Source organism: Amphiura filiformis, chromosome 5 (genome assembly GCF_039555335.1).
Source record: "Amphiura filiformis chromosome 5, Afil_fr2py, whole genome shotgun sequence".
Classification (NCBI taxonomy): Eukaryota; Metazoa; Echinodermata; class Ophiuroidea; order Amphilepidida; family Amphiuridae; genus Amphiura; species Amphiura filiformis.
Genome location: NC_092632.1, coordinates 41920539 through 41992627, shown reverse-complemented (window position 1 = coordinate 41992627; position 72089 = coordinate 41920539). Strand labels below are relative to the sequence as shown.

Here is a 72089-nt window from a genome sequence, read left to right as displayed (position 1 = left end):
GTTTTTTTAATGAAAAATTAGTCAAAATTCTTACAAATTAAAAAACAAACACACCAGCATCATGGGGGAGAGGGAGTGTCATAGGGGTAACGGGGGACAGGTGCTCTAAATCAATCTGAAATTGTGAAAATCCCATAGGAAAATTACCGAGAAATGGCTTGTGACCCCCCGGTGCTCCCCCAATCAAACCCGATGCGCCCCATATGATTACCCATGCTACACCACTAGGGGGAGAGAAAGATGTCCCAAAGCAGGGGAGCTGGTTCCCCTTGTCCTCTGCTTATGCCACTAATTTGCCAGCAAAGTTACATAATGTTAATATGTCAACAGGATCAGGTGCTTGAGTAATGAACTATGATCGAAACAATCACCACACAAAGTATATGGCACTCAAAGGTATACCAAAATAGCATGATCCGGTAACTGAGAGAATTATGTAACCACTTTGATGCTGAAATTTATTTTACTGCACATGTCAAGAAAGTCCCAACTTAAACTTGCGTAATTGACTCACATAAGTTCATGGCGGCTATGCGTTACGTAACACACAACTAGTGTAATGTAAGTGCTGTGCCAAACTGTGTGCATGTCATTCAATACATGTTGGATTACTCTTGAACAGAGACCATGTCCAAGCTCATTCTACAAAGAGAGACCAAATCGAAATACCCTTGAAGTGGTCATAGCTAGTTTAAGTCCTCCAAATATAATACACACATACCTTTTCACCCCAGCGTGGTCCCCAGCTATTCTTGATGATCCAGTATGGTTTATCACCCTCTGGAATTATACAAGAAATGAAATTGTATTTAATGCAATCAAAATTATGATTCTAATTTTTTTTATTATTATAGTATACATACTGAAGCAATGTTTTTTTCAACTAATATATTCATATATTTTGCATATTTGGTTTCTGATCTTTGATACAGTGACGTCAGCGTCGCAGTTACTTCACGCATGTACATGTACACATGCATCGCCTTTAATTGCACATGTAAACACGCCAGTTCTTTGAGTCAACACGCACAATTTAATGCTATGCCCACTGGAGCATGCACTGACATCACTGTCCCAAGGATGCCAAATGGACTATCATTCTATTATACCACACCCATAATAATACATTGGGCTATTCCATTTGAAATTCACACTAATCCTGTGGAAGATTTTGGAAATATCTTCCACAGGGGGAGTATGAATTTCAAATGGAATTAACACATTAGCAGCTCCATTTGAAACTCATTCTCCCTCAAGGGAAGATTCAGGTTGCAATTTTCTCAGATGGTGTATGGAATTCAAATGGAGCTGCATAATGTGCTCATTCTATTTGAAATTCATACTCCCCAGGGGCGGACCCAGGAATTTTTAATAGGAGGGGCAAGCCACTGCCACCTTGGCGCCCACACAAAGTCAAGCACCGCTCTACAAAAATTAGGGGGGTGCACCGCTCTGCAAAAATTAGGGGGTGGTGGGTGTGCCCCCCTAAATCTGCCTCTGCACCACCTGTGGAAGATATTTCCAAAATCTTCCACAGGGGTAGTGTGGATTTTAAATAGAATAGCCCAATTTTGTAGCCATTACCACTTACCTACACCATAGCCTATGATAAGGACTGCATGGTCTATACCACCTGGTTCACATAGCCATTGATATGGGTGGGCTATACCACCAAAGTAGAATTGCATAACATTTGCGTTGATACCGATTGATATTGGACCATTTGCAGCCAGCCAACTTGCTATCTCTGAAACACATAACAGGTGAAAGCAATGTGAATTACTTAATTGACACAAAATATAGAACACCTTGACTGCTTAGTGCCACAAGTGGGTAAGTACAATAGCTGCCCTGTGATCATTTGGCAATTTACACACAGTATATTGTACTCATCTACACATGGCAGCTATTGCACTTACCCACATCAGGCACTAAAGCACTAAGCAGTTGATCTATGGTGATGTAGCCTTGCCTGAATTAAGCATTCAAAACTGGAATTAATGCATTATCAGCTATATTACAAGTGTAACTCCAAAAATGCATGTTGCAACATGCTTACAATTGCAAATAAAAACAACTTTGTATTGTTCAAGTTAACCTATGATAGTCACTAACTAGGCCAGAAGTGCAAGAAGGACACATACCCTGGGTGCCTTAGGGGGGCACCAAAATGCCCCTGGTTAAAAATATTTTGGGTCAAAAATTCAACATCTTGTGTGTATTGATATAATATATCACTGCCAAAATTCACAATTTTCTTCTCTTTTGTCTCTTTGCATGAAAATAAACTAAATTTGGCCATATCGAAGGATTAAAATTGCTATAAATACATGCATTAAAATTTTTGATCCCTAACCCCCCTTTTTTAAATTCTCCAGCACCCTAGGTCCAAAAAAATTTGGGGTCAACAATTACCAATTTCAGTCGGCAAAAAATGTTTTCACAAGTTTGGGGTGCCATCTGTATCCTATACAAGTCAGTAATGGTGTATACCGATTTGCCGTTTGAACTTTTTATGTATTGACAAATTTACTGAAATCCTACCTCCTTCATCCTGGCTGATGTACACAGCACCAGTAATGTTTACTTTAACCTTGCTCTTGACAAATTTACAATTTCCACCAAGATAGCCCTTGTATGGATAATCTGCCTCTGACTCAAGTCCACCTATGAATAAAACATGGGATATTACAAATCAGTTTTATGTAAAATAATAATTACTGCTGAGGTAATTTGAAGATGTTAACATTTATTTTGTAATTAAGTAACATGTTTCTTCCATTTCACTTGCCATCAGTGCATCATGACACACCTTAAACGCCTAATGCCACACATGGGCTCCTTTGCCTTGGGGTAAATTTCATGTACAAACAGTTCCCTCCTCTGAAAATCCCAACAACAATTAAGGGTACCTGCCCTTATTTGCTGGTGGGATTTTACAGGAAGGCACTTTTAGATTGTTCCTAAAATTCCAGTTATGTCAAGACAGGGCCAAAAAAACATTAATTGTTAGGTTGCCCTCTGTATGGAAGTTATGTTGCATGTTGGAGGCTTGAATTTTTTGTCAGCTCGAACGGAAGCTTTTTAGCAGGCCCATGGTAATTATTGCCGGCATTTGGTCCAAGGGCCCCCTTCACTTCTAGCGCTGGATGCGACACTAGTCAGTTGGTACATAACAACCAAACAAACATAGTACATTTAAATTTTTATTAGGCTATAATGGTTGAAATTAATCTCTTACCCAGTCTCATGATTTCCTCATATGCTTGCATGGGGTTTCCTCCTTTGCAACCATGATCTATCTTATCGCAGTCTACAAGCTCTAAATTAATAAAAACAAAATCAGATGGAATATCACATTATAAGAATCCATGTGTTTTAAATTAACAATTAAATAAACCGGGCACTTGGGATATTAGATAGGGGCCCATCGTGGGTAAGCAAACTTGACCATGCTTAGCAATTTCAACCGTGTGCATCATTTTGATTTGCACCTTTTGAAAATGCACCAAATTTCATATACTGGTATCAATCTTTCTTTTTGTGTTTATATTAAGTTGATGCTGTAAAAGCAGGTCCTCATCATAAATGCCAGAAATCACAGGGTGTTAAACCTGTGGAATCCAGCTCAAGGTTGCGGCTTCGAACCCTGGCGGTGGTTAAGTATGCTTTCGTAGAAAATTGAGTTAACTTGAAATTTCCCTGGATGAGGAACTTACTGCTAATTGTCTCGGTGTATCCCGTACAAAATTCGGGGAGCTTATCCTGGTTGTGGTGGTTATTTGTGGAATGTCTAGGGTGTGTGCACTTGAAGCAGCCATGTCCCTGTGTTGTTGTTAAATGGTTTATGGAAAGATGTTGGGCCGTAGTGACAGCCTGTAAAATGTGTTGAGGCTTGTGGATCAACGTCTAGGTATTGTGCCTGTGCGTATCGCACTTTAAATCACTGCGTTTAAAAAAAATCATGCACACAGTCTGTGAGGTCCCATTCCCACTTCACCCATTCAAATGCTATAAATTCAAATCTGTGCTCCATCCATACCTTGTTCTGACAATGATATGAGAGCTCCTTTCTGAATTGCCCACTGTCCTTCAATGTTTCCTGTGGTAGAATAGGCCCAACAAGATCCACAAAAGCCCTGGTTCTTCACCTCGGTAACGGCTCCTTTAGTACGCCAATCACATGCATCTGGGGCTTTGTATTTGGGAATCTTTGCTGGTTTCAGTTTGTGGTCTTCTACTGGCTCCTTCAGACCAGTGTAGAATTTTCTGAATTCTTCCTCTGAAAAAGAAATAAGGAATATGAGAATTAAATGCCCTCAATTTTCCCCAAAATTCTACTTTTTGCATGATTGTAGTTGCCCAATGGTGTACTAAAATACCATGTGAAACACTAAGCCTGAATTGCTCTAATTCAGGCTTAGTGGCGTACGTGAAGGACAAAATACGTGTCTGATCAAAACAATTTTGAAGGATATGCTACTAGTAACGGGGTCGAGACTCCTCTACTGTTATCTCTCAGTGACCCGATTCAAATTGAAATTGAAGTTTAAGGTTCGAACTATTAAACTATATCTTCAATAGTCAACAAGGAATAACTATTATAGGATAATAGCTAGCTCTAAACCTATACGCCACTATGTGAAACGGAAAATTTTGAAAATCACTCTACGCCACTATGTGTTGCGACCGACGAATTACAGTAAAATGTAAGGTTTTATAATAAATCTGGCGATTTTATTCTGAGTTCACCGATCGAGTGGTGGCTAAACACATCGTGGGCATGATGTGTATTCATTGAATCATTGAATCAGTGACGTATTAACTGTGTGCATATTGTTATTCATCTTACGTCTTGACGTATAAACTGTGATATATCGCTATTCATCTTACGTCTTACACTCATTGTAGGTGCTGGAATGAAATAGCAAATTTCTTTGTTTTACCTCATTTGTTTGGCTCAAAATTAAAAAGGGACAATGTGATCAGTGAAAACTAACATTTAAATAGGAATATCTTCTTTATGCAAATCACACATTATGGCATTAATAAGGAATATAAATCATCAAGAAAATTTAAGATATGCATTGAGCATTCAGTTTAATTCTTTGAGGAGCATGTGTGGCCGAGTGGATAAGGCGCTCGACTCATAATCCATAGGTTGCGAGTTCGAACCCCACTTGTGTCAACGTGTTGTGTCCTTAGGCAAGGCACTATGTCCTCATTGCCTACGGGGGTGGGCTATGGTGGGGATGGATGTTAGTAGTTGTTTGTTTTGATGTTGCAATATTGGCACTGATTAAGCTGCTGCCTTCAAAAAATTGCATTGTTTCTGTTTAGGTATATTTAATGTAAATTCTAGCAATTTGACCTGCGTGTCACCATTAGAGTTTGAAATAAAACATTACTTTTTTGTACTTTTTTAGACTATGCCATAGTTGACTTTTGAGAAATTAATTGACATGTAACCTACTTAAAAAAATCCAGTGTATATTTTTGAAACTATGATCAAAAACAGAACAATTTTCTTATTGTGCTTTTTATATTTGACGAGTTATATTTGTCTATTATCTCAAAAAAAAAAAAAAAAAGATGTATCAATTGTTGCATCTAAACTCTTTATTTGATACTGGCACCCTGTTATAGTGCTAACTTACACAAATATTGCTCATACATTCACTTACTTGTCAAATCTGCAAACATAGTTGCTCCATATTTGGCCGTTCCTTTTTCAAATTTGTTCAGTAGCTTCACCTGTTCCATGTTATCTTCAAAGATTTCATATCGCAAGTTGTATTCTGGTTTAAGAAGAAGACAATATATATTTTAATATTTTAACACAGATCTGAGTCATGCTCAACCTGTTTGTAAACTGCCTGTTTAATGTTAGCAATAAACCTTCCAAGCCTCCAGATGAGAATATCTTAAGCTATCTGGTCTATACACTCTTAAAATGATCTACTCAATTTTGAAAAGAAACTTGTCATAACAGATTTCTCTTCAAAATGAACAAATTTCTTTTCAAAATGAATAGGATAATCTCATCAAAATGACAAGAAATGTATTAAATTTTGATACGGTTGCCTTGTCATTTCAAAATATGAGTAGAATCTTGTCAAAAAGAATTAAGGTTCTTATCAAAAATGACCAAAAAATGAAATTTGAATAGTTTGTCTTGTCAGAGGGGGACTTAACAGAATCTTGTCAATATAAAATGGGTAATCTTGTCAAGTTAGAGATCTTGTCAATTTGAATTGTTAAAGTAAAACGGAAACTATTAATTTTGATAAGATTGTCGGTTCAAAGTAATAATATACCTATTCAAAGTGAACACGTATATCTCATCAAAACGAATAGTTACGGGATGAAAAATAAATGAGTAAGGAATCTATTCAAAGAAATGAATAGCCACTCTATTTTATTAAAAGAAATGAAGTCATCAGTATGTTTGAAATGGTACGTATCGTCTTGCAAATGATAACAGCCAAATTTACAAACTGCTCCTTCCCCATGCTAACAAACGAGAGGATCCACACTATTTTACGAATCACTGTACCCAAACTCCCATGATACATTGCAAATTAAACATGAATATGACTTATTAAATATAGCATACTGTAAAAGTGGTTATTTTCGTGTGTGTAATGTTTTGCGTTTTGCAGATTTTTAATAATTTCACTTGTTTTAAAATTGCAATTTTGAGTCTTCTTACATAGACCTACACATAGAAAGAACATATTCGCATGTTTTTATTTTTGCGGTAGCTGTATCGAGCGCGAAAAAATAATGTACAGCGAAAATGTCAAGTTTTACAGAACAAATTGACACAAAAATAGAAAATAGGAATCCTTACCGCCACTGTGTAGTTCATAAGTCTTATTGTATTGTACTCTCCATGCTTCAAACTCATTGTAGTATGGGAATATTGGTCCTGGAGTAGTTCCTTTCTGTAATTGCAAATGTATACAAAGAGCAATATGAATCAGTTCGTATTGTATGTCCGAGCAAAGTAGCTTCCACAGGTTTTCAAAAGTGGGGGGGGGGGGGGGCACAGGCCCCCCGCCTGTTCAAAAATTTTGGCTTGCTTTTCTGGCAGTAATAGGCAAATCTTTTCACAGCAACGCCCCCACCATTTGCGCATGCCGTACTGTTTGAGCAGCTTGAAAAATTTGTGTGGACAATACAAGAACATTTATTATAATAATATATAATAGGTCAGTTCATAACCATAACATCCCTCTGGCTGTTGTACCTATAGGTTGAAAATAAAAATCTGAACAAATTTGAAATGCGATATGATTCTTTGACCATGAAAAATTTGAAAATGAACAAATTGCAACTAGTTCTGAAAATCTAATCAGGCTGGTTAAGAACCTACTAACCACTGACAACCAAGGTTTTTTTACTGTATCCCATCATAAATTATGCGAAACAACTACTTAAGGGATCCAAAATGAGCATTTATTATGCGTTTAGACAGTATTTTTTTGTGGGACATGAGAGCACCTCAGACCTATCGATTGCATTCTGAATCTGAAGCATGTCTTTCTGATATCAAATAATTTTCATTTTTTAAAATCACAATATAATACAAATTTTATGACAAATTATAAAAATTTGATATTTTTCAAATTTTTGATATATAACAGTCCTCGAAGTAAATTATATAAATCTAATGATATATTCTTAAAGTGTATGTAGCAGGGAGGAAAAGCCGACGGTCAATTGAAAATTTTGACCTTTCATATTGAAGATATGGATTTTTTCCCAAAAAAGACCTAATTTTTTTTGTGTTTTGGGAAAAAAATCCATATCTTTAATTCGAAAGGTCAAAATTTTCAATTGATCGTCGGCTTTTCATCCCACCTACATACACTTTAAGTATAAATCATCAGATTTATAAAGTTTACTTCAAGTACTGTTAAATATCAAAAATATCAATTTTAATGATTTGCCATAAAATGTGTATTAAATTGCGAATTTCAAAAATCAAAATTATTTGATATCAGAATGACATTCTTTGTATTCAGAATGCAATTCGATATGTCTGATGTGCTCTAATGTCCCAAAATAAATACTGTCCAAACGTTCATACCCCAGCCCTTAATTATTATATTTAGCTCTGAAAATCTTATTGAAAACCTCCGGTCCTTTTACCCCTTCCAAGTTACATCACAGTACCTCACACGGATCTCCAGATATTGGGAAAAAAGAGAACCTAACCAAAATGGAACATACACATTCATTCCCCATATACATCCATCCATCCAAACATGCACACAGAAAGAATACAATATCACAAGATCTCCCATCATGGCTAAATACACCATGCAAAAGCAGAACAATATTGCAAATTTGGTAATGATTTTGTATTCTTTCATTTTCATTTTCATCATGTTGTTTTCTCACTGAATTTTTTTTTTTTTTTAAACAATAACATGTAATAAGAAAAACAAGATGATACAAGCAGCCTTCTCCAAAAATCTTGGGACAACACTGACATGGTAAGTGAAGCAGTCGCGGTAAAGGATAGTCTTTGTCAAAGACCTTGCAATCCTAGAGGGGGGCGAGCGGCTAGCCGCGACAGCGAGCGCCGATGGTGCTCCCACTACGATGCTCCAGGCAGAGCCTTGTTGAAAGGCTAGGTAAAGGATATCTTGTTTTTTCATACCACTAAGGGAAACATCAAAGAACACCACTAACCGAATGTATTTTCATATCTAGTTGGTAAATATCTAGTCGCATAAAATTCATGCGATACTTAATACGCGGAACAGTCATCTAACTTTTGTAATGTTTTTCCTATTTTGCAACAATTATGTTTAAAAACGTAATTATTTCAAAATTTAGAACGACTTAGTGGTATGATAAATTTGTTATTAAGTTCAGCGTCGGTATGGTACGGGAAATTATCAGCATTCGGCTTCGCCCAGTATGACACTTCGCGTACGATAATTTCCCGCGCCATACCAAGGCTTCCACATAATAACTAATACTATAGTACAGGAACCGTGGACAAAATATTGCTTTACTTGCTACATATAAAAGTTAAGCACATGTTAAATGTAGTTTAATTTTATCCATTGATGATAGGGATTAAGAAGACTTTAAGAAACAACTATTGGTTAATAGTTCCAAATCAATAGCATAATTTTACCTGACGTCTGGCCTTCTTGATTTCTGTAACTTTGTGCTTGTACATACTGTTGCTTGGATTCAATCTGTTCAATTCAGATGTAACTACAGGCTGCAGATCCTCATCTTTTTGCCGATTTTACTCCATTCTCCTGTTCCGTTTGCTGCTAGAAATACTCCTGCTAGTATCACTAAGATATAGAGAATATTCCTAGCCATCATTTGCGAGATTGTTTATCAAATAATACACTTCTAGTGCCCGTTTCTATTCATCGTTATGTATTCTTCTCCCGTGCATTATTTTCGAGAACTACCCTTCACAGCCCAAATTATATAAACCTGCACGCTAAACAATGCATTATCTAAAACCTGCACGCTAAACAATAGATTCTAGATAATACGTGCACGCTCAAATACTAGAAATACTACTTTCACATAACCATAAAGTAGAGTTAGGTGGCGCTTTAGACACAGAGATCACATAACTATATAATTGTCTGTTCGATATATATACCAACAAAAAAGTACGAATATACATTCTGTGGTGTTAAAATGGTATAGTTACAAACGGTGTTCTATAATAGTGTACAATTGCCGAATAAGGTGCAACTCGCTAGACTTGAGTCCAGTCCTCGTTTACGGAGTTTAGGATTAGGGTTTAGGGTTGGGATAGGGCAGTCTTGTAATAAGACTAATAGAGTTGCACCCTTGCAAATATCATTGTCATAAATTATGATTAATGACCTCAAATAAATCAAACATCAAATGAGAATAATCGAGCTTCTATTAATTAAAAAGGGCCAAAAACAGGTGGATCATAATTATACAAGATGACACCATTGCAAAATATTCAGCATTTTACAAATGAAATACATGTAGGCCTATATCTAAAATAACATAGCCGGGCCCGGGAAACACACACTAGCGTGTATGATCATGCTTTATAATACCATAGGCCTTCAAACACATGTGTTTGAAGGCCTATGATAATACTGAACAAATTGTTAAATCCCAATGTCGTGTGTTTTAATATAAGTAGTTCAAATTATAGAGCTATAAAGTCCAGTTGATATTCACCGTAGTACTAGTCTGACATCTAAATCGATCGTTTCCAACTGGTTCAGTGCTCTCTGTGTTCGAAACCACGATATTAAATGATCACAACATAAAGTCAAGTCAATTAAACCATGCGTGAATAAGTTACCTAAGTATGACGTATGGCGCAATCGATACCATTGATTACAGGGATTGATTTTCTTTACCAGTTAAATGCTACGTAGCTGGTCAATGTCCTGACGGTGTTTTTAAAAAGTAAGATATTTTCCTAATATTAAAACTAATATAATGAATGCAGCAATTAATATTGCCTATTGTTTTAATAGGCCTACACTCAAAGTGTATGACGGATAATGTACTCGTGCAAATGCATTCGTCAAGATAATTGCACTTGCCATGGAGTTATTGCATTTAGCTTTCGAGCCTATCGGCTCGCAAGCTAAATGCAATAACTCCACGGCGCGTGCGATTATCTTGACGAATGCATTGCACTCAGTTCATTATCCTTATCAGAGGTGAATTTAGAGGCTTTTTTGGTGATTTTGCACCATTACGTACATGTATGCTGATCACTTTGGTAAAATATTGAATAATGATAACTTGTGTTCTAATCATAAAGCCAAGTAAAATAAATAACATGTATATCGTTCTTGCCATCACCGATTTTTGGAGATTTCTTTTTTGCTCCATTACTTTGTTGCTGAAATTGTTGTAATGAAAAGACATGTTAAAGCCATATTATAACATTTGCTGAGGAGAATGCCTCAAAAATTTTTGAATTCTGGTTTTTACGATTGTAATGTACTTTAGTCAATAAAGATACTCTGCAAAAATCAAGACTTTAGGTGCTGTAGTTTTGTCAAAATCCGAGATTTTGAATAAAACGATGGAACTGGCGTTTTATTATTACGATGGAAATATTAGTCGAACACGTATGCACAGTATGTACACGGCGTGCGGGATACACATACACATGCACCCCGAGGATCGTAGCGTATTACAACCGTGGGAGTAACATGCATGGGAACTAGTAGTAAATTCCAATTTTCTATGCTTTACCTCACTTGTTCGGCTCAAAATTAAAAGGGGACATATCTGACAGTAAAAGCTAACATTTTATGGAAAATAAATACTATTAAATCTATTTTTACAGAAATGTTATAATATGGCTTTAAGAAAATTTTGGTTATCGTTTATAAACACATTGCAAACACTTTCATCAAGCTAGGGGTAGGGCTTTGGGGAAATAACACAAATATCAGGCCTCCCCGTTTTTATGTGTTGACAAAGCCTTGTGCAATTGCAATTTTACACAGAAATGAATAGTATATTTGTAACAAATAAATAAGGACCTCCCTTAACAAATTTTGAGAAAGTTTGGATAATATACATGTTATATATTTTACTTGGCCTAATACCAGGGTATCAAGAGAACAAAAGAAACAAAAGCAAAAGAACACTGTAAAAGAAAACCAAAAGTAAATGACAGGAAACAGAAACATGAAACAAGATATGAGGAATGGAAAAAAAATGAAATAAAGTGAAAGTTTCATTGTTCAAAATGGTATTGTATCAGATTTTGTCCCTTTATTAAAAGATTTATGTCAAGACTATCTACTTTCTACACCTTTGCTTATAGTATCTATTAGGCCATTCTACTTTAAATCCATAAACCCCCTAAGACCAGACCTTAATCTTCTATGCAGGGAGGGAATCCATTTAAAATCTACACCCCTGTGTAGAAGATTAAGGTCATGTCATGAGGTGTATGGATTTCAACTGGAATAGCACATTGAAATAGTGGCATGTAATATGATCACAAATGATACCAAACTTCCCCTTCAGAATCATTGATAAAGTGAAATACTTATATCAATGGAAGGGGATGATAATATTACAGTATTTAGCTGGGAAAGAATTGGCGATCTTTTCTTTTAGACCACCCGAGCTATATAAGGTTTAAATTACGAATTTACCACATTTTCGCATCAAGGTTAAACATGTTTTTAACAATACAAAGTTACAAACATACCTTTTATTTCTTCGAACAAGCTCATTTTGACGGTGATTTACGCTCGCGTATCAAGCACTTTCAAGTGCGTTTGACAGTTGTTTATTGCATGACGCAATTTTGCATTTATTCAAGATGGCGAATTTCTTCGAAAAACACAAGTCAATGTAATTTTCTTTTTAAAAATCCACCATTTCACAAATTCTTTGCCACTTTCCACACATCTGATCATCTTTTTATGTGACGGAAGTGATGCTGATTTTATAAAGGTATGTTTTTTGCTTTTCTGATTATTTAAAAAAATTTTATGAGACAAAAACTTCTTTGCAGAATAGCTGTTTTCACTTGTTTTCAAAAAGTTGTTTTAACCTTGTTTTTTACCCCATAATTTCCCTCATTTATCGAAGCCCTGCTCTCCTTACAATACATTAAACCTTGACTTCAAAGTGTTTGGCAACTGTTTAACCTTGATGCAAAAGTAAACCTTGATGAATTTAGTCTCTATATAGCGAGGGTGGTTCTAAAGGAAAAGATCGCCAGCGAAATATAATAATTAAACATGAATTTACAGATGGTAACATGACATGCATAGGCAGATATACCAGAGTAAAACTCCGGACATACCTGCCGGAAATAAATGATGTAAGCCCGAAATAATAAAGACAGAAGTTACAACATATAAACCGTGAACTTTCTTCTATATTTTATTTGACTGTAAAAACTATTATAATAACCACTTGGAAACATAATATGAATGCCTTAAACACTGTCACACGATGCTGTACTTTAAAGATTTTGATAAAAATTGTTTTGCAACAGTATCTTGTATGTAAAATGAATATGTGTCACTAAAGTCAATGAATGAAATTTTAAATATATTAAAATACACAAGCCATGTGGCATTATGTTGGACTTTCTTACTTTCTTCCATTCCTTAAAATTTGAATCTAAAATAAAAATTAAAATAATGATTGTTTTACCCGTTGGAATATATGATTCAGAATTTTATCCATTATGAATATGTACATCAAAACTTAGTAATTTACTATCCATCAAGACATTCTGGGAAAGAAAATTCCTGAATTAAAATTTTTGTTTGGAAGACTATTTAGAAAAATTGCCACTCCATTTTATAATGTAAAACTGAAAGATATTAGATAACATTTACTCAACAAAACACAGGAAAAGCAACTATTATTATGAGTGCAGTATCTAATGTTGAATTTTTTTTACTGCAAAACAATTGGAAAATACATGGACAAATAAGGTTAGTAATCTTAAACAAAAACAACAAATTAACTTAACATATTTTAATTTACTAAGATTTATAAAGCACCTTGTCAAAATGCATTATAAAATTAATTGGTCTACCTTGATTTGAACATTCTACAGCTGTCTACATTTGTCTAAATTGATTAACACTTGTCATACTGAATATACCGTAAAACCTCGTATACAAGCATAGTGTTTTTGATGAAAGCTAAATTAATATGATACATGCGTAAATATGCCAATACAATAGATTGATCTTACGATAATACTTGTTTGTATATGCTTGGATCTGTTATCTATTTGCTCAAATTCCATAATGGTGCCTGGATTAATTAAGCTTTCATCAGAAGCACTCTATATGCTTGTAGACAAGGTTTTATGGTATTGCATCTACTGAATTTGTCTTGTGCTCAGTTGTGAGTGCACTTATTTTGAAATCAATGACCTTTAATTTTGTTTTTGAAGCTATTTATCTTATAGTCCCAATGAAAGGGCCATAAAGAACAGCACCACTCCAAAATGTAAACCTTAAGATATGTATTAATTAATGCTACCTACAAATCCCATGATTGCAACTTTAAACATCATTTATCATTAGACTTAATATTATACATTTATTACACATAGTATAAAAATTATGTACAGATTTATTACAATAAAAAATATTTATTAACATTTACCTTCATATTGCATATTTTCTCATTTTGAATCTCTATCAATGCCTTTCTGCTTTTTGTGCTTCATTTAAAAAGAGGTATACATTCAAACATTCATGGGAATGCATTTGAAATGGGCAGTAACAAAGTAGTGTATACTCTAATCTAGGACACATACAGATTGTCATAAAAATCACTTTTTGTTCGGTTATAAAACTCAACTGTACGAAATATGAAAGAACCCTAACATTGACAACTTTTAATGAAAACTACACACACTATCTGGTAATTTGACCATATCATTAATGTCTATTGTTTTTACTGTATTATAATTACTTAATGATATACTGTTTATTACATTTCTAGTACAACTATTTAATCTTTACTTATTTAAGTTTTCAAAGTCATTTTTTACATAGATATGGAAATAGTAACATGCACATTTTGGTCCCAAATTACCTGTTACTAGGCTTTGTAACACTAATAGATCTCTTAAACATTTCTGGTATAATAATGAAATAAGTTGTATATAGCAATGACAGGTGATTGTGTACTTACAAATACAATGAAATCAATCAAAGACTTTTCAATTTATAGTTTTCTTAAATGATTTATCCACTAATTCTTTATCTAAGATGTGTACCATATTATAAAAAATGAAAGATCAAATCACATGGGTTCACTAGAAGGGCTCAATATCTGTACTAGCATGTGTAGAATACATCTCAGATATCTTAAAATGAAATCAGTCATCTGTTCCCATGGCCTCATAATGGTAAGAATTTCTAATGAATGAACACGGTGTAAGTGAGCTGTCCATTGTCATGGGAATGTGCATGCACATCATTGTTGTAGTCGAGACTGGCATGTCCGTGACCAAGACCGAGACCAGGCAGTCCGAGACCGGCTGGTCCGAAACCAAGACCGGCTGGTCTGAGACCCAGACCAGCATGTCCCAAGGTCAGCCTCGAGACCTACAACACTGTGGTGCTCATCACCTTGTCTTGATTCATTTGAAATTCTTACTGCAGCTCACTTGCTACCACAACTTCATACCCTGTAGGATTCAGGTTAATGTCCAATTCTAATGTAGCTCCATAGTGATATGAGGTAGATGCTTTCTCTTGTCTTGCAAACTAGCTTCATATCCCAGAAGATACCAGATTGGACAAGTCACCAATTAGGTTGTTTTACATTATAAAAGTGGCCAGTGTGTTTGTGAATACAGTCACTTGCCCATTGATGGGCCAACTTCTCACGAGCCCACCCAGAAAAAAAGTTTGAATCTAAATATTGATATTACACCTTCAACCTGCTCAATATAGTAATCCCATGGCAGTTTCATCAATGATAGTGGCAGTAGTGGTACATGTGAAGTCTACTAGGAGACTACTGATGATGTGCACATCTTGTTAAGGCCACACACTCCTGCTCCACGGTATACCAAGTAGTAACCCTACAAAAACAGAATATTGAAAATAATATGTGTGTGAATATCAGTGGGAATATTTACCTTAACAACAAACAACTGTACAAAATGATTGAATATTTCTGAAATGCTCAAAGACCCAAGCACTTCACAATCAAAATTAGACATTGTATGTTGTGTCAACCCCAAATAATTCACATTTCATATAGGCCTAATAATGATATATAGTAATATAATAACCCAAAAGGTTCATTAAACCAACAGAACTGATGGTTTTCAAACTATATTAAACTGTCCTTTTTATTTATGTGACATGATTTGATAAAACCAGATCAAAGAAGACAATTCTGAGAAATGAGTCGTAAATCATCATCATTAACCTTCTCTAGTATGAGTGTGCCGACAGCCGACCAAAATGTCAGAATTGTACATTTTCATGACCATATTTTGTATCAGCATGAAAAATGCATTAAAATTAGTACAAACAAGTCTAGTATTGGTTTGGTGGTTCTTAAGATAGCTCTTTGTACTTTGTGCAAAAATTTCTTAAAACTTAGACTTTATATATTGAAGCCTTTAGCTAGCTAGCATGCACAGCATTAACTTGCACAATAACCAAGATACAGCTAAAACACTTGATCCATGGTATACTTGGTTGCAAAGGTATGAGCATTTAAAATGCCACTTTTCTTATGCATTCTATTGCCTTTTGCTCCCTATTTTTGCAATATCACCTTTGGCTTTGTTGGATCTGATTGTGTCATATCTGATAAATCATTATTCAGCACGGCAATTTGGTTCATTTCTGGTTGACAATTTGATAATTCTGTGACTAAAGTCAACTTGTTCCATCCAATCATAAGAAACTGTGGGTCATACTTGAGCCACATCTGTGTGGTAACCTTCATGCTTGAGTTGAGTTTTTCGTCAATAATGCTGATGCAGTATGCGAGTAGTATGTGATGTAGTATGAGAATTATGTACAACCAAAGGATAGAGAAAGATGAGTGATATAATGGAGCACTTGGCCTCCACAGAAACTATCAACTGCACTGGCTGTAATCAATAGTGTACAAATCCACAGCTTAAAACCAAAACTGCATATGTCTAAAATTAATGTTTTGAGTTTAAAAATCAAATATTATAGCCAAAGCAATAATTCTCCAATGTTCCTTGCTGTAATTTTCAAACATTTAACTGGCAATGGCCATGTCCAAGTTCATGTTAAAATAGTGGACCAAATCTAACAATTCTAAAACTGGACATGACCATTCCTGGATTTAAGCGATCAAAATACAATACTGTGACACTTACCTTGTCACCCCAACTTGGTCCCCAGCTATCAAAATACAATACTGTGACACTTACCTTTTCACCCCAGCTTGGTCCCCAGCTATTCTTGATGATCCAGTATGGTTTGTCACCCTCTGGAATTATACAAGAAATGAACTAGTATTAAACTCAACATAAAATAACATATGTCATGATTTAAGTAATTTGTTAAAAAAAAAATTATACATAAGCAGCTCTTCATGTGTTCTTCATCAATCATATAATTCATATATTTTGCATATGGAGTCAGATTACTGGCATCCATATGCTACCATATTCTTACTCAGAAAGCATTCAAGTCTTATCATGGTTTATTATCATACCCTCCAACATATACTCAAGATGGGACTTGTAGCTGCTGTGGAATGCAAGTCTGTGTTAAATCAATCTAAAATTAACATAATTATTATACATTTTCAAGCTGCAACTTGCATACACTTAAATCTGCAATAAATACAAATCAAATACTCATCAAATACTTTTTTTTTTTATAGGGTCTAGTTGAGTTACCCACTAATTCTCCAACCAGGCAAAGGGCTTTCAAATGCACATTTCCTCACTTAAATAAAGAATAGCATAGCATCATAAAACTCCACCAATGAGGAGTAGCTGGAATGATAAAATTGGACCATCCTGCCTTAAAAAGGTGCAATATACGTGAAATTAAATTGCCTACTTCTACAAGTAACAGCTACAGAGGTCATCAGCCTTTGGCCATCTTGCGGATAAATCAACACCGCTCCATTCCTCTTTATCGTGTTGGGTGCCAATACATGTATTATCTGTGAGTTTCATTTATACTTGAAGGTAATTATGGTGATAAACCCTCAAGATGGCGGACAATGGTGTCATCCTGACAACTCACCCTGAAAACCTTTATAATAAGTCACCATACACAAATTTGTTTGATCTTTGGATTGACCTGCATCGATGATTGTTATTAATGAACTACCAGCTAATTAATCAGAATTAATGCTAATATTGGTCAATATCACTACAGGCAATGTTATCACAATTAACAATAGTAAATCAAATTTCATAAATAATAAAGATCGACCAAGCATTGATGGTCAATCGAAAGATCAAACTAATTTGGTTCTATTGCCTAATAGCAATGTCACTTACCTACACCATAGCCTACAATAAGGACACCATGGTCTAGACTGTCAGGTTCACATAGGAATTTAAATGGATAGGATATACCACCAAAGTAGAATTGCATAGCATTTGCGTTGATGCCAATTGATATCGGACCATTTGCAGCCAGCCAACTTGCTATCTCTGAAACACAAAACAGGTGAAAGCAATGTGAATAACATAAAATAAAATATGGCTTCAAAAAATAAGGTTGAATTTCTAAAACATTTGCGACAAGATCTGATATGTTTTTCATTTTGAAAAGTGACTTTATGATCAAAAAAGTATGAATCATAATGCTAGTTTTCTAAAGCTAATGCTGAAACCCAGATGCATTGTTGTTTTAAGGTATAAGAAATTGCCAACCTTATACAACGCTCTCATTTGACCAAATGTAGCCAATGGTCAACAAAAGGGCAAGTCCATCACAACATCATAGGACTTGTCACACATTGAAAATTCAAAGTTAGTTGAATTTATTGTGCTGAAAGTCGGTTTAAACTTTTAGAAATTGTATTAATATTGTTATTTCCATGCAATGAGACATAATTGCTATATAATTGGGAACTAATTAGTACAAGTATTGAAAGTTGGTATTGAAATAATATTGAGATGGTATTGAAAGCTTGTGATCATTAAAAAAACAATACTAAAATATAAAGTGGTTAAAAAAGATAACACAAGGCAACAATTGGGCTATTCTTTTTAAAATCCATACCACCTGTGGAAGATTCTGGAAATATCTTCCACAGGGAGTATGAATTTCAAATGGAATGCAGCTCCATTTGAATTTCATACACCTTTCGAGAAAGATTCAAGCTGAATTTTCCACAGTGGGAGGGCGAGTGTCAAATAGAGTTGGTAAATGTGTTAATTCCATTTGAAATTTATACTCCCCATGTAGAAGATATTTCCAAAATCTTCCACAGGAGGTGTGTGGATTTCAAGTGGAATAACTCATTGCATATATCACGTTTGGCATCTCAACTGACAAATTTGCTGAAATCCTACCTGCTTCATCCTGGCTGATGTTAACAGCACCGGTAATGTTGACTTTAACCTTGCTCTTGACAAATTCACACTTCTCACCATAGCCCTTGTATGGATAATCTGCCTCCGACTCAAGTCCACCTATGAATAAAACATGGGATATTTTGATTCAGTTTCATCTGCATAATCATACAGGGAGGTACAGTAAAAGATATTTATTTTCTAATTGTATAATATATCTTCATATCATTGTATACATAATTTCAGTTGTCATTGGTACATCATGTCATCTAGAACTAGCCCAGTTTCCTCTGATCTTGCATCTTGTAGTGCAAACATTCAGCGTGCCAGGGCTTGGCTCAGGCTGGTTTCTATTAGCTATTGATGCTCGACTGGTTGTGATTTTGCCATGGCTCTCTTGATCATGTTGTTTGTTATACACAAAAATATATTCCACCAGCTATGAATGATGCAACATGCAAAAGTCAGGTTTTCACAACAACCAAACTGACATTGTATATTTTATTTTGCTTTGGTAATACAGCAGCATCCACTACTCAATATTTGACCTGCCCATGACAAAACAATAACCCCTATCTCTTGACAAAGTTTCTAAATGAAGCCAATTAAGGCATTCAGAGTAAGCGCACACCACAAAATCGGATTGCAGATTGTAACCACCTTCCGATGTTATATCTTAAAATCTTCAGTAAGGCAGGAGGGTATCCGATATAATACAATGTGATCAAGGGTACCTTTTATAGTCTTTCAATTAGGGTATAATGATTGAAATGGTTGATATTAATCTCTTACCCAGTCTCATGATTTCTTGATATGCTTGTGTCGGGAGTCCTCCATTGCAACCATCATCAATCTTATCGCAGTCTACAAGCTCTAGATTGATAAAACATATAAGCATTAAAACATGAATTATATGGGAAAACATTATATTATTGTTTGATACAAGGATGGTGTTGTACACTGAGAAAGAGTACACCGGGGCTCAAACTTGTATTGCCACATAACAATGAATCAGAGTATAACCTTGGTAAGGTAATCTAACTGTCTACTGATTGAACTAACTTTACTGCTCATTACCTGTCCGAAGCAAGGAATTAAGTTTCTAAAAGTGGGTAATGGTAATCAAACTGAAAGAATCTAACATTTCTACAAAATTGAGGCATTGGAGCAAACTTAAAATCTTTGAGAGTTTTGTGAAAATGAGAAAAGAAGATTATACTATTTATTAGCATTCTGTCACTCTCTTTGGCAATTTTAGTGTATGTACAGTGTAAACATGGAAATGTGTTGGTCAGTGCAAGAGTTGATTTAGTTGATGCTGTAAAAGCAGTTCCTCATCAAAAATGCCAGAGAGCGCAGGAAAAGCGGGTCTTGAATTATACACATAATACGCGAGGTCCCGCCTCCAATTTATCATTTTTATGCTATAAATCCATATTTGTGCTCCATCCATACCTTGTTCTGACAATGATATGAGAGGTCCTTTCTGAATTTTCCACTGTCCTTCAATGTTTCCTGTGGTAGAGTAAGCCCAACAAGATCCACACATGCCCTGGTTCTTCACCTCGCTAACGGCTCCTTTAGTACGCCAATCACATGCATCTGGGGCTTTGCCTTTTGGAATCTTTGCTGGTTTCAGTTTGTGGTCTTCTACTGGCTCCTTCAGACCGGTGTAGAATTTTCTGAACTCTTCCTCTGAAAAAGAAATAAGGAATATGAGAGTTAATAAGGAATATAAATTACGAAGAAAATTCAGGAATGTATTGAGCATTTAGTTTACAGTCTTCTACTGGTTCCTTCAGACCGGTGTAGAATTTTCTGAACTCTTCCTCTGAAAAAGAATTAAGGAATATGAGATCTTGAATAAAATTTAGGAACATATTGAGCATTCAGTTCAAATAATTCTAAGATGGTTCTCAAAGTGAAGCTTGTTTTAGAAATAACTGGCATAAGGCACCACATCAAATTTGGTCTTATAGAACTATCGGTGCCCGGTTAGGTACCGATGACTCTTACCATCACTCCCTGTTTTAAATAAAAAACTAATGCACTGTACAAATGTTCAGGGTACGATAAAAAGTGCCATAGGTACTACCTCTTCGAGCACCGATAGTGCTATAGGACCAAAAAAGATGTTGAGCCTAATCAACTTGCATACATTATGATCAGCTACAATCTGATTTAAAAGGTATCACATCCATTCACCTACTTTTTCTTGTAAATTATGTGCTCTCAAAAGGAATACTTTGTAAGTGTACTTGTGTGAAATCATTTTCTTGTACATTAAAAGATGAAGTTTGAAGGGGCAATTTTCATTTATGCACAACACAAAGTGCTGGCAATGCTGTTGCTAACTTGCACAAATACCATAGAAATCCATCTACAAGTATATATGCAAGGGTTTTATTGATAAAGAGATGAAAGGCAGTCACCTGCCACAAAACATTACAATCAGTTTGTCTTATAATATTACATGTTCACCCAACCGCCTGTATTAGTAATATAGTTTAGAGGCATATGCTTGTAGATGGAATTCTATCGCACTTACTTGTCAAATCTGCAAACTTTGTAGCTCCATATTTGGCCGTTCCTTTTTCATATCTGTTCAGTAGCTTCACCTGTTCCATGTTGTCTTCAAAGATTTCATATCGCAAGTTGTATTCTGGTTTAAGAACACAAATACAATAAGACATTTTATTAGTTTTTTAGACAAACTCAACTTGCCTGTCTTGAATACTTTGGATATTACAAACGGCTTGTTTACTGTTGGCAATGAACCATCAACCTCCAGTTGATTATATCTAGAATTTCATTTTAAAGAAAGGAAATAATGATCTTAGATTTAATTGTAAGTGCCAATTGTCTTTCTACTGGTCATTTAAGTAACTGAAGTCACAAATATGTTTGAAATGTTTGCTCATGATAACAGCCATTTTTCATTTTATTCATGAGTATGTGTCGATCTAGAAAAGTACTCTGAGTGACTGAATAAATCTTTCAGTCTCTTAAAACTTATGCAATGTTTAACCAAATATGTTTGGGTTTGTTCTGAGCACAAATCATCTGATTTATCAAATTTATTTACAGTCCTTCTTGTTGTCATGTCATTTAGCTACAGACAGGGTCTTAGCCCGGATCCAACAACTGTCCAATAATATTGATCATGTGTCATGATCGATCACACATAATATGATTTAAAAGGTGCTCTCATTGACCTGGATTGACTTGCATACATCAAAAGCTATCAAATTTTATTTGACCCTTTAACCTATTTGCTGGAAGCCACTTTAGTTGGAAGAACAAGCGGGCCAGGCAAAGAGCAGTTTGTGTTACAGCAGGCCGAGCAGGAAAATAGACCAGTTTCTGGACCAATTACTAGGGAAGTGATTAGATCAACGATTAAGGAGGCCATAGGAGGTTTGAAATCTTATTTTGAAGGTGCTATCAACAGCATAAAAAGGGACAGTGAGAAGAAATACACGGCAACATCCTCAGAGTTTAAAAAGTATAAGAAGTCGGCTGAGTTTTGATTACAAGGAAAAGTAAAGGAAACCAGGCTCAATTCGAGTTTAATCAGGGTGTTGTGACCAAACTGCAGTCGACAGTTGGTGCTCTCTAAGAAGGGGAATTTTAGGAGGGAAACGATATGGTCAAATCAGTGATAGAAGCGGTATCGAAACGGAATAACTTGATACGGCTAGCAGACAAAAGTGATGCAGGTTAGTGTGATAAATATATTACAGGGAATTCAATAAGTCAGTTTAAATAAATTGTATACAGTATAGTGAGGATCAATTAGTATTATGGTTGTGGGCACGTAGGCCTGTTCAAGTTCACTCATGCATGTTAGCCCGGATCCAAAAACTAATATCCAATATGATAATGTCCAATATCACATGATTGATCACACGTAATATGATTTGACGTAATAAATAAATAAATAAATAAATTTCGGTGTTTTATATAGCGCCTTTTTCCGGATCTAAGAGGGATCAAAGCGCTGTAATTTCGCTGCTATGGTGGATCATCACAATCAGATCGCATCAACTAGGCTGGTTGCAGCCGAACTTGGCGCAAACCTATCCGCACTTAGATTGTAACATCCACCAATTATCTACCAGGAAAGCTCTTGATTATATGATACCGTACATGAACGACACAAATTATATGTGAAAAACCACTATTGTACATACTAACTTATGCATGTCGTCACTCATTAATATGCAATTTTTGTAGTGGTCTAATTACTCTTGTTACAATCAAACAATTTCCAACTGGAACAATCTACCCTACCACATAAGTACCACAATAACCGAACCAAGTACATTCAAGACAAGTACTCAATCATCTCCAGACATTTGACTAAATCAACATCATCTGCACATAACAACCCTGATCGTTTGACTCCGCTTAGAGCATTGACCAGTATCATTCCAGATCCATATCCAGACTCACACGTTATGGAAAATCAGAAATTTGCATGTATCACATGTACATGGGGTTTTGACAGGGGTTTAGAGGAGCCTCTGCATAGTGCAATGAGCCAAGATCGCACTATTGAAGCGGTTTTCTACTTGGTTGTGAGAGGCCTTCATTGTACTTCCATGAACGGTTAACTTGTTGATATGTCAACACAAATTAGAAGACGAGTTGAGGATTTTTTCACTTGTCTACCTTTGAGATTGCCCATCAATAAGATGGATGGACTGGTCTCTGGCTAACATCTTAGCCACAGAGATTACATAACACCATTCCTAGTGCTAAAACAAGAGAAATTATTTTACGAATCACTGAACCAAAATTATTCCTGTGATACATTGCAAATTAAACACTCATGTATATGACTTCCCAAGGCAGAGGACGTCCACAAACATCAGATCCTGGACGGGAATGACCACATACTCAAGCATACTGCAACCCAATCCACACAGGACAGATGCAAATCACAATGCTGGCTACAACCCACCTCCCATAATGAGGATGGTACCTGAGTGAGTGCAGTGGTGTAGCATCATAGGGGGTATGGGGAGCATGTGCCCCCAATCGATTGCAAAAGTTCAAAATCCCATAGGAAAATAGCCGAAAAGTGGCTTGTGCCCCCCCCATCAGACCCGGTGCCCCCATCATGGTCGGTGCCCCCCCCCTATGATGACCAACACTACGCCACAGAGTGAATGATTGAATATGGCTTTTTAGATAGCATAGTAACTTGACAGAAATAGAAAGCAGGGATCCTTACCATCACTGTGCTGTTTGTAAGTCCTATTGTACTGTACTCTCCATTCTTCAAACTCATCATAGTATGGGAATATTGGAGTAATTCCTTTCTGTAAATAAAAATGCAAATACCAAAGAATGGATACAATATGAATCAGTTTGTATTGTCTGATTAGCTTGCAATATGTTTGTGAACAAAGCAAGCACATTTATCTATTACTCAGGCACGGACCCTAGTCAGCCTACATATATCAACCATCGCAGCCAGGATCAGCTCCCTAAGTTTTGTACAGCTAGACCAGGACAATAAGCAGTACATTCCTTGCCCGGGGGAATTTCAAGCTAGCTTAATATTTACACAAGCACAGAAATAGACACTGCCGGGGCAAGAACTAATACCGTCAAACATTCATGCACTTGAGTCTAGTGCCTTTTAAACCTGTCGAGCTAAATGGATTGCAGTCCAGAAATGCTGAGAAACCAACATTTCTCATTTGATGATTACATTTTTGTACCTCAAGCAACCTCAAAAATATGATTTTAACACTGTGTTACATATGAATTAAATTACACTACCTTGATAGTTGGCAGCCTACAGTTAAAAATGCTTACCTTGTACTTCGGCATTCGTTGCAGCGGCACCTCTACAAGATCTCTTCTCGATCTACCTTTCTTATCCTTTTTGTTCTTCTTGTCACCATTTCTTCCGTTTTTGTTCTTTCCCTTCTTATTCTTATTCTTCTTGTTTTTCTTCTTCTTGTCCTTGGCTTTGTCTTTTCCCCCACCTACTTTGGCTGGTTTACATCTGACCTGTTCCTCCTGGAGGACCATGGAGTCCTCCCATGGTCTTACATACACTACCAAATTACACTTCTGCGTCTGTATAGGTCAAAGTTTACATTATCATGATGTTAGTTTCAGGAAATTCAAAATTCATTTTTTCCCTGGAAAATAGCCAAATTTTTTGAAATTTCGCCAAAATTTTTTTTTTTTGGGGGGGGAGAATTTGCATAAAACCAATTTTTTTTATTTTGCCAAAATTTTAGGGGGGTGGGTATGTAAAAACTAAGACAATTATGGCCAAAATTTTTGACTTTTGGTATATTGATGGGTCCAAATGTTTTGAAAAATTGGTACATGTCGTCGGGTGTATTACATAGTGACGTATGTTGATTTTTGTAATTTTTATGAAAATTGGCCAATGTATTTTAAATAGTGAGTAGTATAATATTACCAAGATTTGAAGCTCAAGTTAAATTAATTAGTTAATTAATTATGCAAATGACGGATGTTGATATATTACGTTACCCGACGTTTTACATAGTGGCGTATCTAAACATCCGTCACTATGTAAAACGCTGTTTACTCGGAAAAACAACTAAATTGTATGGCGTATCTGTAAAAACATTATTTTTCATTTTGTTTGTTCGTAATTCAATATTGTTCATTGAAACCTACATGATTTCTTGACGGATGTTGATAACTGGGTATAAACCAAAAACGTTTACGTAGAGTAGATATTCAATGGATCATTATTTTAGTAAAATATCACTTTTAATAAATTTTTAATGGTTCGAGTTGATTCGACAATTATTTAGAGACATTATTTCAAAGCTTTACAATATAAAAGGGATGATTAAGTAATAAAAAATGAAAATATGATCCTTTTTAATGAGTAGGTTATTGAAAGATGATCAAAATATGTTCAGAAGCGTTTAGAGGCGGCTCCAAATTTACAGATAATACAGTGTAAATTGGTAAAAACTGAATACAATCATTGGCGTTTTGTAAAAAGAAGTTACAGCTTGTGTGATTAGCTATATCATGAGAGTGAGTACTAGTAAGATCAGGAGTAAATACTCAAATACAATATGCCATGTATGTTGTGGGCACTCGTGACGAGTCGGAAAAAAAAAAAAAAAAGCGTTTAATAATAAGCGTAAAGAACCGACGGATGCTTGAAGTCCTTCCTTGATCCGACTTTTATGCGCAAGACATAGTGACGGATGTGTGACAGATGTCCATAGATCAACACAAGAGACCAGATTAGCGTGCGCGATATTGGCGCAAGACATAGTGACGGATGTGTGACGGATGTTAGGGTGCAACGTTTTCACGTTTTTACATACTGACGTATAACTTTGTAATCATTTTACTGATTTAATAGCGAATAATTCTTCATGTGATAGATGTTTCAAGATACTTTAGATACTAGTTTTTTTAAATACAGCAACTTTTGGAGGATTTTACTTGATAGTGTTCTGCTATGGTTGATCACAAATCGGCGTACTCTTTGATCGCGTCTAACTCAAAAACTTTTTTTCTGGCGAAGTTTAACATCCGTCACTATGTAATACACCCGACGATGTATGTATATATTGATGGGTCCACTTTTTAAATCTCAGTGGTACACCCCTACCAAAACCAAACTTGGGTTATTCCTTCATGCAATTTTACACGAAATTAGGGTTAGGGTCAACTTAAAATGAATCATGTTTTTAAATTTTTTAATGGCACCTCAGTTTCTTATCTTTCAGACAATTTCAAACTCTTTTCTGATATACATGGCTATAACACTCGTTCCAGTGAGTTTAATTTTATTCTTCCCGTGCCAAAAGTCAAGCGTGCAATACTTTTTATTTTACCTCTATCCAAGATTGGAATTCACTCCCAAATCATATCAAATCCATCAAAAATCAGAATTGTTTTAAAAGTGCAATAAAGACCTACCTAAGTGAAATCAATTCATAATTTCATGGTATTTTTTAAGTGTTTTTATATATGCTTATTTTTCAATTTCTCTTTAAATATGTATATAGATTATTTCTTGATTCTGTAATTGAATTTAGTGTGCTTTTCTTCTTATATAATATATGTTTTTATAATTGGACCCCAATGGAAATAAGCCCCCTTTTGGAGGCTTTCTTGGGTAATCCAAGATTTTAATTCAACATTGTTTGATACATTGTATTTGTAATTTAAGTTATATTGTATCTTCTGTTTTTTGCTGTAATTTTATGTTGAATTTTAATCGAATAAAATCAATCAATCAATCAAGGTTAGGGTTAGAATTAGGGTTAGGGTTAGGATTAGGGTTATGATTAGGATTCGGCTTAGGGTTAGCGTTAGGATTAGATTACACAAAATAATTACATGAAGGATCGACCCAAACTTTAGTACCCACCAGGGAATATTCTGAGGATATATTAACCATTTGTAATATATGTGTTGTAATCATATATAACTTTGTTTTTGATGTAATTTTAAATCACATTCCATAGCCAACAAGTTTCCAATAGAAATGTTGGTGACTTACCACACCATTGGGATCAAGCTCACAATTCTCTTCTGCAGTCTCTTCACCAATGCGACACAATGTGCCTTGAGTCATCACAATGATTTGGTAGTTAAATCCAGCCACAAGCTGCAATGAAACAAATTTCGGAAAAATTAGCAGCATAAATACACAACTTCTTGCAACAATGTTCTTCATACATCAATATCCATGAACTACAATGTACCTAAAAGATAAGACAAACAAATGTTTGCTCACCCTCAACCTTTCTGTGGAAGACACTGAGCATGTTTGGTCAGTCGATTTTTGTATAACAGATCATAGCCAAAACATGTATCAAGGCACAAATATAGTTGTTAAATATACATTGTATAGATGTGAATTGAAATATACTCTTATAGGTATGAGAGGCAAACCTTAGTTAACACATTTGCTAGTCAGCCAAATTGGCTTTAACCAGGCCCAAACACAATACATAGAAATTTAAAAGAAAAGATTTGTCAAGGAAACCTACATAAATATGTTGTCTATACTTCACTTGACCCAAATATATGATTTTTTTTGTGATGAGACAATCGCACATGGAATTTTAGAGGGATTGTGATAGCAGTTCCACATAGAAAAGCTGCACTATCATGAGACTATGCTGTTATTGTTTTTTAATTGATGCATTAAATGTTGGCTGAATATTTTTAATGAAAGTTAATCTTTGACAAGATGTAACTTTGCTACGGAAAGTGCTATGACAAAACGGGTTACAGTTTTGGCCCTCTTTACTCAAGGGCTTTAATCTGATAAATAAAATGATGCGGCTTGATGGCATATTTGAATTCACCTTTCAAAGGCTTTCATACCTACTGTATCATTAGTGTATTGTATTCTTTTGCACAGTGAAAATAATATTTATTTGTAGATTTTCAAGGTGGAGATAATCAAACCATAATTTACTTTTTTGCCTAAGTTAAGGGTTACATGTAGAGTATCTGACAGTATCGATGTTGACTATCAGTATGTACTTTTACATTATCCTTTGGGGAAGAAAACTCATTCACAGCTTATATTTATATCGATATCCAATTTGATATAAATTTTTAACTGTTGGATAATAAAATAACAACAGAGTGCAATGATGTTTGTTGTAACCATGGTAACAAGATACAATGGGTGCTGACAAGCAAATTGCAGGCTTTAAATTTTTCTACACACAAACGTATGTTATTAAAATTGATTTTAAAATCTTGAGGTTGACTGCATGTGTCAGTCTACCGTCTACTTAAAATTATGAGGGAAATATTTCTTCCTGGAGATTGATTTGACTTTTGCCTGTATACAATATTTTACGATTTGATTCACCTTTAAAAAGTTGTTTGTCAAATCAAAGACAAGCATCAGTGATTTTACAGAAAGCAAAACAATTGGCACTCAACCAAGCTTTACAGGAAGGTCCCAATCCCAGGCCCAAGGTACTTGTTACTTATCACCATGAGCTCAAATAGCCTCATTTCTAATGGCATTGTTCATAACCCACATATAACCAACATAGCTTAAAATTTGACCTCAAGCTGTGACACATGAGTTTTTGTACCCAAACCATTTATAGGTCATTCAATGAATACATGTAACATCATACCAGGTTTAATGAACTGTGCCCTGACAGATGAGAATGTTAAGATACTGGAAACTTGAAAGTATAACTGCTTGTGTATCCCATGACCAATCATGTGATGGTGTGTGTGGGTGTTTATTGTGTCACAGTTACATGTCTGCATACTATGTATTTTGTTTGTGCAAATTCTGTGGCTATAGTTACATTGTATATGCCTTGAAATTTGGGCTGGTCATGCTTTACCCTAGAGCTACAATATTATGGTCTGCCCATGCTTTTAGGCTATTAAATTAGAGGACATGCCTGGTAGAACCATGCCTATCCAATAAATTCCATGGTGCATTTGATTGATGGTGCTAAATCACACATAAAACTTTTCTATACTTACATGTATATGTAGAATGGTATAAAATTTTAACATCAAAATACATTTTACATTTGGTACATGTGACCCGCTCCAACAAAACCAGGAACAAGTTTCATTTTTGACATTTTGTGATTTGAATAAAAATGTAAGCACTAGACAATAAGCTTTAAAATGATACCAAAATTATATAAATAGCAACAATACTTTTCAAGAAATGGATAATTTTGCAAATGATACCTTGATATTTTTGCGAAATTGCTATTCTGAATAATAGGCCAATTAGTTTCCAGCCTTAGTCAGGATTGAATATCACAGTTCAACTGTTATTTATTGATTAAATAAACCTCTTTGTAATAAACACTTTCAAGGATTTGAGAGTCCACTTTTAGTCCCACAGTCAAATACCATGAAATTAAGAATTCCAAAATTAGAAACATGTCTGGCGACTTGTTCCAGCTGGTCACATATGGTACAATGTATGTGTATATTGTAGGGTTGCAATTCCCGGAAATATAGGGAATTTTTTGACACTTTAGGAATTTTTGAATACTTTTATTTGGGAATTTCTGAATACTTAAGATTGAATTAAATGAAAAATAAATGTTGGTATAAAACAATGTCAATAACTCATTACTCAATACTATAAAATTTCATCTTGTCAAACTCAAAACCAATCATGTTTTACTGACCTGACTTTTCGGTCATCTTGGGCGATGGCCATCTTCAGAGTGATGTTTTTTCAATTCAACTTCTGGTCAGTAAAACATAATTGGGTTTGGCAAGATGAAATTTACAGTATGAGTTTCTACTAACCTAATGAACCTTTTCAAAATATCAATAACTGATTACGTTGGCTCACATCCTTTAGGATGGGATTTTGAAAACCAAAAATATTTTTTGTTTTTACATTTTTATAAATGACTATAAATTATGTGAATTTTACTTGCAATATCTGCATTTAGAGCAAAGTTTAAACTTTCTATCCACAATTGCAACTAGGTCTTCAGTCTTCAGTGAGTAACTCCCTGTAGCAGCTAGGTGAGCTCTACTGGAAGTGTTTTACTGTGACCTCACAGTCGGTGTGGTGTGAAAAACAAAGGTTTGATGCTGTACATCTTGCTCAAAAAGCTAGCCAAGAATTTGCTCACTGATAGCTTCACATTCTAAGCTAGAGACCATTGCATTCAAAATCTAGTCGGATTCGCTGAAGCATGACACCGTGTAATGCAATGGAAGTTCAGAAGTAAACACAGCCGATCACGACAGGCGATTGCATCAAAAATGTTGCTAAAATTACACTTCAGCAAAATTTTAGACTGTCCAAAATATTTAGGCAAATCTTGCTCAAAAGATACAGTTGACTCATTGAAATAACTTTCATCCAAATTTCAACATTTTAACAGAATAAATAACCTCCGGTGCAAAAAATTGCACCGCTGTCCGACCGAAAAACGATACCAACACACTCTAGCATCGAATACGTAACTATCGTGTGCAAATTCGAAGCTAGAATTCTCGAGTAATGTACATCAGGAAGGTGGGAGTAAAAAGTAAGCTGATTGGTTTAGAATGTCTTCAGGCTTGGCCGGTGGCAACATAGCACTGATTGAACTCAGTGCTATGGGCTTAAAAGCACAGATGGAGGGCGCACACACGTCACAGTTGATTCTGGGAAATTGTTCCAAATTATGCAGATTGTCCTGGGAAAGAATGAGTAGTTCTATATATCTATGGTTGGCGATAACACAGAGGATGGTTATGCTGAATGGAGGATGAAATGCACTGGTACTGTAACATAAGGGCCAGGCTGATGTTGACTACTTTGATACTGGATTTTGATGAAGATATTACATTTGTACAAACACCGGACTTGAAGGCTGTTCCATCCAAGCTTCTGGATCATTTCTAAGACACAGGAGATCCTGTAGAAATCTTGCTTTTGAGGCACTGAACATTGGTGAGCAAATTCAAGGCTAGGCTTCTCGAGCAAGCAAAAAGTAGAAATTGAAGAAAAACTGAGGGTGTCGCTGTGGAGCAAATCAAACATTAGGCTAATGAAATGAACTAATTAGTTTCCCATCACATTTTTTTCAGTGAAATATGAGGTCATGATTTCATTATTCATTATTTTGGAAAATTTCACTATTGTCAAAACTTTCATGGCTATGTCTATATTGTTGATGAAAGACCATCTCAAAACAGGTATGCTTAGATCATCAGTACAGACATTTTGCAACAAGTTGAGAAAAGATTTGAATTTGTTTTGATTAAAATGAAAAGAAATTTGCAATTTTTGTAATCACTAGAAACATGCTGAGTTAATCCTTAAATTTTCATTATTTACTACAAACTACATCCTCTACCCCTACAACTTAAAAAAACTGCTGATTATGATCAGACATTTTGAGAGTATCAATTTTGATTATTTCTATCTCAATTTTCAGATAATTGACTTATTGAAAATAATGAAAGTTTTGGTCAAATTGAAAAGGTTCGAGCCAAACAAATGAGGTAATACAAAGAAAATGGCTATTTCATTGCAGCGCCTATAATTTGTGTATTATTAGCTTGCCGAACGTATTATTATCATGGTTATTGGCGGAGCTTCATGCAGCTAGGATGTACAAACAAGACGTACATGTAAGATGAATAGCGATATGCACAGTTGAATAGCTAAGCCCCGGCAAAAAATGCAATCACAGTTTTCTCGCCGCAATTCTCACTATTGAGTAATGCACATATCAAATGCATCCCGGCCCTGGGGACCGGGATGGCGGTCGTGGGCCGTGGATTTTGGGTTTAAAAGTTCAAGTCCCGGTAAACACCTGGCCAGTCCCGGACCCACCGGGCAAAACTCTCAGCCACTCCCGGCCCCGGGCGAATATCCGATGAAAACCGATGCAAACCCGGGTATTCCTCGCCCAAGTTCCCGCCCTGAGCATCGGATATAGGTCTGGATCTACATATGGTTTTAATATCGCGGGCTCAAAATTCGGTATTCAGGTATGTCTTCACTAAATAGACTGCCGAGCTCTGGAAATGCTGGGAGGATTCAAACGCTTCAAATATAGGCCAACATATGTGTTTCATTGCAAATACGGCAGTTACTCACCTTGTTGCGGAACATCTAAAAACGATAACGAAATTAGGCTACCTAGATTCTTGTCTCTAGTGCAGAGCAGCGTAATTCTCAGATAGGCCTACTGTTTCCACTTTCGGACTAACGTCTACGTCTAATGACCCTTTTTCGGACGAACACACCGTCAAAGGAATTTTACCTTATATCAATGTCGGACCCCAGTCATCCGACTTTCCCACTTAGTCATTTCCTGGAGTATTTTTCATGCTTTTTCATACAGTGGCAGGGAAACGGGACAAGAGAGGGATTCCTGTGTGCCATCAAGTGCTATATTTAATATGCATGCTTGTTTTAAATATATTACGAGGCATGAATGGCGGGTCTATCGTATTGAGATAGGGCCTACATGTAGGTCTATATGATTAAAACATCAAAGATATGAAAGAAACAGATCACTGCATTTACATCTGTCCATGATTATACGGGAGTGGCGAATGTTCGATCTTTGCATGAACATTTTAAGCACATAATATTATAGGCCTATATATGATTTTTCTTATGTCAATCCAAAATGCAACTTCAATAATGATAATGAGGCTATTCTATAAAGGCCCATACCCCATCCAAATAGGCCTACCTTGTATCTTGTTTAAAATCAAATGACCATCTATCAAATTTTTGGCGCACTAGTTATTAATATTTTGTTTCACGAGGTTGTCATTTTGGGTAATATTGAAAACATCCTTTCAACGATTTGTGATTAATGATATTGTTAAACGCTCCAACATGAAAATATAGCATAGTTTTGATATCTATATATTAACACAAGACATTGAATTCAATTTTTATATCATACACCTATAATTATTTTTTAAAGAAGAAAAATACAGCTGGAGAGTTTTTAAAGAACATGTACACTACCTATAGTACGGTATCTAGTATTATGGCCATGTAGCAGTCGATCGCAGATGTCACAAAAGTATCATGGATTCTTTTATTATCACGGTCAGTTTTGTTTTTGAGTGTAGGCCTAATAATTTAAAACTTTACTCTCGGCGGGTGGTTAAAACAATACATTTGGCATAAATAAGCGTATAGCAGGCTCGCGTTTGCACGTGCATGTCAAGAAGCCAGTCATGATGCAGTCATGTCTACAGTAGAATTCATCTCGACCTTTGCAGGACTTAAACCCCATTAAAAGCTATTAAACCAAGATAACACTCATTGAAACAGCTCAACTGATTAAATCGGATCTTCTCTGGTTGTGCACATGTGTCTGTTTTTGCATGTGCGATATCGCAATAAAGCTGGTATTATAGCTTCAGTTGGGTAACCGATTATAAAGGAAACGGAAGGACACAATGGTATGTGGACCTTTGTTCACTAAATGAGACAATGGCCTGCTTTTTGTTAACCAGCATTCTTGAAAATGAGCAACATAATGATTGTTGACTTAACACTGTTTGGAAATAATTTCTTCATATTTTTGGTGTTATTTGTCGCTTACATATCCTTCCTAAAACACAAAAGTGCGAATCTCTCCAAACACCTAAATTAGCTAAAATTTAGGACATGTTACAAAACTATATTTTCTAGAATTTCATAGAATAATTTAAATGTAGCTTGTACCGTTTTTTTGTTGCATCCTTCAGAACGGAGCGGTCCGTTACCAATTTAGCTCAATATTTTCGGTCAAATCTTCATTCTTTTAACACTTTTTTTTTGTTAGCTATGAGCTAGCTATGCTTTGCCCTCACTCATATTTTACAAAAGTGCGACCATTTCTGAACATCTAACCTAGCTGTAATTTTAGGTCATGTTAGAGAAATATATTTATGTAGAAGTTTGGAGAATAAATTAAATTGTTGGCTGGTTATTTTTCACACAGTGATGTTAACTAGGCAAGTGTCCATTCTTCCAACAAACATCATTTGTAGAGGTCACGCGCATGGTGAGAGCACTGTGTATTGTGTATAGGAAAACGGACAGTAACTGCAGTATGTGTGGTCTGGTTAAACATGTTAACTTTAGAGCCCCGCTAAATAGCAGATACAAGAACTACTATGGCAAAATTTGGAAACAACAGCCAAGATTTTGTTTTTGGAATGGATTTATATGAAACAGTAACATTAATGTGGCGACACAGTGGGTTATTAATATACATCCTCGGTTCAAGTACGGTCAAGTGACAGGATTCCCTGACCCATCAATGTGGACATCCTTACTAGCAAACCACGGCCCATTTTACTGTTTGGAAAACCCCGGGTAAGTTACGACATAATCCCGGCCCGGCTCGGGTAAAGTCCCGCCCACTTTCCGGGGTTTTGGCCGACGTCAAGTCTTATACCAGTCCGCCAACACCGGCTCCCCCGGATACATTTTGAGTCAAATCCCGGGTCACATGATGTCAAGTCCCGGACCATCCCCGGGTCCCCAGGGGCCGGGGTTGCATTTGATATGTGCATAATTATCTCGCTTTTCAAAAAGTTTACAAGGTGTTTCTTTATTATTCAATAAATAAAGGGCGTTGCTGTGGAGCAAATCACACAATATGGCTTTAAATAAGAAGTAACTATTGGTTAAGTTATATAAGTCAATTGGAGCATAAGTTTACCTGACGTCTGGCCTTCTTGATTTCTGTAACTTTGTGCTTGTACATACTGTTGCTTGGATTCAATCTGTTCAATGCGGATATTGCGTATGTAACAACAGGCTGCAGATCCTCATCTTTCTTGCTGATTTTACTCCATTCTCCCGTTCCGTTTGCTGCTAAAAATACTCCCGCTAGGATCACTAGAATACAGAGAATATTCCTAGCCATTATTTGCGGGATTATTTATCAAACAAGTGGTGAATTTTGATGTCTTTGTTGGTACGCTAATCGTTGAATGCTGGTCACTTTGGTAAATATTGGATAATGATAGCATGTGTTCCAATTATAATACGCTTTCTGATTGGTTGATGGCCAGTGATTGTAGTTACGGGTTGTCTGTAAAGTAAAAACAGGTTTTAGTTTTATTGTTTTATTGTGTTTATTTATAACTTATAATTATTTCGTCCTTGTTGCTGACGTGTTTGATTTTTTCATTTGTGGTAAATGACCTGGGTAATGGCGTAGCACCATCGGCGCATTTTGTAAGTTCGTTTAACTTAGCTAGTATTAGTATTGCCTTGTTTTGAACTTAAGCTTACCTGTTTTTAAATTTAAGCTTACTGAGTGCAGTTGTAGTAACTACAAATTTCGAACGTTTGAGGACTTGTTCTCAAGTTGTAGCAGGTTCCAAAATGGTGCCCAGTACGTAAATATGTTGGCAAGTTTGCATTAATATATCTAGTAAAATACTCACTTTAGAAACCTGTGGCACTGATGTATATCATTGTATTAGGTATGACAGGGAAACCGCAGTTAACACATTTGCTAGTCAGTCAAAATGGCCTAAACCGGCAATACAAATTTACATTGAAATTTAAAAGAAGCTTTTTAAGAAGGAAACCTTCCTAAATATGTTGTCTATACTTCACTTGACCCAAATATATGATTTTTTTTTTGGTGATGAGAGACTCACATATGGAATTTCAGAGAGATTTTGATAGCAGTTCCATTAAAAAAAGGTGCTATCGTCATGAGACTAAGATCTAGAAACACCCCCATAATGCTTTTTTTGGGAATTTTGCCAGCAGAATCTTTTTGATGAATAGTCAATCTTTGACAAGATGTAACTTTGCTACGGAAAGTGCTATGACAAAAAGGTTTTCAGTGTTGGCTTTCTTTACTCAAGGGCTTTAATTTGATATATAAAATGATGCAGTTTGATGGCAAATTTGAATTCACCTGGCATACCTAATTGTATGTTATCTGTGATTCCTGAACTTATTCTACGTATCAGCTTTTGTCCAAAGAAATAATTACAAAAGATGATATTTGAGTGATTTTTAAGAGCAGCGAAAAGTCCATACCATGACTATGTCGCCGTAGACCAGTTGTCGACCCACTTACGGAGCTGCTCGAACTTAAACTGGCCCGAGTTGTTTATTATTAAAATCCACGTGCAACACATGCACACTCAGTCACACGGCCGGTTGATGAATTCTTAGAAAAATCTAAAGAAAAAAATTTAGATGTGGATAAATTTCCTCAAACTCGATCCACTTATAGGTTTTATTGTTTTAAAATATTCTAACTTAAGAATGTACCATTTTCAGGTTGTATATTTAAAGGGTAATGAACATTATTGAAATTTTTATCAAACGTTTTCTAAGACATAAATGAAGATGGCGCTGGATGGTACCTGCGTACTGCAACAACTTTCTCTAAAATCCACTCAAAATTAACCATCAAAATTAATTTCTTTTTTAAATATCAGCATAACCAAGGTTAGTTGAGATACTAGTCCGAATAATCAGACCCAGAACAAAATATTAATTTCTGACATGATCTTGTACTGGGTCTGAACTGTTTCCATATGAAATCTTGATGGCAAATTGGACAATAGAAGCACATGGTTCTACGTGACAGCTTTTAATCCCTATTCAGGTTACGTGAATCACGCTATTGTGGACCATCCTTCTGATACTTGAGTGTTTGGACACGCTGAACGGTTTTTGTCTACCTCTCTGTTTGTAAACAAACCAGGAGGTCGAAATCGCCCTCCTCGCCGAATACGAAAGTCAGCGTAATAGTACGGCACTAGTTGAGATACTATTTATTTGCTTTTTACAATAAATATTAATTTTAATGCATCAAGTCATTCGATGTCAGTGGATGGAGTTTTTGTATTTTGATTCAAGGCAGAATGACAGATTACATCAATTCTGCTGGCGCACATGGCAGTCTCTTCAACAGCACTACTACCGTAATTCGAATGGTGATCTGTATTACACATGTAGCGCCCTAAGCTGGGGCTGAGTCTAGGTTTCATCCACCAGTCCTTCAACTGCTTACGCACGGTCATCGGGTTGTGCCATGTTTATTGTTTTGAGATCGGGGCCAAGGGACTCAGGCTAGGCTGGGTCATGTGTCAAAATACATGCGGGAATGCATCGCGGATTTGCAACATTAAAATGGTGGAATGTTTGAAGCGACGCTAGAGGATTTCAAATGTGTGGAATTTTTTTATATTCTGTTACCATTTTAACTGGAAATCATACGGAATCGATGGATGCATATGAATCTTGTGATACTTAAGTTTCATTCCATGCCAGAGTACTGACCGTTTGGGAAGTCACAGGTACTGTTGGCAAAATTTGTAATTTGCAAAAATCAGTGAATATGGCGAATACCCTGAATAAACGAATATTAGCATGTACATTCTACCTGTTGGAACTCACACACGGAGGTGTGAGTTCCAATTATTGGAACTGTACTGAGTGAAGCATTAATTTTCCACCCGGCCTAATCATGAGGTAGTGACGTCAATGCATTGATTTGAGGCAGCAGTTTTTACATCTATTCGGTGTCTTTAAGTTTAAGTGTGTGTATGTGTACACCAGCGCATTGAGCTAGCACTAGCAATTTAAATTTGTATCTGCGCCCAATGAAATGCGCACTCCACTACTGACGTAGTTCCAATAATAGGAACTCACGGCTCTGACAGTGAGTTCCAAGGAGCTATGTGTATGTGCCGCCGCGATTTAGCATACATTCATCACCATATTCACGTACATATAGTCGTGGAGTGGACTTTTCGATGCTCATAAAAATCACTCAAAAATCATCTTTTTAAATATTTCTTTGGACAAAAGCTGATGCATAGAATAAGTTGAGCAATCACAGATGACATACATCAGTGACACAGGTTTCTAAAGTGAGTATTTTACTAGATATGAAGAGCTTTGTTTCAAAACCCCTTACATCCACTTGCCCATTTTTGAGAACACATCAACAAATCATCAAAAACGTCACTGATATATGGGGGTTTGCAACAAAAGCAGTTTTTGGCGGGATGCTTGGGTAGGATGAGTATCCCACCAAAAACTGCTTTTGTTGAAAAACACCTAAAGATCAGTGATTATTTTGATGATTTTTTGATGTGTTCTCAAAATTGGGCAAGTGGATGTAAGTGGTTTTGAAACAAAGCTCTTCATATACTAATGCAAACTTAGTCTTTGCTAAAGGAAATTTTCAAAATGGCCTGCCAAAAACTGCTTACTCACCCTCTCGGCATACCTTGCCCCCCCCCCCCCCTTTGACCTGCCAAAAAGCCTCACCACCCCCCTTTGCACATTTTTGAGAACCCAATTTGCAAACTTTAACTGGTACTCAATATATATCATGCAAGCATAGAGAGTAGTACATTTTGGATATATTAGAATGTTTCTGTACATTTGTCCGGGGAGAAGGGATAGTTTTTGCATAATCCCTGGCTCTAATTAATGAACCACGCTAAAATAATAGCATCATGAAAATGTACTTAATAATACTATTTCCATATATTTTCTTTTCAGTGACGATGGATTTTGATAAAATTCTTGAAAACGTAGGAACGTTTGGAAGGATACAGAAGTTGCACTACATGATTATATGTTTAGCACATTTATTCGCAGCTCAGTATGTCTTATCACTAACATTCATAGGCATTTCACCAGGGTATAAATGTAAAGATAGGCCAGATGCAGAAGATCCTTGTGCCTTGGATCCACCTTGTGAACAGTTTGTGTATGGAGATCAATTTACGTCCATTATCACAGAGGTAGGTTCAAAAAGAAGATGCAGGCCTACTTAAAATACTATTTTCATTTTGTTCTTTTCAGTGACAATGGATTTTGATAAAATTCTTGAAAACGTAGGAACATTTGGGAAGATACAGAAGTTGCACTACATGATTATATGTTTCTCAAGTTTATGTGGAGCTCAGTATGTCTTATCACTAACGTTCATAGGCATTTCACCAGGGTATAAATGTAAAGATAGGCCAGAAGCAGAAGATCCTTGTGCCTTGGATCCACCTTGTGAACAGTTTGTGTATGGAGATCAATTTACATCCATTATTACAGAGGTAGGTTCAAAAAGAAGATCAAAGGGTGTCAAAGGTGCATGTGCAATTGAGCTTTTGTATAAACACACGCTTATAGCCTACAGTTTAGATCCTTTTGATAGTGCAGAGCATGATTGCATGAATGGTAATGTAATTATATTGTAGGGTATATTCATATGTTGTGTTAATCTGTGTCTATTATTTTTCTCTCATTTGATTTTAGTGGGACCTCGTATGTGAAAAGGAAAAGTATGCAGGATATGCCCAGTCTGTTGTGTTCTCTGGGTTCTTAATAGGGAATATTGTGATCGGAACAATATGTGACATGTATGGCAGAAAGAAAACATTAGTGATTGGTAGTGCTCTAATTGTAGCTGTTCAAATCATTAGTGCTTTCACAACATCATTTAGGCAGTTTCTTGTGTCAAGGTATGAAGATTTGATAAGATTACAGATTAATTACAAGCATTGAAATGTGTGAAGAATGATGACCATTGTCTTTTCAATTGGTGAGCAATCAGAGCATTTATACATTTACATGATTGGCTTTGGTTGTTTCTGCCATTTACACGTCTGACTCTTCAGAGCAATATGTTGTCAGCATAATCTAGCTACCTCTGTCTGCTTTTCTACAGCTACCAGTGTTCATTAGCACCAATCCGGCTTGAAACGTGGTGGACAGTCAGCCTGAATTGTCAAAAAGTGGCTGAAAAGAACACAAAAGGGGGGGGGGATGGCGTATCCAGCAGGGGAAGAAAGTGGCATGCGGGTCTATGTAAAAAAAGGTCTATGTAAAAATACATATGTAGGGTCATGAGACGCTTCTATTGCATTTAAAACAGCTCAAATCCTGGACCCCATCGGGCCATTGCCCTTGGACCCCACCAGGGGCCCTAAGGCAGGCCCCTGAACTCCACCCATCAGGGGCTTTGCTATGCTCAGCATTAGTCACAAAACAAGTACTGCCCCCCTGCATACGCCCCTAGGAACAATATTGATCAAAACAACATAATGCTAATTTCCAGCACAAAATGTATATCATGTTTTGCTTTATTGTCTCTACATTTATACAGATTTATAACTGGCTTCCTCACTGCTAATGTTGCCGCAGCTGTGCTTATTCTGGAAATGACACATAAATCTGTTCGAGCAATCCTCTCCAATTTGTCATCTAATTTCTTTGCTTTCAGTATTGCAGTAAGTACACAGCCCAGTGAGCCCCCGTAGACTATAATGATAAACAGCACCAAATGGCAAAGTCCAGTATCATCTGAGCAATAATGTGTGATTTGCATAGATTTGCATAAAGAATAGATTCCTATTTAAATCATATTGTCTTCTTTTAATTTGGAGCCAAACAAATTAGGTAAAACAAAGAAAATTTCATTCCAGCGCCTACAATGCTTGTAGTAGCTCACCGGTTGTATTATTATCATGATTATTGGCGGAGCTTCTCGCAGCTGGGATGTACAAACAAGACATATGATGAATAGCGATATACACACAGTAGACTAAGAAAGTCTTCTAATTGACCTCAAAAGGTCAAGTCGTCTGTGAAAAATAAAAAAGGCAAAATTGCGACAAGAACTGGGAAGATGAAAAGTGCAAATTTTTGTCACTTTTTAAATAATTTTGGCAAAAAATTATGTCACAAACATAAACATCTATCTCCTAATTTGCATATAGCCGCTATTCCTCCAGCTAGCGTATCCACATGATTGGTCCTTTAGCGATCTAGGCATTATCTGTATTTGAAGAAAACAGACTGATGTTTGCTACTACATGTGGAATGCCCCAAGGCAGTATTGTGGGTCCTCTCATCAAATGCTACAATAGTGCTTTAATTTGACCTCATTTCATTCATTTTGTCACTCATCATATATCATCATTGCTCATCATTATCAAGCTATATCACTGATCATTTGTTTTATACAGATTCTTGCCTTAACTGCATATTTCATAAGAGATTGGAGGCACTTAATGATTTTCAGTAATGTGCCGATGATATTTGCCCTCATTTTGTTTTGGTAAGTGTGAACTTTACACCACAACAAAGTATATAGACAAGAATAGTAATGAATATGTTTAGCAATATCTTTTTTCCAAATAAAACTTATTTTCAATAATCTGAATCAACATCAATTTTAGACATTTTTTCTGTGAAGCATGGATGAAACTATATGCTCTGGATTGCAAATTAATTTGGTAGAAAGTTGTTAAAAGCACTGCCACTTTCCAGTCATCCCCCGTAAAGGAGTAAAACAATTATTTTTAGGAATGGCTTAAAAGTAAACGACAAGTCATTAAAAGTGCCATGTGTTTATTCATATGAAAAATATTGGCAATAGAAAGAAAATGGCAGTGTTGATTGATACAAATATATTGATATATGAATGGGGCTTTGTATATCAACACTGCCATTTTCTTTCTTATGAAGCGGGCTACCAGCTAGCAATTTGTGGCATAACTTTCTGAAATTCAACCCCCAAGGATACATGTACGGTATTTATTACACAGCCCCTCATTCATCATGTTAATATCAATGCAACTTTTGAATCTGCATCATTCACATGGTTACTACATGCATATGCTAAATATATTCATGGGACAATAGACACAAATAATATATATTGTTGTTGGGTAGGAAAAACCTCTTATGCGTCACTGGCCACTGTCTATGTAACCTAGCTTGGCAGTTTTGTTTTGAACATGTTCAAGGGCCACAAGTACGTACAAGATTTTTACTGCCCAATGACGATATCAAAATGTGTAGAACATAATTAGGCTAGCTCTTTTTGCTATGTCAGTTTGGAAATTTCATGCACAGATTATGAGTTATTGTCTTCCAAAAAAGGGATTATAGTCCATTTTGATTCCTCAAAGAATCATATCTGTATAAGTGCAAAGTAACTGCATCAATGTACTGACGTCAATGCCTCGTGGAAGCTAAATGCACTATATCATAGTTAGAAAATGCACATGTAATAACTATGTGTTTATATCTTTGATGTCTTATCCTAAAAGGTTTTTGCCAGAATCTCCACGATGGTTAGCTTCAAAAGGTCGCGTCACAGAAGCTGAGGATGTATTAATAGATATAGCACATAAAAATGGAATTTCAATTCCAAGGTCTATGGTGTCCATGGCGGAGGAAAAACCAACAAGTAACAAGGGGGAAACCACAAAGAACCTAATGGATGCATTTAAGGCACATGAACTGAGAAGACGATTACTGATACTTATGTATGTCTGGTAGGTATTTAAAGAAAAAGGTATTAATGTATGTGCAATGTCAACTTTTCTAATATAGATGTGTTCATTGCTAAAGACCAAAAATATCTGTCACTTCAACATTAATGGTACCCTTTAACAAATTGACAATACCCTGGGTGGGCGCTTATTGTGGCATGGGTGCTTATTAGAATGAATACGGTACAACTAGCATAAGTGCTGAGCACAATTGCACGATATTATTGCTATGAGTCTCTTTTATTTTTGCCAATTAAAAGCCAAACAAACTATAGCTCTGCATCTGGGCCAGAAAACAAGATAGCGTGGGCCAGATCTTGCATTAAAGCCATATCACATCACAATTAGCACTCCATAATAATGCTTATTTAGGTATGACTTAAATTGACTTTCAATGCGGGATGCAAAATTGTGGTTCAACTTGTTAAATGATAAAGCAATTTGTCAGTGGCGTAGCATGGGTCATCACATTGGTGGGGGGGGGCACCGACCATGATTGGGGGCACCGGGTCAGATTGTGGGGGCACAAGCTGTTTTTCGGCAATTTTCTGTATTGATATTGCATCATAACTTCAAAAGTTGAGTGCAATTGGTACCACAAGTTTTGTTTTATCTTTTCATGGAATATTTGTAATGCTATGACAACATATAATACTTATTCCTGTTGTATTTCAGGCCTGTAACATGTATGACATACTACGGTCTGACATATCAGTCCAGCAGCCTTGGTGGGAATAAGTACATTGATGTCGCTGCATCTGGTCTTATAGAAATTCCAGGACTTTTAATTGCAACTTATATTTGTGAAAAGTAAGTTTAAATTTGTATGCCCTGTCAGAAGTAATGCAGTATTCTCATTTAACCTGGGTGAATCATGTTGGTGTCCAATTTTAGACATTTATGTTTTGATAAATCCAAGTGTTTGAAAAAATATTGGATCCAAACAATAATAATGATAAAATTGGATGATTTACGCCCAAATATTTATTGGTCTCGATAAGAGATTTAAAATATTTAAAATACTACATTTCGTCCAATACTTATATTTTAAACCTCGTAGCTTAGTAAATATAGGCTCAATTGATCCAATTTTATATCACTTCTCCCATTCTTATCAAGTCTTAAGATAGTGCTGGAGTTATGTTAAACAGGTGCGCACGTGTTGGGACTACACAGGTAATATTAATGAGAATTACACAGTACAGGTAATGCGGATTTTTGTGTTTGTGATTTATTCTGTGATGTTCATAATGGATTTAAATCACAACCTAAATGACAGTGTCTCCCTTGCTGGTGTAATGGCAAGACATTGGCTTTGGAATACAGGGGTATGGGTTTTTATTCCCCATCTCATCCCAATTTTGTAAATTAACTCATTTGACTTATAGAGAAAGTTAAGGAAAGACCAACTGTGATTCAAGAATAACTTAATAAAATGGTTAACCGATTCTTATTTGCATATTTCAGGTTTGGTCGGAAGAAAACTTCCGTAGCTTGTTATCTTCTTGGTGCAGTAACATGCTTTGGATTTATCCTGGTACCTGGTAATACAGGTAAGATTACAATAATCCAAGAAAAATGTATCATACAAGGTACATACATTCAGAATAGGTAGCTTTGTCCGGGGCCGGATTTACCATTGGGCCAGATGAGCCTGGGCCCAAGTCCCAGGGACCCTAAAATTGCTCTGTACATCTTCCTTTTTAGGCAGAAAAACACCATGGTTTGGGCCAAAATAGGGTAAATTTGCAAAATTGTGCGCGATTCACATGCAATGGCCCTATATATAGCAAAATTTACCTTTATTTTGGACTAGAATGATCTGAAATTGAATTTTTTCTTGCGTGCGCAAATGTCCTAGTAATATCGCTAAGTAATTATATGCTTGTCTCCCTCTAAATTTTAGTGCTTCCATCACCACTTATATCTTATATTATACGTAAATCAACATTTTAGTGCACAAGCCAGGCTAAAAAGCCTATATGAGCATGCTGACCCATATTGAAAAAAGGAAAGAAACCTATCTGAAGATAAAGATTGAGGAAAAGAATGCCACCCCAACAAATTATGTGAATAATTTTACTGCCAGCCTTTGGCTCAAAGGATGTTCTTAATTCAATCCCAATTAACTGCCGCAGAAGCTAGGAAATTAACCCATTCTCAGCAGATGTGTTATAATCCTAGACGGAATTAAAAAGACTAGTTTGCATCTGACGTCACTGTCAATCAAACTCCCTACGACCCTTGATTGGTTAGTAGCACGTAAATGGAAGGTTGATTCAACTGGTGTCTTCATCGGAAAAAAGGAATCACAGAAAATGGCGAACATTTACGGTACTTTTGCATAAGGCAGAAAGCAACTGTCCTATAGGCATTGTTGACATGGTGTCTTCAGGAAAGAAAGTTTTTTATTATTCAGACCTAACTTTTGAGATGAGTTGCATGTTTGAATGTGAAAAAATAACCACAATTAGGGCACGCTCTGACAGTGTTGCATTCATAAATTTATCATCACAACAGAGTCATAAACAATTACCCATTTCTGAGTTTGATAGACAGATGACGTCAGACACAAACTAGTCTTTTTAATTCTGTCTTTGATAATAACTAAAGCTAGGTTGTCTTGTATGATACAAACATGTATTGGACATTACCTGAAAGGTGGCAATCAATAGAGATGTTTCTTCTACTTCATTATCATTATTTTCCTATTATGTGTTTTGAAAGGTCACGATGGGGAAAGTCATGTCCAGATTGCACTGGCACTTACCGGTAAGATGGGGATAGCTGCTGCCTTTTGTGTATTGTATACATACACTGGTGAACTCATGCCTACTGTTTTAAGGTAAGATGTCATATTGAAATCAGTAAGATAGCGATTGCATGGACTGGGATTGGAAAGTTGGACGTGGCAGCTGCCTTTGCTGTTGTAATAATTGCATGATGAAAATTTATTTTTCAAATGTAGCATACATTATGTATGTATATAGATGTGGTCAACATGTTGGTTCTTTTGTAGAAACATGAAAGTGTATGTTATACAAGGATGAATTGAATGTCTTCAATTTATCATCACTATAGTTTATCTGCTCTCATGATTATTATGGTACCCTAGTTAACTATTTTATGCAAATGGTGAATATTGGTAGAATCCAAGACTGAATAAGGTTAGCAACTATTTTAAACTGTTGCAAATTGGTAGTTCACAGCATCTTGTGAATAATAGTGAGCTTTGGCAAAAATTGCATTGATCATTTTATAGCGAATGTGTAGAAGAATTCAAATATCAAAAACTTTTGTAGGTCCTGTGGTTTTTGAGTTATGTTGTAAAGAGGGCTGAAACAACAACACTTTTGTAAAATGTATAACTCATTCACAACAATAAATCAAGCAAGTTTTCAAAGTATATGATAGAATTGTAGAATGAACTTTTGCAAAACATCAAAGTGATTTAGATAATGAAAATTGGTTTTTTTTGGCTGCTTTGACCAACAGTACCTAGTCTACCCTTAAAAGACTAGTTTGCATCTGATGTCACTGTCAATCAAACTCCCTGTGACCCTTGATTGGTTTATAGCGGTAAAAGGAAGGGTGATTCATCTGTTACCTTCCTCAGAGAAAAGGAATCACAGAAAATGGTGTAAAAGTATGGTACTTTTACAAAGCAAACAGCAGCTTTTCTAGGCATTGTTGACATGGTGCCTTCAGGAAAGAGAGTTTCCTATTACTAAAACCTAACTTTTAAGATAGTTTAAATGTTTTAAGGTGCAATAAAAAAATTAACCACAAGGTATGCTATTATACTGCTGCTTTCAGAAACTCAATCCTAACAACAACTTGTAAACAAATCATGTTTGATTGACAGATTACGTCAGACACAAACTAGTATTTTTATCTCTGACTGTATTGTTTGATTGATTTGTTGATTTCAGGAGCACAGGAATAGGTGCATGTTCAATGGTGGCTCGAGTTGGTGGCATCATTGCACCACTACTCATCACTCTGGTAAGAAATACTTGTATTTTCTATAAAAGGTTAATTGACATGCAGATTAATTGGATGTCAACTTACTTAGTCTTAGATTCACATCTGATAATATGGTTTTACATACATTCCTATATATATGTTAGACTTGGAAACAAAATTGATGCAATTTCATTTGCCTTCCCCAGTTAATTCCACTATTTGTAGCAAAAATTGCCAAATGTTAGGCCAATTTTCAAACCCTCAAGATTCAATTTTCCCAATCTGACCCACTCTAAAACAAATGTGGAGCCATCACTGTATATCTGACCCGATTGAGTCCACTCAGGTTAATGTTGGCAAATACAATCTAAGATATATCCAGAAATAGGTTAGAGTTAGAGTTAGTCACAGTTAGAATATGAACTTGTAAAAATGTTGTAACTTTGCATCCAAATCAGTTATAAACATGGGGTTTGGACTGATAGAAAGGGAATTTTTTATATCATATAAACCTGATAATAACTCAATTTCGATCAGGTCACATAATGTAGTCTATATCATGCCCTCTGTGGTTGCATGGTTATCACATCTACTAATCTGTTAAACTACAGACATGGGTAAAAGGGAATTTTTTATTTCATATAAACCTGATAATAACTCAATTTCGAAAAATATGACTTAAGCCTGAGTGGACTGGATCAGGTCACATAATGTAGTCTATATCATGCCCTCTGTGGTTCGTTATCACATCTACTAATCTGTTAAACTACAGACATGGGTAGTCTTTACCCTGGCTATTAACATACATGTTATTCATCATGTGAAAATATGTAGCCCATCCTTCTTCTTCTTCCTACATATGTGCTGTATCTCAATTTTGAGTATTGTCGCACAGGCTTAAAGTGCACGATCCTGGAACCTAGGATTGATTGCAGATATCAGAATTAGGGATGGTCCCTCTTCTTTGTTCGAATAGCTCTGACACTTAACGTGTACAGGGTTTGACTCTTCCTGTACACTATGAGACGTCGCACATACACTACCTACATCTGCATGTGCTAAGGAGTGTATGGTGAGAAGAAATTTTATTCTGTAAAGTAACCAGGGGTGTGAGAGTTCCTCTTTTCAGCTGATTTCCTCGTTTTTGGTTGGGCAAAATTTACGCATTTCTTTTATTTTCAGCCCATATTTGGCATTTTTACCCTGATTTTATGCTGTTTTTCAGCGTTTTTTTGGTAATTCTCCTCTTTTTTGGTCGGTGGCCTCTCACACACCTGAGTAACTGAGCACAATTGTAGGATTTCCAATCTTATAGGAACATTTTGGGAGAGGAAGAGAATTATCACCTAAGGCAAGCCCAAGGCTCGAACCCTGGCTGATCAAAAGTGTTTTCTTTGCTGACCTTACGTATCAAGTAGGGTGAGATGGCCATGTGGTTAAGGCGTTGCGCTGTTCGCCTGGAAACTATGATCAGCGATGGTTCGAGCCTTGGGCTTGCCTTGGGTGATAATTCTCTTCCTCTCCCAAAATGTTCCTATAAGATTTCTTTTAAGTACATGTAGAGGCTTTCAAGCTCAACCCACTGTATATGGTTTGCACAGCAACATAACTAATTTGTCCCATGATTTTACATGTTCAATCCTTGCAGGGAGATGGTGTTAGTTATGGTACATATGGAATCACCTGTTTAATAGCAGGTGTCATGGTGATGTCTTTACCGGAGACTAAGAATAAACCAATCCCAGAGACAATAGATGATATTGAATCAAGCAAAGTCACACAAGATGTGAAGTACACACGTGTAGATGATAACGAAACAGATGAAGACAAGTTATGATTAATGAGCAATTTTCAATCATGATGGCATTTTTAAGGCGTGTATTTTAGGTGGCAGAATCATATGCATCTGAAAATATCAGGGAAAATTTGGACAAATTTCATCAGTTCCTGGATACTGTCTGTGACATGATAGAGGATAGTGGCAGGTAGGCTGTGTCGTTGAGGCACACATATGTATCGCATTGCAGAGTGTAATATGCGAATGCAGTCACAGTACATGTAACTAAACTTGTGAACAAGTTCCATTTGGTAATGATAGGCAGGTCCAATATTTAAGAAATAAAGGGTAATGCATGATCCTTTACACGAAAATAATGTGTCCGAGGCAGTAAAAACGTAAATAATGGGCGAGGCGCAGCCGAACCCAATATTTAAACGATTTTACTGCCGAGGACACATTATTTGCGTGTAAAGGATAATGCTGCACCCTTTATTTCTATTCTATTACCACAAAATAGTGCGATTTAAAGAGAAAATATCACATTTTTTGCCCAAATATTTCAAGTTGTTTACCTCAAGGTGTAGCGCCTACACGTAGCCAAAGCGTATGCACATTCCAATAACACAACCTAACATTCCATTCTCCCCTATAAGCAGGTATGCACATACAATAACACGCCCCTGGCATTCCATTCTCCCCTACATAAGCAGGTGTGCTGCGCTGTGATGATATAAGAACATAAAGTTCGTTACCCTTGACACTTTATCGCTAATTAATGGTCTGTCACGTGACGCGTTTCAACAAATCACAGTGTGCGATTTTGAATAATGGGTCGTGGGGGTAATAGAATTAATATTATTGTGCTGGTATATGTCTCGTCCAATATTTTTAAACTCATGGCTCGACCAATAAATATGGGCTCAATCAATCAAATTTTATATCATTATTATGCTGGTATATCCACTACTCAAAATAATGAAACTGCCTATCCTCTATCACAAGATAGAGAAGGTTAAAAACTCTCTAACAACATGATACTTCTGTAGAATTCATATTCTGTTTGTGACAATCTATAATAAGGTTAGTATTTTACTGTTATTACCAGAGGATGAAGCACCATGAAATTGAAGGTTTTTCTTTAGCCTTTGCTCCAATGGGGAAATTGGTCATTTCTCTTGACTGACTGACTGAAGTGAGGGTCAGCATAAATTTCCCTCCCGACTAAGTACATTTCCGTCAATTGCAATTGTGTGCTTTTCCCCCAATTCTTGTCAGTGGGGGGGTGGGGCGCTTGGGGGGGCTTGTGGTCTCCACCACGAACCAACAAAAGTTTATCAAGTGTTTATTATATAAAGTATAGGTGCATGAATGTTTAACTCAGGCACTAGATTGCACTGTACAGTTCGTTGTTGTAATGGGACATTCAGTGATTTTGAACATCTAAATATTTGCCACAACTTTTATTTTGGTAAAAACCTAGAAAGTTGCAATTTTTATGTAAAACACATCTGTATTTGGTGCTTTTCTCTGCATTTTGTGTTAAAATAGGGGAAAGGCTGCATCGGCATATCTGTATAATGACAATCTCTCAAATTTGATTTTAAAATTCCTAGCTAAGTCTTTGAATGTCCCTTTAAAACAGGTGCATGTAAGATGCATGTTTAACTCAGGAAAGTGTTTTTTATTCCTTGGTAGCCACATTGAAAGGGGGGGGGGGGGGGCAGGTTGTTCATTTTCCCCGAATGGAGTCTGATTTAGGTGTGTAAGGTGCAGTTTTAGCGTTTTTCCCCGAATTTCCCCCAAATGACCAACAAAAGTGGGGGCACATGCCCCCTGCCCCCCCCCCCCCCCCTTTGCGCACGCCACTGTTGGTAGCAAATATGATTTATACTTTTATCATTTATACAATGTGTTTGTACATAAAATGTCTTTTATTAATAAAGAATATAGAATATGCAATTTTTTATCAATATACAGCTGTATAAATAATTTATTGGGGTCATAAAGAGGGATATTGCCAGTGGTGTAACTAGGGGGAAGGGGAAATTAGCAATTTAGGGGTCTTGTGGAGCTGAAATGCTCCAAATCAAGGGTCTTTCAGAGCTCTATTTTTGTAAAATTCAGGGGCCTTTTGTGGTCCAAAAAACGGGTCTTTCAGTGGAAGCTCCCGTATGGTCATTTGAGTTGAGTGCCCCTAGGCTCACTCAACAGTTGGTTGGGTATTTTCTGGTCAAAATAGAAGGTCCACATTTACAAGACAGTATGAGTGTGTGTGTGTGGTATAATTCATATGGCTAAATTATAATAGACAGTATTGAGTAATATTGTAAGAATCTGTGCTTTAAAAGTTTCTGGTGAATAACATCAAACCACCAGAGTAATGTTTGTTAATGCCCATCTGCACACATAGGTCCATATGCACAAAAGAGTTAGACTGGGTCTAAAGTTAGACCTGGTCTAAGTGGAATTAAGCTCCATCTTGAATGCTTCTTTACTCTTATTTCCTTCCTAGATTAGCTAGCAAATTCTAAAGATTTAAATGCAAAGTTAAAAAATAATACAAAATAACTTACGCCAATGGTATAAAGGAAAATGTCCTTTCTCGATGGGACTAAATTTCACTTAGACCAGGTTGCTTTCCTGTGCCAGGAGTGTCAAAAGTAACATTAAAACAACTAAAAATGTTGAAAATTACACATAAAAAGAGGACTAACAAATGTAGAAAATAACAGTGGCGTAGCTAGGGGTTGTGGCGCCCAGGGCTATGGATACATAATGGCGCCCCCTCCCCAATTCTTGAAACAAGTGCGTGTGGAGCATGCAAAATTTGCACAAATAGGGCATATCACTCATTAATCTTGGTTATAATGAAATTGAATATCATTCAAAGGATTTTGTGCTGAAATGTGTGCAAAGTGCGCATGACTTTCATCACTTGGTGGGGGCGCAGAATCGATGCTAAATTGGTCAATCCACAGCATGTGCCCCATCGCTACGCCACTGGAAAATAATCCCCAATGTATGCAGGACCATATGACATCCAGAAATGGTCAAAAAATGGTGGAAAAGAACAAAAAATGTGCCATTTTGCGAAAAGGTGGGGGACACTGGTTGAATCCATGGAAGTTGGTGTTAACAAACAGTTAATCATTTGTAATTTGTATTCAATGTACTGGGCTGTATTATATACATGGATTTATTGTCGGGTTCATCACATATAGTGGTGATCGTAAGGAAAACTGAAAAGCGCATTTAGGAAAAAAACAAGTTTGAAAAAATGTTGATTTGTAACAAGCTTGTGTTGTTGTGTTGTTGCACTAATTTTGAATTCATTGTATGTGAACAGTTTCCAAGTGTTCAAAGCACCTTTTTGTACTATATTTACTTCATATTTTAGGGGTAAAAAAAGATTCCAAAGTTATACGTCAGTGTGTGAAATGGAAAAATGCTGTAAACATAGGAAAAAGTGCATCACATAGTGGCGTATCTACTATATGCCACTATGTGGTACGCTTTTTACAAAAAAGGTGCATCACATAGTGATGTATCTTGATCAAATGATCACTATACGCTACTCTGTGATACACTTCTTTTCGTAAAAAGCGTATTACATAGTGGCGTATAGTGATCACGATGCACCACTATGTGATACAATTTTTTCGTAAAAAGTGTATGACATAGTGCACCTTTTGTAGGTTTAGTACCATTTTTTAACGATACGCCAATTTAATTACTAGTTAATTACTAGTTAATTACTTAATTTACAGCTTTGGGACCGGACTTAAAGGGCATTTCGTGATCCACAGCCTCATCCCCCACTTTTCTCAAAAAAGTTGAGATTTTTATATCACTGGAAACCTCTGGCTACATAATGTTTATGTACAAAATATATCTTGCAGATTAATTCGTTTAGCAAAGATATCGTGAAATTTGCAGAACGAAATTACAACGCATTGTCTATGGAGCAGTGTAATACACATAATCATGCATAACTCGCGAACGCAAAATCAGAATCAACTTAAATTTTGGGAATAGGTTTTTTTCGTGGATATCTAATGAAAAATGACATAAATAGAGGATGCTAGGATCACGAAATACTCCTTTAACCTATAAAACAAAAATGGCAAAAATGACCAAATATCACGATACGTCACTATGTGATGAACCCGACGATATGCTTGATTACTATTATCTATTCTCAAACACTTGAGAACGTTCCTGCAATCTTATTGGTTCTTACTCAGCTTTACCCATGTGATATGACACGATATCACACGGGTCGGCGCGATACGCATACTCGCTATTTGGACCAATCGGAGGCGCACAGCAAGAACGGGACTCATCGATTTTAAGCCCTAGGTAATTCCTTGCAAAATGTAGATTTAATTTGATTAAAATTTGTATAATATTTTTATTTGAATTGAAGTGTTTAAGAATGAGAATAAAGGTATTGTTTTTAGCCGCTGTCGTGCATCTATCGTCTCATATAACACAGGCGACATCATTATTTTTGGCTTAAAACAACTCGGCTTCGCCTCGTTGTTTTACTTAAAATAATGATGTCGCCCGTGTTATATGAGACGATAGATGCACTCCAGCAGCTAAAAACAATACCTTTATTCTCTAATTCCAGCTCCATTAACACCTCATTAACTTCCCTGGACATTGGATGTAGGATGTATTGAAAAGTATTCCCATTTTACTTTGAAAAATCAATATAACTACTGTAGTGCTGGTGCACACCGTCCTCATCCCTATATCTTCGTGTTAAAAATTGCCGTGGTAGTACGATAAATCCTCACGTTTTTCAACAACTACGCATGGTGATTTTGTTCGAAATATGCCGTGCGACTCAGGCTATGCATACAATTTGAGATTTTGAGAGCCGCCACACTGTTTCTATTCTATGTTTTACGATTTTCGCATGATCAGTATATGGCTGGCCGTAACCGCCATTAACGTGGAGCTGCTACGCCAGTAGCTTACTTTTAAACTTCATGGAGCTAAATTGACCAATCATGTTAGATCTTTTCATTACGCGGAGCCAGTTGATGCATCATCGCTCCAGAGAGAAAAACTCTTGCCAAAATTAATGTTTACTATGTGGATTTTAAATGAATCGAATGTAAATAAACCACCAACAGTTGTACAGGATCAATACCATTGTTTGATTAGTGTATAGTCAATGTTACCTTGCATGCATGTGCCATGTGTGTGGCGTGTTTGTTTGTTTGTCTACTGTGTCAGGCCAGGATCACTGACACCCACGGTACTGATACTGTCATACTATCACGGTGATCATATTGTTGAATGTTGTTGACTTTAAAATAATCATGATGCAGTCATGTCTACAGTAGAATTCACCACGACCTTTGAAGGACTTAAACCCCATTAAAAGCTATTAAACCAAGATAACACTCAATGAAAACAGCTCAACTATGTTACATCAGATCTTCTCTGGTTAAATACACACTGCACTTGTGTCTGTTTTATCTGTGCAATGAACAATGAGCTGGTATTATAGTTTCAGTTGGGTGAATGATTATAAAGCGAACGCAAGGTAACAATACTGTCTGGGCTTTTGTTTACGAAATGAGACAATAGTCTGCTTATTGTTAACCAGCGTTCTTGAAAATGAGAAGCATAATGATTTGCAGACTTAACACGGTTTAGAAATAATTTGTTCATATTTTTTGGTGTTATCTGTCGTTTACATATCCTTCCTAAAACACAAAAGTACCAATATTTCCAAACACCTAAATTAGCTAAAAATTTAGGAAATGTTACAAAACTATATTTTCTAGAATTTCAGAGAATACTTTAAATATTGACTGGTTATTTTTTACACAGTGACGCTTATAGGCAATGGCATAATACTTCTAACATACACTAGGTCACGCGTCAATGGTGAGCGCACTGAGTATTGTGTATAGGAAAACGGGCAGTACCGTAACTACAGTATGTATGGCCTACTACTAGTATATAAAGTAAATCCGAACTGGTTTGCTGAAAGTCGAATTCATGAGGCCACGCCATGCAAGATGTACAAATCAGCTCCCGGCGATACACTGCAGATCGCAGAATTGTGTGCATGGTTTACCACCACTCTGCCTAGCTATATAGTTGTGTACAATACTGTATGAGTTTCTTGTGAGTGCATGTCCATCTTAATAATAAGTCGGTTCGTACTTTTCATAAATTACTTTTTGAATCATAACTATCGTGACCGAGGATATCTTGCAACTACGTGAAGCTCGTCTGGCAAATTCTTAATGACTAAATTCGCTTCACGTAATGAGTAAGTCGTACTTGATTGGTCAGTGTTACCTCCGAGTAATGAAAAACTCTAACATGATTGGTCAATTTGGCTCCACGGAACAAAAAGTCAGCTACGCGTAGCAGCTCCACGTTGTGGCGGTTGCGGCCTACCATATCAGTATCCCATATGATATTTCTATTGTAAGAAAATTTTATTTGTTGTCACGTAAATCACAGGTTTCGTTTAAATGTACTAACTGGAAATTAAATGTACTAATTAGTGAGGACCGGTATTTTGCTGTGGATATGTTTAACTGCAATTTTGATGTAAAACATTTGAAATCCTGGGTAAAAATTTTGATAATATTTAACTCTTTGAGAAAATTATTTTATAAAGGAATGCTGGTAAAACCAGGTGCAATACAATGTACATTATTGACACACTATCACGCTCTTTATCTTCGTCAATAATAGAATAATCGATTTCAATCGAATTGAATGCATGAGTTTGTAGTTGACTACTGAGCGACCTAAGCGATCGATTGCTAGCCAATCAGATAGAACTCCTTTTCTTGCGTTCAGTGAAATACCACTCGCCTGTCGCTCACTACCACTCGCCTGCCGCTCACCAACGGAGTATTAAATTTATATTTATCGATAGGACGTCCGACGGTGTGTGGTGTTCAAGCCCTCCGATGAACAAAGACGCAAGTCCTACCCAGGAAAATATGCATGAGGTGTTACTGGAGTTAGAACGGATTATAGTATATAATATATGAATTTGAAATGACAAGAATAAATTTTTATTCAAAACAACTTAACTGCTTCGAGTCTTGTTGTAAATTGTTGTCTACTATAAGCAATTTCAAAGACACTTATTCGCAGCATAATGCGAGAATTGCAATCTAGGTCTTTATGCCTATTTGATAATCAATGATTGGATGCAGCATACGTCTAGTGAAGGGCAATACATTCAAAAGTTGTTTTCACCTATTGCCATGGTAATTAATCCTGTTACATCAATACTTCTATTACAGTACTTACAAATGCAACAGCCTTAAGATGCTGCAGTTTTTGGAGAAACAAAAGTTGCCCACAAATAAACTTCAACTGGCTTAAAGGATTATTTCGTGATCCTATCACTCTCTTTTTATGACATTTCACGAAAAAAGCTTATTCCCAAAATTTCATTTGATTCCGATTTTGTGTTTGCGAGTTATGCATGATTTTGTGTATTACACTGCTCCATAGACATTAGACAATGTGTTGTAATTTCGTTATTTCGCGATATATTTGTTAAACAAATTAAGGGAAGGGGTATGAACGTTTGGACAGTATTTATTTGTGGGACATTGGAGCACATCAGACATATCGAATTGCATTCTGAATACGAAGAATGGCCTTCTGATATCAAATAATTTTGATTTTTTTTGAAATTCGCAATGTAATACATATTTTATGGCAAATCATTAAAAATTGATACTTTTGATATTTAACAGTACTCGAAGTAAACTTTATAAATCTGATGATTTCTACCTAAAGTGTATGTAGGTGGGATGAAAAGCCGACGATCAATTGAACATTTTGACCTTTCGTATTGAAGATATGGATTTTTTTCCCAAAACACAAAAAAAAATAGGTCTTTTTGTCTTCAATATAAAACTAAAAGGTCAAAATTTTCAATTGACCGTCGGCTTTTCCTCCCAGCTACATACACTTTAAGACTATATCATTAAATTTATAAAATTTACTTCGAGGACTGTTATATCTCCAAATGTGAAAAATATCAAATTTTAATAATTTGTCATAAAATCTGTATTATATCGTGAATTTCATAAAATGAAAATTATTTGATATCAGTAAGACATTCTTCGTATTCAGAATGCAATTCGATAGGTCTGATGTGCTCTCATGTCCCACAAAAAATGCTGTCGAAACGCTAAAAACGCTCATTCCAGTTCCCTTAAGGGGTGGGGTATGAACGTTTGGACAGTATTTATTGTGGGACATTAGAGCACATCAGACATATCGAATTGCATTCTGAATACGAAGAATGTCCTGATGATATCAAATAATTTTGATTTTTAGAAATTCGCAATGTAATACACATTTTATGGCAAATCATTAAAAATTGATATTTTTGATATTTAACAGTAGGCCTACTTGAAGTAAACTTTATGAATCTGATGATTTATACTTAAAGTGTATGTAGGTGGGATGAAAAGCCGACGATCAATTGAAAATTTTGACCTTTCGTATTGAAGATATGGATTTTTTCCCAAAACACCCAAAAAAATAGGTCTTTGGGGAAAAAATCCATATCTTCAATATAAAAGGTCAAAATTTTCAATTGATCGTCGGCTTTTCCTCCCAGCTACATACACTTTAAGAATATATCATTAGATTTATAAAATTTATTTCGAGGACTGTTATATATCAAAAATTTGAAAAATATCAAATTTTAATAATTTGTCATAAAATTTGTATTATATCGTGAATTTCAAAAATGAAAATTATTTGATATCAGAAAGACGTGCTTCGTATTCAGAATGCAATTCGATACGTCTGAGGTGCTCTCATGTCCCACAAAAAATACTGTCGAAACGCCATAAACGCTCATTCTAGATCCCTTAATCTGCAAGAAATATTTTGTACATAAACATTATATAGCCAGAGGTTTCCAGTGATATAAAAATCTCAACTTTTTTTTTTTTTTTTTGGGGGGATGAGGCTGTGGATCACGAAATGCTCTAAGGAAGAAAAATGGCTAAACCAAAAAAGGTGTGATGGGTGGGAGAAGCATTTTCACAATCTTTTGTTCATGTCGGACAAGCTTGCCTCCTACTTTGAATGGCATGAAGTAAAGAAATGTTTTTGTTGAAAGTCTAGTAGGAGCAAATAAGGAAAACACATTAAAAAAATAAGAATGGTAGGTCCACTTAAAAAGAAAAAGATAAAAACAATGTAAACTAGTGGCAAATGGTGGTCATAGACCACAAACCTAGCTGGGGCGTGTTGGTGTTGTGATCTGAACCCTGCAAAATGTTCCAAATATGTTCTGGTCATGAGGTTTGTTGTCACCGAGTTTGAGTCCCGTACTCCTTACAGATGTCCAGAAAATGAAATTATAAGATTTGACCCCAGATAACCTTTGACCTGACCCCTGCAAAATGTTACAAAATGTTCCCCTGGTCATTATGTTTGTTGTCAGCGAGTTTTGAACCACGTACCCCTTACAGATGTCCAGAAAATGCATTTCTAAAATTTGACCTCTGCATGACCTTTGACCTGACCCCTGCAAAATGTTCCGTTCCGAAAACGTCTGTTAGGAAAGTTTGTTTTGATGTTTTATGTTTGTTTGTTTATTTGTTTGCTTGTTAGTTTTTCCGCAATCTACTCAAGATAGTATTTATTTGTAAAATACAAAGAAATTGAGAAAGGTTGAATATATTTTGTTAGGCCTATCTACTGATGATAGCATTTTTAAACCTAATGAAATAATACAAAAAGAAGGAAATCATAAGACTTAGCATGAGACGAGTCAGAAAGATCATTTGCTATATTTTTTATATTTCATGTTTGCTTGTTTGTTTGTTTGCTTGTTTTTGTTTTTTATCTACTCAAGATACCATTTACGATGCAATTTGCCAATCACCCGTTGCGACATCCATCATCTTCTGTGAACACTCGCGAGCCCACTTACGACTTGCATCATTTACGATCTGCATCATTTTCTCGTAACGCGCGCGCAAATGGCTATCTTCTGAAGATAGCATTGCGGGCCTAATAAAACAACAGAAAATATTTCACAAATTTAGAAAACGTCTGTTAGGAAAGTTTGTTTTGATGTTTTTGTTTGTTTGTTTGTTTGTTTATTTGTTTGCTTGTCAGTTTTTCCGCTATCTACTCAAGATAGTATTTATTTGTAAAATACAAAGAAATTGAGAAAGGTTGAACTTAATTTTGTTAGGCCTATCTACTGATGATAGCATTTTTATATTCATGTTTGTTTGTCTGTCTGTCTATTTGTTTGTTTGTTTATCTACTCAAGATACCGTTTAAGATGCAATTTTGAAAATCACCCGTTGCGACATCCATCATCTTCTGTGAACACGCGCGAGCCCATATGACTTGCATCATTTACGATCTGCATCATTTTCTCGTAACGCGCGCGCAAACGGCTATCTTCTGAAGATAGCATTGCGGGTCTAATAAAACAACAGAAAATATTTCACAAATTTAGAAAACATCTGTTAAGAAAGTTTGTTTTTGATGTTTTATGTTTGTCTTTTGTTTGTTTTTTTCCGCTATCTACTCAAGATAGTTTGTTTTTTTAATAAAATACAACGAAAGTAAGTAAGAAAGGTTGACGATATTTTGGTTCTACTGATGATACCATTTGGAACCGTATGAACAATTTTTTAAAGGTAGAATTTACGTTGTGATTTGCAAATCATTATAGGCCCTTTGCGACATCACGCATCATCTGCTGTCAACAAACGCGTTCAAAGCCTACTTACCGGCTGCATCATTTTCTAGGAACTCGCAGACGGCTTTAGGGGCTTTTATAAAACAACACAGAAAATATTTTACAAATTTAGAAAACGTCTTTTATAGGAAAGTTTGTATTGATGTTTTTTGTTTGTTTGTTTATTTGTTTGATTGTTAGTTTTTCCGCTATCTACTCAAGATAGTATTTATTTGTAAAATACAAAGAAATTGAAAAAGGTTGAATATATTTTGTTAGGCCTATCTACTGAGGATAGCATTTGTAAACCTCATGAAATAATACAAAAAAAGAAGGAAATCATAAGACTTAGCATGAGACGAGTCAGAAAGATCATTTGCTATATTGTTTTATATTTCATGTTTGTTTCTTTGTTTTTTTTTGTTTTTTATCTACTCAAGATACCATTTACGATGCAATTTGCAAATCACCCGTTGCGACATCCATCATCTTCTGTGAACACGCGCGAGCCCACTTACGACTTGCATCATTTACGATCTGCATCATTTTCTCGTAACGCGCGCGCAAATGGCTATCTTCTGAAGATAGCATTGCGGGCCTAATAAAACAACAGAAAATATTTCACAAATTTAGAAAACATCTGTTAGGAAAGTTTGTTTTTGATGTTTTTTGTTTGTTTTTTTGTTTGTTTTTTCCGCTATCTACTCAAGAGAGTATTTAAAAATAAATAAAATACAACGAAAGTAAGTAAGAAAGGTTGACAATATTTTGTTAGCCTATCTACTGATGATACCATTTGGAACCGTATGACCTATTTTTTTTAAATCATAGAAGTCAGAAATTTCATTTGGTATATTTTTTGTTACTACATGTTTGTTTGTTTGCTTGCTTGTTTGTTATCTACTCAAGGTAGAATTTACGTTGTGATTTGCAAATCATTATAGGCCCTTTGCGACATTACGCATCATCTGCTGTCAAAAAACGCGCTCAAAGCCTATTTACCGGCTGCATCATTTTCTAGGAACTCGCAGACGCCTTTAGGGGCTTAAGGGGTATAATCCACGCGTCTAGTACGCACTCGTTTCTAACTGAAATTTCTGTGAAATCTTGTCTGCGAAGTTTTTCCAGCCACGCGCGCGTCAAATTCAAAACTGCGTGGAGTGTGCGCCAGGCACTGGTAAGAAGTTCAGCTACGCGAGAGTACCGTGTTTTCATCGCCATTTACCAATGATTTTTGTAAAAGAAAGAAAGATAAACAAAGAATAAAAGAAGGAAAGAAATAACTAAAGAAACAAATAAAGAAAAAAAAGTTCAAGAGAGAAAGAAAGAAAGAAAGAAAGAAAAAAAGAAAACTAATAAAACGAAGAAAGAAAGAAAGAGAAGGAATAAAAGGAAGATAAACAAAGAAAGACAGAGTGAAATAACAGAAAATTTAAGAATAAAGGAAACTGAAAAAATTAATGTAATCTATCAAATAAATAACAACGACAGAAAGAAGTGAGAAAGAATAAAAAGAAGAAAGGAAACGAAAACAAAACAAAGACAGAAGAAGGAAAGGTAAGAAAGAAGGAAGACATAATTAAATAATGAGGGAAAAGAAAGATAAAATAATAACAAAATATATAGACCTAGGCCTAATTAGACTAGGGCGAGCCCATTTCAGAAATCCAAAAAATGTATTTTTTATGGAAAAGAAACTTATGATGTAATATAATGGTATTACTATTAGCGTTACACATCTCTCATTTGGTTACCTATAAAGTCTAACTTCGTAATGTAGGCCTAATGTAACTCAATTTTGGTAAAGGTTGGGCAAGAGGAAATCAATAATACGTAAAAATAATATAGGCTATAAGTTTATATATTATATAAATAAAACTAGGTCTATATTTTGTTTCTTAGGCATACTGTCCATTTAAACAGGCACGATAGGCCTACGAAAAAATATATAAAAGGGTGATATCAAACGGCCTTTTTTATTTGTCTTATTAACTAGTATTATATAACTTATTTATTTTAAAGTAGCTTCTTATTTTACTGATTATTAATATAATGAAATTATTTCAATAGTAATAGTATTTTAAGGTAACATTCTGTTATTTGAAATATATATCACATGAAGTCAATTTTATTTTTTTAATAAAATGTCTATTTTCACATCTGACTTACTTCGCGTGCAACTGACTTTGTAACTTAATGATAAAATGAGAATGATAAGTAGATCGAACCAAGTTGTCCCAGCCAACACAAAAAACGTTAAAACGTTTTAAAAACATTTGGGTTTTGATTTAAGTAAATTAAATGTGGGGCTATATAAAGGTTATGAAAACGTTTTAATACGTTTTGCATGAAAACACACTACAATAATATTTCTAAAGTAGTCTTTGTCAAAGACCTCGCGATCCTAGGGGGGGCGAGCGGCGAAGCCGCGTCAAGCAGAATATGATAGATGGCGCTCTCACTATGATGCTCTAGCCAGGTAGCCAAAGCCTTGTTGAAAGGCTATTTCTAAAGTATTTTCAAAGTGTTATTGTAAAAAATATGTTTTGCAAATAGTTTTTGCCAAATATTTTGTCAACACTGAAATAACATTAATTTAGAATGTTTGCAGTATAACGTTTTTGAGTGTTTTGAAAACGTTTTATACCCTTTATAACCTTTTAAATAACCCGACATTTAAAAGTTTGCAACCTTTTCTAACCTTTGCGAATGATGTCGAAAATGTTTTGTGTTTGCTGGGTACATGCCTAAAATAAGATGATATTTGAGTAATATTAATATCATTCTAAACATGATAAATAACGGGATCCGCTAATATTTAAGTTAATAATTAAAGGCCTATTCAGTGATAGCCTGCAGAAAATTAACATTGTTTATCAATTATTATTGCATAGCTAGGAGTGAAGGATAAGTCATTAAAGTTGTCATAGGAAGGCCGGCAAGTATATTTGCTATATGCAAAACAACGAGAAAAAAACGGTAGTATTGACAAAGTTCAAATTCAATTCAATTTGAAATTACAGATTCATGTAAAATATCTCATTTTGTTTGTTGGCTTAACCACTTTTGGTTTTCGATTTTTGAAGAACTTCATATTGAGTGAAACTATATAACTTAATGGATACTTTGGAATCAAGAGGGTTAATAAAACCGAAGAACATCACCCACTGTCATGTTGCAGGTGTTTGCGATATCACCTGCATACGCGAAAAATTTAGCGCGTATGAGCTGCGACAAGTTTTTGCGAGTGACGCGCTATGATATCGCGCTGGTATTTTGAACCAAAAAATATGCCATTTCTGCTCAAATTGTGAAAAAAGTAACTCGGTGACCCCCATTTTTTATTAGCTTTAATGAAACATCCTATCAGTGCGCATATTATATCAAAATATCAGCAAAATTGTTGGGGTAGTTTTTTTGTTATAATCGAAAATATGTCTAAATTTTCCATTTTTCCATAGACGCCTGTACTAATTTTCCCCCAAAACAGCCTTTTTAAAATGGTTATTTCTCAAAAACGAGCTCGGTGACCCCTAATTTTTATTTTAGATATTCGAAGTATATCGATGAAAGTTAATTGGTACGAAGTTTAAGAAAAAATGTTGGACGGGATCTTGTATGGATTATACCCCTTAATAAAACAACACAGAAAATATTTTACAAATTTAAAAAACGTCTTTTAGGAAAGTTTGTTTTCATGTTTTTTGTTTGTTTGTTTATTTGTTTGATTGTTAGTTTTTCCACTATCTACTCAAGATAGTATTTATTTGTAAAATACAAAGAAATTGAGAAAGGTTGAATATATTTTGTTAGGCCTATCTACTGATGATAGCATTTTTTTTCTTAATGAAATAATACAAAAAAGAAGGAAATCATAAGACTTAGCATGAGACGAGTCAGAAAGATCATTTGGTATATATTTTTTATATTTCATGTTTGTTTGTCTGTCGGTTTTTGTTTGTTTTTTGTTTGTTTTTATCTACTCAAGATACCATTTACAGTGCCATTTGCAAATCACCCGTTGCGACATCCAACACGGGCGAGCCCACTTACGACTTGCATCATTTACGATCTGTATCATTTTCTCGTAACGCGCGCGCAAACGGCTATCTTCTGAAGATAGCATTGCGGGCCTAATAAAACAACAGAAAATATATCACAAATTTAGAAAACGTCTGTTAGGAAAGTTTGTTTTGATGTTTTTGTTTGTTTGTTTATTTGTTTGATTGTTAGTTTTTCCACTATCTACTCAAGATAGTATTTATTTGTAAAATACAAAGAAATTGAGAAAGGTTGAATATATTTTGTTAGGCCTATCTACTGATGATAGCATTTTTAAACCTAATGAAAAAAAAAAAAAAAGAAGGAAATCATAAGACTTAGCATGAGATGAGTCAGAAAGATCATTTGCTATATTTTTTTATATTTCATGTTTGTTTGTTTGTTTTTGTTTTTATCTACTCAAGATACCATATACGATGCAATTTGCAAATCACCCGTTGCGACATCCATCATCTTCTGTGAACACGCGCGAGACCACTTACGACTTGCATCATTTACGATCTGCATCATTTTCTCGTAACGTAACGCGCGCGCAAACGGCCATCTTCTGAAGATAGCATTGGGGGCCTAATAAAACAACAGAAAATATTTCACAAGTATAGAAAACGTCTGTTAGGAAAGTTTGTTTGCAAATTGCATCGTATATGGTATCTTGAGTAGATAAAAAACAAAAACAAACAAACAAACATGAAATGTAAAAAATATAGCAAATGATCTTTCTGACTCATCTCATGCTAAGTCTTATGATTTCCTTCTTTTTTTTGTATTATTTCATTAGGTTTAAAAATGCTATCATCAGTAGATAGGCCTAACAAAATATATTCAACCTTTCTCAATTTCTTTGTATTTTACAAATAAATACTATCTTGAGTAGATAGTGGAAAAACTAACAATCAAACAAATAAACAAACAAACAAAAAACATCAAAACAAACTTTCCTAACAGACGTTTTCTAAATTTGTGAAATATTTTCTGTTGTTTTATTAGGCCCGCAATGCTATCTTCAGAAGATAGCCGTTTGCGCGCGCGTTACGAGAAAATGATACAGACCGTAAATGATGCAAGTCGTAAGTGGGCAGAAGACGATGGATGTCGCAACGGGTGATTTGCAAATGGCACTGTAAATGGTATCTTGAGTAGATAAAAAAAAAAAAAACGACAGACAAAGAAACATGAAATATAAAAAATATATACCAAATGATCTTTCTGACTCGTCTCATGCTAAGTCTTATGATTTCCTTCTTTTTTTGTATTATTTCATTAGGTTTAAAAATGCTATCATCAGTAGATAGGCCTAACAAAATATATTCAACCTTTCTCAATTTCTTTGTATTTTACAAATAAATACTATCTTGAGTAGATAGTGGAAAAACTAACAATCAAACAAATAAACAAACAAACAAAAAACATGAAAACAAACTTTCCTAAAAGACGTTTTCTAAATTTGTAAAATATTTTCTGTGTTGTTTTATTAAGCCCCTAAAGGCGTCTGCGAGTTCCTAGAAAATGATGCAGCCGGTAAATAGGCTTTGAGCGCGTTTTTTGACAGCAGATGATGCGTAATGTCGCAAAGGGCCTATAATGATTTGCAAATCACAACGTAAATTCTACCTTGAGTAGATAACAAACAAGCAAGCAAACAAACAAACATGTAGTAACAAAAAAATATACCAAATGAAATTTCTGACTTCTATGATTTAAAAAAAAATAGGTCATACGGTTCCAAATGGTATCATCAGTAGATAGGCTAACAAAATATTGTCAACCTTGTTTATTTGTTTGCTTGTCAGTTTTTCCGCTATCTACTCAAGATAGTATTTATTTGTAAAATACAAAGAAATTGAGAAAGGTTGAACTTAATTTTGTTAGGCCTATCTACTGATGATAGCATTTTAAACCTAATGAAATAATACAAAAAAGAAGGATATCATAAGACTTAGCATGAGATGAGTCAGAAAGATCATTTGCTATATTTTTTTATATTTCATGTTTGTTTGTTTGTTTGTTTGCTTGTTTTTGTTTTTTATCTACTCAAGATACCATTTACGATGCAATATGCAAATCACCCGTTACGACATCCATCATCTTCTGTGAACACGCGCGAGCCCACTTACGACTTGCATCATTTACGATCTGCATCATTTGCTCGTAACGCGCGCAAATGGCTATCTTCTGAAGATAGCATTGCGGGCCTAATAAAACAACAGAAAATATTTCACAAATTTAGAAAACATCTGTTAGGAAAGTTTGTTTTGATGTTTTTTGTTTGTTTTTATTTGTTTTTCCGATATCTACTCAAGAGAGTATTTAAAATAATTTACGATCTGCATCATTTTCTCGTAACGCGCGCGCAAATGGCTATCTTCTGAAGAGTGAAGATAGCATTGCGGGCCTAATAAAACAACAGAAAATATTTCACAAATTTAGAAAACGTCTGTTAGGAAAGTTTGTTTTGATGTTTTTGTTTGTTTGTTTGTTTGTTTATTTGTTTGCTTGTCAGTTTTTCCGCTATCTACTCAAGATAATATTTATTTGTAAAATACAAAGAAATTGAGAAAGGTTGAACTTATTTTGTTAGGCCTATCTACTGATGATAGCATTTTAAATCTAATGAAATAATACAAAAAAGAAGGAAATCATAAGACTTAGAATGAGATGAGACAGAAAGATCATTTGCTATATTTTTTTTATATTTCATGTTTGTTTGTTTGTTTGTTTGCTTGTTTTTTGTTTTTTATCTACTCAAGATACCATTTACGATGCAATTTGCCAATCACCCGTTGTTGCGACATCCATCATCTTCTGTGAACACTCGCGAGCCCACTTACGACTTGCATCATTTACGATCTGCATAATTTTCTCGTAACGCGCGCGCAAATGGCTATCTTCTGAAGATTGCATTGCGGGCCTAATAAAACAACAGAAAATATTTCACAAATTTAGAAAACGTCTGTTAGGAAAGTTTGTTTTGATGTTTTTTTTTTTTTTTTTTTTTTTGTTTGCTTGTCAGTTTTTCCGCTATCTACTCAAGAAAATATTTATTTGTAAAATACAAAGAAATTGAGAAAGGTTGAACTTAATTTTGTTAGGCCTATCTACTGATGATAGCATTTTTATATTCATGTTTGTTTGTCTGTCTGTCTATTTGTTTGTTTGTTTATCTACTCAAGATACCGTTTAAGATGCAATTTTGAAAATCACCCGTTGCGACATCCATCATCTTCTGTGAACACGCGCGAGCCCATATGACTTGCATCATTTACGATCTGCATCATTTTCTCGTAACGCGCGCAAACGGCTATCTTCTGAAGATAGCATTGCGGGTCTAATAAAACAACAGAAAATATTTCAAAAATTTAGAAAACATCTGTTAAGAAAGTTTGTTTTTGATGTTTTTTGTTTGTCTTTTGTTTGTTTTTTCCGCTATCTACTCAAGATAGTTTGTTTTTTAATAAAATACAACGAAAGTAAGTAAGAAAGGTTGACGATATTTTGGTTCTACTGATGATACCATTTGGAACCGTATGAACAATTTTTTAAAGGTAGAATTTACGTTGTGATTTGCAAATCATTATAGGCCCTTTGCGACATCACGCATCATCTGCTGTCAACAAACGCGTTCAAAGCCTACTTACCGGCTGCATCATTTTCTAGGAAATCGCAGACGGCTTTAGGGGCTTTTATAAAACAACACAGAAAATATTTTACAAATTTAGAAAACGTCTTTTATAGGAAAGTTTGTATTGATGTTTTTGTTTGTTTGTTTATTTGTTTGATTGTTAGTTTTTCCGCTATCTACTCAAGATAGTATTTATTTGTAAAATACAAAGAAATTGAAAAAGGTTGAATATATTTTGGTAGGCCTATCTACTGATGATAGCATTTTTAAACCTAATGAAATAATACAAAAAAAAAGAAGGAAATCATAAGACTTAGCATGAGACGAGTCAGAAAGATCATTTGCTATATTGTTTTATATTTCATGTTTGTTTCTTTGTTTGTTTTTGTTTTTATCTACTCAAGATACCATTTACGATGCAATTTGCAAATCACCCGTTGCGACATCCATCATCTTCTGTGAACACGCGCGAGCCCACTTACGACTTGCATCATTTACGATCTGCATCATTTTCTCGTAACGCGCGCGCAAATGGCTATCTTCTGAAGATAGCATTGCGGGCCTAATAAAACAACAGAAAATATTTCACAAATTTAGAAAACATCTGTTAGGAAAGTTTGTTTTGATGTTTTTGTTTGTTTTTGTTTGTTTTTCCGCTATCTACTCAAGAGAGTATTTAAAAATAAATAAAATACAACGAAAGTAAGTAAGAAAGGTTGACAATATTTTGTTAGCCTATCTACTGATGATACCATTTGGAACCGTATGACCTATTTAGAGAATAAACGATAGGAATTTTTATTTGCCTATCCTCTACCGTGTGATGATGACAGGCAGGTCCAATATTTTGAGTAGTGGATGCCGGCGCAGCCGGTATCCACTACGATACAAATATTGGACCTGCCTGTCGTCTATCATAGGTAGAGGATAGGCAAAATAAAAATTCCTATCGTTTATTCTCATTCTTAGTCAGTTAAATATTATTTTAATAACTGTAAACAATTTTTTAAGCAAAAACTAAGTTACCGTCATAAAAACTCCCTCATTATAAAATGAACGAAACTTGTTTACAACTTCACGTATTCTGTTGCGCGTACTGCTAGCGCGTTCGCGTATTCCGCACTAGTCTACGCATCCAGCGCGATACATACGCGCACCTCTACACGCGTGTTACGCATTATCAAGACGCATGATGACGTGGGGTCGTCTACGGCCTGATAGACGGCACCCGAAATCATGCGATTGTCCAATCAGAAATGTGTCTACGAACTAGACCACTCCCACTGACTAAGAATTTTTTTTAAATCATAGAAGTCAGAAATTTCATTTGGTATATTTTTTTGTTACTACATGTTTGTTTGTTTGTTTGCTTGCTTGTTTGTTATCTACTCAAGGTAGAATTTACGTTGTGATTTGCAAATCATTATAGGCCCTTTGCGACATTACGCATCATCTGCTGTCAAAAACGCGCTCAAAGCCTATTTACCGGCTGCATCATTTTCTAGGAACTCGCAGACGCCTTTAGGGGCTTAATAAAACAACACAGAAAATATTTTACAAATTTAGAAAACGTCTTTTAGGAAAGTTTGTTTTCATGTTTTTTGTTTGTTTGTTTATTTGTTTGATTGTTAGTTTTTCCACTATCTACTCAAGATAGTATTTATTTGTAAAATACAAAGAAATTGAGAAAGGTTGAATATATTTTGTTAGGCCTATCTACTGATGATAGCATTTTTAAACCTAATGAAATAATACAAAAAAGAAGGAAATCATAAGACTTAGCATGAGACGAGTCAGAAAGATCATTTGGTATATATTTTTATATTTCATGTTTGTTTGTCTGTCGGTTTTTGTTTGTTTTTTTTGTTTGTTTTTATCTACTCAAGATACCATTTACAGTGCCATTTGCAAATCACCCGTTGCGACATCCAACACGGGCGAGCCCACTTACGACTTGCATCATTTACGATCTGTATCATTTTCTCGTAACGCGCGCAAAACGGCTATCTTCTGAAGATAGCATTGCGGGCCTAATAAAACAACAGAAAATATATCACAAATTTAGAAAACGTCTGTTAGGAAAGTTTGTTTTGATGTTTTTGTTTGTTTGTTTATTTGTTTGATTGTTAGTTTTTCCACTATCTACTCAAGATAGTATTTATTTGTAAAATACAAAGAAATTGAGAAAGGTTGAATATATTTTGTTAGGCCTATCTACTGATGATAGCATTTTTAAACCTAATGAAATAATACAAAAAAAGAAGGAAATCATAAGACTTAGCATGAGACGAGTCAGAAAGATCATTTGGTATATATTTTTTATATTTCATGTTTGTTTGTCTGTCGGTTTTTTGTTTGTTTTTGTTTGTTTTATCTACTCAAGATACCATTTACAGTGCCATTTGCAAATCACCCGTTGCGACATCCAACACGGGCGAGCCCACTTACGACTTGCATCATTTACGATCTGTATCATTTTCTCGTAACGCGCGCGCAAACGGCTATCTTCTGAAGATAGCATTGCGGGCCTAATAAAACAACAGAAAATATATCACAAATTTAGAAAACGTCTGTTAGGAAAGTTTGTTTTGATGTTTTTGTTTGTTTGTTTATTTGTTTGATTGTTAGTTTTTCCGCTCTCGTACTCAATATAGTATTTATTTGTAAAATACAAATGAATTGAGAAAGGTTGAATATATTTTGTTAGGCCTATCTACTGATGATAGCATTTTTAAACCTAATGAAATAATACAAAAAGAAGGAAATCATAAGACTTAGCATGAGATGAGTCAGAAAGATCATTTGCTATATTTTTTTACATTTCATGTTTGTTTGTTTGTTTTTTTTTTTTCTACTCAAGATACCATATACGATGCAATTTGCAAATCACCCGTTGCGACATCCATCATCTTCTGTGAACACGCGCGAGACCACTTACGACTTGCATCATTTACGATCTGCATCATTTTCTCGTAACGTAACGCGCGCGCAAACGGCCATCTTCTGAAGATAGCATTGGGGGGCCTAATAAAACAACAGAAAATATTTCACAAGTATAGAAAACGTCTGTTAGGAAAGTTTGTTTGCAAATTGCATCGTATATGGTATCTTGAGTAGATAAAAACAAAACAAACAAACAAACATGAAATGTAAAAAATATAGCAAATGATCTTTCTGACTCATCTCATGCTACGTCTTATGATTTCCTTCTTTTTTGTATTATTTCATTAGGTTTAAAAATGCTATCATCAGTAGATAGGCCTAACAAAATATATTCAACCTTTCTCAATTTCTTTGTATTTTACAAATAAATACTATCTTGAGTAGATAGTGGAAAAACTAACAATCAAACAAATAAACAAACAAACAAAAACATCAAAACAAACTTTCCTAACAGACGTTTTCTAAATTTGTGAAATATATTCTGTTGTTTTATTAGTCCCGCAATGCTATCTTAAGAAGATAGCCGTTTGCGCGCGTTACGAGAAAATGATACAGACCGTAAATGATGCAAGTCGTAAGTGGGCTCGCCCGTGTTCACAGAAGACGATGGATGTCGCAACGGGTGATTTGCAAATGGCACTGTAAATGGTATCTTGAGTAGATAAAAACTAAATAACCAAACAAATAAAGAAACATGAAATATGAATATATACCAAATGATCTTTCTGACTCGTCTCATGCTAAAAAAATGATTTCCTTCTTTTTTTGTATTATTTCATTAGGTTTAAAAATGCTATCATCAGTAGATAGGCCTAACAAAATATATTCAACCTTTCTCAATTTCTTTGTATTTTACAAATAAATACTATCTTGAGTAGATAGTGGAAAAACTAACAATCAAACAAATAAACAAACAAACAAAAACATGAAAACAAACTTTCCTAAAAGACGTTTTCTAAATTTGTAAAATATTTTCTGTGTTGTTTTATTAAGCCCCTAAAGGCGTCTGCGAGTTCCTAGAAAATGATGCAGCCGGTAAATAGGCTTTGAGCGCGTTTTTGACAGCAGATGATGCGTAATGTCGCAAAGGGTTTATAATGATTTGCAAATCACAACGTAAATTCTACCTTGAGTAGATAACAAACAAGCAAGCAAACAAACAAACATGTAGTAACAAAAAAATATACCAAATGAAATTTCTGACTTCTATGATTTAAAAAAAAATAGGTCATACGGTTCCAAATGGTATCATCAGTAGATAGGCTAACAAAATATTGTCAACCTTGTTTATTTGTTTGCTTGTCAGTTTTTCCGCTATCTACTCAAGATAGTATTTATTTGTAAAATACAAAGAAATTGAGAAAGGTTGAACTTAATTTTGTTAGGCCTATCTACTGATGATAGCATTTTTAAACCTAATAAAAAAAAAAAAAAAAGAAGGAAATCATAAGACTTAGCATGAGATGAGTCAGAAAGATCATTTGCTATATTTTTTTATATTTCATGTTTGTTTGTTTGTTTGTTTGCTTGTTTTTGTTTTTTATCTACTCAAGATACCATTTACGATGCAATATGCAAATCACCCGTTACGACATCCATCATCTTCTGTGAACACGCGCGAGCCCACTTACGACTTGCATCATTTACGATCTGCATCATTTGCTCGTAACGCGCGCGCAAATGGCTATCTTCTGAAGATAGCATTGCGGGCCTAATAAAACAACAGAAAATATTTCACAAATTTAGAAAACATCTGTTAGGAAAGTTTGTTTTTGATGTTTTTGTTTGTTTTTATTTGTTTTTTCCGATATCTACTCAAGAGAGTATTTAAAAATAATTTACGATCTGCATCATTTTCTCGTAACGCGCGCGCAAATGGCTATCTTCTGAAGAGTGAAGATAGCATTGCGGGCCTAATAAAACAACAGAAAATATTTCACAAATTTAGAAAACGTCTGTTAGGAAAGTTTGTTTTGATGTTTTTTGTTTGTTTGTTTGTTTGTTTATTTGTTTGCTTGTCAGTTTTTCCGCTATCTACTCAAGATAATATTTATTTGTAAAATACAAAGAAATTGAGAAAGGTTGAACTTATTTTGTTAGGCCTATCTACTGATGATAGCATTTTTAAATCTAATGAAATAATACAAAAAAGAAGGAAATCATAAGA

The 72089-nt window shown here is 35.3% G+C and overlaps 3 protein-coding genes across 5 annotated transcripts in view; 1 reads left to right on the top strand and 2 right to left on the bottom strand.

Moving 5' to 3' along the window:
* The window catches only part of LOC140153145 (cathepsin F-like), a 9827-nt gene extending 453 nt beyond the window's left edge, over positions 1-9374 (bottom strand). The window contains exons 1-8 of the mRNA XM_072175793.1: positions 9158-9374; positions 6854-6947; positions 5685-5798; positions 4043-4282; positions 3242-3322; positions 2545-2667; positions 1592-1747; positions 722-780 (exon numbers count right to left, since the gene is read on the bottom strand). Of these exons, the coding sequence (XP_072031894.1) occupies positions 722-780; positions 1592-1747; positions 2545-2667; positions 3242-3322; positions 4043-4282; positions 5685-5798; positions 6854-6947; positions 9158-9202 (912 nt within the window). The 5' untranslated portion in view covers positions 9203-9374. The remainder of the gene's footprint in view (positions 1-721; positions 781-1591; positions 1748-2544; positions 2668-3241; positions 3323-4042; positions 4283-5684; positions 5799-6853; positions 6948-9157) is intronic.
* Positions 9375-15457: 6083 nt separating this feature from the next.
* LOC140153143 (cathepsin L-like) lies at positions 15458-35553 on the bottom strand. Its single transcript, XM_072175789.1, has 11 exons — positions 35218-35553; positions 27573-27680; positions 24869-25135; positions 24279-24366; positions 21588-21701; positions 20495-20734; positions 19832-19912; positions 19040-19159; positions 18017-18172; positions 16928-16986; positions 15458-15586 (listed from the first exon to the last, which is right to left on the bottom strand). Exons 1-11 carry the CDS (start codon positions 35422-35424, stop codon positions 15512-15514), a joined length of 1515 nt encoding a protein of 504 aa, XP_072031890.1. The 5' UTR covers positions 35425-35553; the 3' UTR covers positions 15458-15511.
* A 59-nt stretch (positions 35554-35612) lies between these two features.
* Positions 35613-49849, top strand: LOC140153144 (solute carrier family 22 member 15-like). 3 transcript variants are annotated; one of them, XM_072175792.1, is made up of 11 exons: positions 35613-35738; positions 39354-39598; positions 39801-40006; positions 40651-40774; positions 41513-41604; positions 42602-42829; positions 43502-43636; positions 44294-44379; positions 45554-45671; positions 46759-46831; positions 48441-49849. In XM_072175792.1, exons 2-11 carry the CDS (start codon positions 39359-39361, stop codon positions 48627-48629), a joined length of 1491 nt encoding a protein of 496 aa, XP_072031893.1. In that variant the 5' UTR covers positions 35613-35738; positions 39354-39358; the 3' UTR covers positions 48630-49849. The 3 variants fall into 3 exon arrangements, with proteins under 3 accessions (XP_072031893.1, XP_072031892.1, XP_072031891.1); XM_072175791.1 differs by lacking the exon at positions 39354-39598 and adding an exon at positions 39048-39292; XM_072175790.1 differs by lacking the exon at positions 35613-35738 and adding an exon at positions 39048-39150.
* Positions 49850-72089: the final 22240 nt, after the last annotated feature.

Excerpts from the sequence above, each read along its gene's own strand:
- LOC140153143 (XM_072175789.1), bottom strand. The coding sequence starts at position 35,424 with ATGGCTAGGAATATTCTCTGTATTCTAGTGATCCTAGCGGGAGTATTT. Across the intron at positions 21,702-24,278 it reads TTACAAACAGCACAGTGATG|AATACAACTTGCGATATGAA; the intron begins GTAAGGATCCCT and ends TTCTTAAACCAG. Across the intron at positions 16,987-18,016 it reads TATTGTAGGCTATGGTGTAG|AGGGTGACAAACCATACTGG; the intron begins GTAAGTGACATT and ends GTATAATTCCAG.
- LOC140153144 (XM_072175790.1), top strand. Across the intron at positions 39,599-39,800 it reads TTACATCCATTATTACAGAG|TGGGACCTCGTATGTGAAAA; the intron begins GTAGGTTCAAAA and ends ATTTGATTTTAG. Across the intron at positions 45,672-46,758 it reads CTCATGCCTACTGTTTTAAG|GAGCACAGGAATAGGTGCAT; the intron begins GTAAGATGTCAT and ends TGTTGATTTCAG.